At 42.8% G+C, this 72,089-nt stretch overlaps 1 protein-coding gene across 2 annotated transcripts; it reads left to right on the top strand.

Annotated features, from left to right (window-relative positions):
* Positions 1 to 30,121: 30,121 nt before the first annotated feature.
* On the top strand, positions 30,122 to 47,053 carry CXCL14 (C-X-C motif chemokine ligand 14). Of its 2 annotated transcripts, none has more exons than XM_080996372.1 (4): positions 30,122 to 30,435; positions 31,530 to 31,635; positions 39,007 to 39,117; positions 45,881 to 47,053. In XM_080996372.1, the coding sequence occupies exons 1-4, from the start codon at positions 30,372 to 30,374 to the stop codon at positions 45,897 to 45,899; spliced, it is 300 nt and encodes a 99-aa protein (XP_080852498.1). In that variant the 5' UTR covers positions 30,122 to 30,371; the 3' UTR covers positions 45,900 to 47,053. The 2 variants fall into 2 exon arrangements, with proteins under 2 accessions (XP_080852498.1, XP_080852499.1); XM_080996373.1 differs by having other exon boundaries at positions 30,126 to 30,435; positions 45,884 to 47,053.
* Positions 47,054 to 72,089: the final 25,036 nt, after the last annotated feature.

Genomic DNA, 72,089 nt, shown 5'->3' with positions numbered 1-72,089 from the left:
AAACACAGCACAAACTTTCACTGGGAATGAAGAAATGTTGCTCTGACTGTCCAATTCCACTTGCTCCCTGTCACTTCAACTGCTTTAGGCCCCTTTAGCCTGACCTCTGCTTCAGGTTGGTCTGAGCATTAACGTCACAGATCCTGTCGGCTAGGGAGAGTTTTGTAAGGGCGACTTACATAAAACCTGGCTTTCTTAGGAAAGTTCATGGCAACTGATACACATTCAGCAGCCATTAAAAACTATTGCTCTGGCAGGTAACCTTGCATGTAGGTAGACTTCTATCTTACTATCAAGAGAATCTAAATCGGGCATTGTGAACCTCTGGCACATCAGTTGCGTTGTTGGACTCCAACTTTCACCAGTTCTGTCCACATGGCTGGGGATGACAGGTGTTGTTGCCCGACAACTGATTCACATGAAAGAAGCTTACATTCCAATAACATCTGAATATATACACAGTTATGTAAGGTATGCTGGTTTAAGGTGCTGGTTTTAACCTTCAAAGCCCTATACGGCCTAGGACCCTCGTATCTACGGGACCGCCTCTCCTGGTATGCCCCACAGAGGAACTTACGGTCTTCAAATAAAAACATCTTGAAGGTCCCAGGCCTCAGAGAGGTTAGGCTGGCCTCAACTAGAGCCAGGGCTTTTTCGGCTGCGGCTCCATCCTGATGGAACGCTCTGTCACAAGAGACAAGGGCCCTCCAGGACTTGACATCTTTCCGCAGGGCCTGCAAGACAGAGCTGTTCCACCAGGCCTTTGGTCAGGGCGCAGCCTGACTCCCTCCTTTGGCAATCTTTACAATACTTTAGTTTATGGTTGCCATCAATTTTGATTTTAATTAATTCTTTGATGTTTTTATAATGTTGCACTATTTTAGTGTTGTTAGCCGCCCTGAGCCCGGCTTCGGCTGGGGAGGGCGGGATATAAATAAAATTTATTATTATTATTATTATTATTTTGCCATCTCCCCTAGTGTATGTGAGCAGTGCATTATGCAGTGTTGCTAACACCTTGTCAGATGTGCTTTAGTCTGTCTTTTATTCCCCTGGTCCTAGGGCAGATTGTTTATGCAAAGACTGGCTCTGCTTGGTAGGCTTTTTATTTTTAAATTCTCTTAGACCCATAAATATGCATTGGTGAGCACTGAACTCTACTGGCAATATCAGACTCTTTCCACCAACCTATGGTCTTGCAGTGTGTGTGTGTGTGTGTGTGTGTGTGTGTGTGTGTGTGTGTGTTTACTAGTTCTGAACCCAAACTGATTCAGAGACCAAACACTTTCCACGACCATCCCAATTTGGCCATTATTTATTTAGCAGCAGAATTTTGTTTGTTTGTTATTCATTAAAATTAAATACACATTTTCCTGATGAACATAATGGTTTTAATTTAGACTATCTGGTTGCTCGTGATTTAAAGTTCTTGTGTAGTCTTAAATAATATTATTGTTTGATTGTAAAACTACAGAGTGAATGTTTTAAATTGCTTATTTAATTACAATAATATACTTAGATATCCCACAGGACATTCTGAAGAAGATGATTGATGATAGGCATGATTGAATGAAAGATTTTTAAAAAATTATTTCATTGAGAAAGTTTTAAAACACATGCTTAGAGTTTCTTTTCAGGGGAACTGTGCTCAAATGGATAATCTCCAGGCTTTTGCAAGTCTTTTGGAAGAAAAAAGAAATTTCTGGGGCAATAGACCAAAACTGCATGTGATTCTGTTTGTAGTTCTCTAGATTGTTCACTTTCTATCATATATGTTTTAAAATCCTAATGGTATTCTGTATTCTCTATCCCAATCTAATTCAAACAAGCCCCCTCAAATGCACACAATGATTTCTTAGAATGTTTTGGGTGTTCTTGTTTGTTCCGTCTTGCAACGACACATTGGTCTCATTTCAAGCTGAACAATATCACTCCAGTTGGCTTTATTTGCAATTATGTATCAATATTTGAAACACATTGGGTGGGGGGGAAGTTGTGAACTGGAGTGAAATTCCATGCATATTCCAGAACTTGCCACGCAGTGTCCAGCAAACACAGATTGAAACCAGTCAGTGCATAATTCAAGGAAAATAATATTTCCATTGTAAGTGATATTAAAACTCATAAATCAAATGCCTAACTATCTAACAGCGGAAACAGTCCCATGAATTATTGAACCCCCCTATCAATGATCAAGAGCTTTGCTGCTGAAATTACAACCTGGTATTTATGAACAAAAACGAAAGAACAATTCCTAGAAAATTTCAGCAAAGTTGCACCTGCTTTTACCAAGACTGCCTTTAGCCTCAGGGCTCAACAATATTCTCCTAGCAACCCAAAATAATTGCATGCTGTGTTTAAAACAGAATGGGCTTGGAATCACACTCCAGGCTTTATATGTTTTGTCAGATGACACCATTTCCATTTGTTTTGCTTTGTTTAAATTTCCAAGAGGAAAGTAACCAAGGCTGCAGCGTTATACACATTTACTTGTAAGACCCATTGAGCTCAAGGGGAATTACTTTACAGTAAACAAGCATAGGATTGCACCACATTGCCCCAAATCTAAGGAAAGATTGTATGACTGATTCTGGGTGCTTCCAAATGAGGGCTTAATACTGCAAATGGGTTCTTCACAAATGGCAACATTTTATAAGCGAACTAATCAGATTTTCCAAGGAAAGGGTAAATCTGGATCAAATGTCAATGGCATTGTGTGGACACTGTGAAGCCCTTGGATGCATGTGAAGCACCAATTCCACAATAATCACACATCTGAAACCACTCTTTGCAATGCCTTGACTGTGCCACTAGGAAGGAAGAATTGCTTCCAGGTTACAATTACACAATTGCATAATTTGCAATTTGCTTTGCTTTTGAAACTTGATCATGGCTTTGTGATGATCTTTAACTCAATGAATAAGAATTTAAATTATAGTTATTAGGCTAAACACACCCCTTGGGTGTCAGAGATACACACATGCAATAGATGCAGGCAATTCATGTAATTTCAGAGGCAAATATTACTAAACTGCAGATCTGCAGGAACCACTTTAGAATTAAATATTGTGCAAGTTGCACAAATCTCAGAAAATTCACTGATTTGTAAAGTAAACTGTGTACTCTGCATTATGGGCAAGGATCTGTCTGGTATTTGTGACTAGCTCACTGGTGTAAAATCCATACACCCACAACTGAGCATACTATGTGAAAATTCATTTTCTAAATGTTCTCTGCTTACTCAACTGTAGTTCACATTACATCTTGTTTACAGAAACCCAGGTTTGATCAAGACAATATCTGCATGCACAACACCAAACAAAATACAGTGAGAAGACCTGAACTCCTAGAAGAAATGGATTTGAAATGCAAATATTTCCCTATACGGGTGTTGAAAGGAAGCTTTAGAAACAAATGCATTTCAGGCTGTGTAGATACGATATTCCATTTTAGAATCAGTGAAGACTCAGTATGTTTTTTTTTCTATGTAGTCCATGCAAATCTAGATCTATTGCATATTTGTTGCCCCTGAAAAGTGCTTCTTGAGACATAGGTTTCATTCCAAAAATAAAGCTTGTTGCAGATTAATTCTATTACCCTATGGTGTGGTCCAAACAGTAAGGGCTGTCCAATGGTGTTGTGGTGGGCATATACAGTGGCACCTTGGTTTTCAAATGTAATCTGTTCCGGAAGACTGTTCGACTTCCGAAACGTTCGAAAACCAAGGTGCAAAAGGTGGTCTGCAAATGTAATTGAGAAAACTGAGAAACATTCAGATGTAGGCATTCGACTTTCGAGGTGCATTTGAAAATTGGAGCATTTACTTCTGGGTTTTCGGCATTTGAAAACTGAAACGTTCGACTTCTGAGATGTTCAGAAACCAAGGCAGCCCTCTGGCAAGATTGCTATCACCAGTTCCTTCTTCATTCATCTGGGGCATGTGCAGTGAGGAAAAGGCACGGGGAGAGCTTTTGAATGGCTTCAAGTGACCACATCCAGGCTTGTTCATGGCAGGATCTAGAATCAATCTGGACTGAAAGCAGCACATTGAGCATGAATCCAGATTGAGAGAAAACTTCATTTTTGTGCTGCAAACAGGCTAGGGTTTCACAGTCTCAAACAACATTTAGCAGAAAGAAATAAACAGATACCAGACCTTAGAAAAACAATGAAATGCACTGGTTATTTTAGAGCAGGCTTCCTCAGCCTCGGCCCTCCAGATGTTTTTGTCCTACAACTCCCATGATCCCTAGCTAGCAGGACCAGTGGTCAGGGGTGATGGGAATTGTAGTCTCAAAACATCTGGAGGGCCAAGGTTGAGGAAGCCTGTTTTAGAGAGATTGAGGGTAAATTTGTATATTGCAGTGACTTCAAAATGGTGGTTGGATGATTGAAAATTGGCTTTTGGTACAGGGTCTTCCAATACCAATGCTTCTGCAGAGAGAGGAAGAATCATATTCCGTTGCATAGTCTTGTGACATCTCCTAATGGGCTGCAGAAGGATGCGTTAGCGTGGAGTGAGTAACCACAACTGTTTATATCGGTATAAATTATCCTGACGGTCATTTCAGATCCCATTTGGTATCTGGATTGGATTTGAAATTTTGTTTCGTGTATGTTTCTATTGTGTTTGTGAAATTGCTTTGAGACGATTAATAAATGAAAATAATACTTTCGTGCAAATCAGAATTTCTTCTGGGGAAATCTCTGCCATATGGAAAGTAGTACAGACCTTTAGTGTACTTCGACATATGCGTCAGATCTCTTTTGCCACAGCATGTATGCGTGGTGGGAAACCATTGCCAACTGTGGCTTCCCACCAAGTGTGCGCGCTCAGCAAAGCAGACACACATCCATCACTTGCGATGAACCACACATGGGATTCGTGCAATTTCCTCCACGGAAGTGTTTTGGTTTTTTTCTGGTAGGAAAAGGATCTTGTGTCAATGGGGGACTGCATGTAAGAGGGATCAACCCCACCTCCAGGAAATCTGACATGAGCTGGAGAAAAACCGCTGGTCCTGGGGTCAAGTCTTCTCAGCATCTGTACCAGAATGTGTGTAATGCTGCCACTAAACCCAGTAAGAGAGTGTAACACTAGTGCAGGAAGTCCTGTATGCACCTGTGCTGGCTTAAGGGCTCCCTGAGCTGGCTGGAAGGAGACTGGGAGAGCAGGACGGAAACGTAATTAGGTATAAAGAAAGTGAATACTCCAGTAAAGTCTACACATCTGCATGGCTTGAGAAATCTTTTCACACTCAGACTGAAGCAGACATTACATCTCATTGGCGTTTTCCCTGCCTTGGTCTACGTCAGACTGTCTCCCACATACTAACAGTGGCCTGCCAAGTAGAAAAGAAAAGAAAAATCTCAGGAAATCTAAGTTTTGGGATTCTAGTGACTTGTGTCAGTGGAAACTACTTTGGAGCATTAAATTCTGTCAAGGGAGATAACGCAGAGAGATTCTCAAAGAGCCATCTCAGTTTTTTGATGGTAAAGGTGCTTGTATTCTACCATTGAATTTCTTTCTCTTGCTCTCTTGCTTTCAATCACTCAAACATACCAATTATTAAGCCTTCCTTTTCCTTTTTTTCATTCCCAGAACAATGTGATGAATTTCTATAATCTGCTATGATGAGGCCCCATTGTCCATTTTTATAGTCATTGGCCCACATCAAAAGCATACATATATAGGATTTATTTAGTGCTTTTTCTAAGTGATTAAAGCATTTCAATTATTTCAGTTATCCTAAATCTGTCTTATGAGGCTGACCAGCATTATTATCTTTCAGCTACGGCTAGGGAGGTGGTGAGGAGCTGAGGATAGCGGCCATTCTATGAGTTCAAGGCTGAGCTAAGATTTCAGCTGTGGACCTAGAGCTTATTATGTCCCCCCACTTTCTTTCCGATGTTATGTTCATCCTTCTGCGATAGATAAACTGGGAGGTGGCACAGAATCCATGCACAAAAGTTATACATTTTGTCTGATGTTTTAAAGGGCTCATCGGCTTAGGCAAGCAATGTCATTTGGCCGTGTGATAGGGTTTCAAAGTGGCAGGCACAGTTTCAAAATGACAGCTAAAAGCACCACTCCTGAGACCAGTATAATGAACACAGAGCCTTGAAACCAAAACTAAATGGCAGCGGAAAGTTACCCTTTCTAAGCAGAAAAGAGGTTTCCACTGAACTCTGCACAATCAGTTCCATCCTCTCTTGAAAGTCACCAGGCAGACAGTTGCCTGAAGCAATTGTACTACATGTACACAGTGCCTTTCAATTGGAACTCATCCTTTTCTTTTAAAATAACCCTTATATTTGTGCCTGGACAATTGTGTTGGACTAGATCCTGCATGTGTGTGTTATAAATGTATCCCCCCCGCTCCACTCCCATTTTGAGAAATATTGATACAGACAGAGACAGATGTAAAAACCAGAGGCGAGTCTGGATTCAAAGCCACAAAAGAACATGTAAATAGAATCACTATAAATACACTGTGTGCATTTGAGATTTAATACTGTTGATTTTGGATCTAATCACTACCAAAGCTAAAAGAACTACATATGACTGTTCTTTGTATGCTTTATGATATTATTGCGGGGATTTAAAGGAATATAAGACAGAAAAATGTAACTTCCTTTCATCAGCTGTCAAAATGGATTTGACAAAAAAAAAACACCATTCACATAATTGTTCCCTTGATTCACAATTTAGTGCTGTCAATCTGATCTGCAAGCCTTAGCAGGTGTTCCAGCTTCTCTCCATGCCGTGAAAACTCCACCTGTCTATTTCTGCAGATAAAGCTGTTGTCTCCACACCATGGGGCAGATGACAATTCAGTAGTGACGCATGTTTTAAAAAACATTTGTAACGATTGGACTAAACATGAGGGAGATGCTGAAATCCCACTTCCCTTAGTGTTTTAGCCAATAAAAGTGTGAGGGGGCCGCAAAAGATGTTTATAAGATTGTGAATGGAAGCAGAAAGTAGACAGAGAGAAATTGACTAGAACTTCTTGTCACTCCATAAAACTGACTAGAAGCTTTCAGCCAAAGAACTGGTGGGGTTATTTCGAAGCAATATGAGAGCTTCGCCCCACCAGCCTACCTCACTCATCCAGGCACACACACTGCTTTTTTGCCATCACTACTCAGACTTGCCAGGCCACAGTGCTACAGTGACCACTGTCTGGATCTAGATTCCTAGAAACCACAGCTTTCATGGAACTCCTGCCTGCCTCAGCTTAGCACACGGCCCCTCGTGGTGATTGTTGCTGCTGTGAAAGGTCTTTAGTCCGGGGCCACCAGAGATACTCTGCTCACTTGAGGCTTGCGTAATGTGGCTGAGGAAAGGGTTAATGAAATTACAAAATGGACAAAATGCTCTATGGCATATTAGCAGCTCCCATGCAGGTGCTGGGAGCTGAACTGTTGCAAAATATTTCCTTATATCACCAGCAAAACCCCACATAGGATTGACTTCACACTTCCATCCAGATGCTGCAGTCAAGGGCTGGGGGCGGGGGTGGGAACAGACCCACCACAGCTCATGAGGTGGTTTTCCTAAGGCATAAATGCATCCAGGGCCTAATCTCCATGTCACAACACCACTGTATGCATACCATTACCTCACTGAATTCAGGCAACAGATTTTTATCAGTACAGCGGGACATAAAAGGTGATCCGTTTTTGGCGGGAGGATGGAGGCAGTCAACTTTTTGGCTGTCTGTTACAGGTTTCTGAGGAGCAGACACTCCTGTGACAGCCAACCCCTTGAAGTGATTTTCCTTCTTTCCTTCTTTTTAAAGACTCGGCCAGTCATCTCAAATCCTTCTGCTGCAGCATGGGCTTGCAAAGAGTGTTTTCAGATGCAAAAGAATGTCACATTTTGCAGCATCTTCACCAGCAGTGCAGATTGCTAGCGTGCTGTTTTACACTGAATACGGAGCTTATGCAAGAGCTGAGATATAAGAAGGTCGTGCATAAGCAATGGAAGAAATGAGAAATGAAGAATGAAGGATATACAAGTTACAAGAAAGTAGACTCTGACTGAACATCAGGAAGAATTTTCTGGCAGTAAGAGCCATTCAACTGTGAAATAGACTTCCACATGAGGTGGTGGCCTCTCCTTCCTTGGAGGTTTGTAAGCAAAGGTTGGATGGCCATCTGTATTGGATGCTTCAGTTGAGATGCCTGCATTGCAGGGGGTTGGGCTAGATGCCCTTCAGGGTCCCTTCCAACTCTACGATTCTACAATTCTAGGGTAGTGTTGTTTTCCCTTTGCTCTCAATCCAGAGACCAGTCGGCTTATTGGACACATAAAGGCGCTGTGGGTTAAACCACAGAGCCTAGGACTTGCCGATCAGAAGGTTGGCGGTTCGAATCCCTGCAATGGGGTGAGCTCCCTTTGCTCAGTCCCTGCTCCTGCCCACCTAGCAGTTCGAAAGCACATCAAAGTGCAAGTAGATAAATAGGTATTGCTCTGGCAGGAAGGTAAACGACGTTTCCGTGCGCTGCTCTGGTTCGCCAGAAGCGGCTTAGTCATGCTGGCCACATGACCCGGAAGCTGTACGCAGGCTCCCTCGGCCAATAAAGCGAGATGAGTGCCGCAACCCCAGAGTCGGCCACGTCCAGACCTGATGGTCAGGAGTCCCTTTAACTTTTCCTTTTTGAGATTGTAAAGAATGTCAGCTGTGCAGAGATCAAACCACTCCCTGACTGGTGCTTATCTCGAGGGAGAAGCATCTTAGTCAGAAGAGGTTACTGCTTATGGTGATGCATAGGCCGTAGGGTTGCCATATTTTGAAGAGCAAAAATGAGGATGCTGTGACAGCCATTCAAAGCAAATAAATGCAATTTGTCCCAAAGTTTATCCCTGGAAAAGAGGACGTGTCCGGGGAAAAGAGAACACATGGCAACCCTAGCTAGGGTCTCCCCCAAATAATCTGCCTATTGAGAATTCATCCTGATTTGGTTATACGATATCTGCTCTTTATTGCACATTCATCCTGATCTGTTTGCAATGAGCTTATAGTTCTCTCTATCAGTTTACCGCAATCCCCACATTTAAGCACATTTCCTTGTCACTTTCCTAACTGCAAAAAGTTTTGTTTTTGTTAAAGCACTTCAATTCACTTCAGTTGTGCAAACCTAAATTTCCAGCATGCAATTGAATCTCTCCTGCAAAATAGTAATAGTTTGGAAGCAACTTATAACTTCCTTGAAGTGGAATGTGGAAGACATCTAAGTGCACCTGCGTATAATTTTGTTTATCACCTTTTGAAGTTTTCCTCCTAATATATATATTTTTTTGTTCTGGAATATTTTTCTTATAAGATCAGAAATCAACCATTTGGGGAAACTGAATCTCATCTTGATTGTGGTCATATGTCTGTTATTGAAGGCTATCATCAAGAAACAAAACACAGGAAGAGAAAATAGAACTCTAATCCTTTTTTCTGTTTTCTATCCTAGTTGACTGCATTCATTGATGTCTTTTTCCCCTCTGTGTTTTGCCAGTAAAAAATACCTGGCTAGTGTAACTCTGTAAACTCAGCTGTAACTCCAGAAGCCTAGGTGCTCAAATAATATTTTCAGCTTGAAAAGGGCATGTATGTGAGGATGACAGGTAATAGATTTTACAGCCAGAATGCATCCTCCAAAAAGCTACCTCTTCGTAACATTGGGGTAAAATAGATGAGTCTATTGGAATTTGTCAACAATCTCTGAAAGTGACATTTTAATAATCAGAACCCCTAATTGGTATAGTAAAAAGGGGTGTTTGAACCTTCCCAGGGGACCAAGTGAATAACAACACAATCCTATACACATCTACTTAAAAGTAAGCCCCACTAAGTTCAGTGGGGCTTACTCTCCAGCACTGCAGCCTAAATCACCCAGATTATAATATTATGAGTTTCCATCAGAGAAGTCAAACCTTCCCCCAAATATAAATAAAATAGAAAATTAATCTTGCACCCTCTTCACCATTGTCCTTGTTTTAGGAACATGACAAAGCATATTTGAGAAAGAGAAGAGTTACATCTAAACATATTTTAAAGTACAGGAGCAAAATGTTTGTTGAGGGGAAATGGGAGGCTAAATGGTCTCAACACTGAGAATCAACAAAAGAATGAGCTTCGGTTTTTTACCGCATCATTGTGCAATCCTATGCATGCTTACCTGGGATGTGCAAAAACCAAACATTTTGAAGGAAAACTGCAAAGTTGTTTGAAGTTTGCACATCTTTTGCCAAACCACAGCACATACAGGGAACCAAAAGTTTTAAAATGCAAAACTCATTAGAGTTTGGAACACCACTTGGTAAAGACCTTTTGCTTAATTAAATTACTAGTCTGCCATAAACCGGTCACCTTCACCCATGTAAAAAAATTAATACACAGAATGTCCAGAGTAGCTGCAATCTGTTGCTATGGGCATTGGAAAAGAAATTGCTTTGAGAAGGGAACTTAAAGCTGCAAATCAATAATCAAGTGTGGAACAAAGTATGGACAAGACCTCCTTTGAAAACAATATCCACACAAATCCAAGGAGAAACCTTTAAGGCTCTGCTTAGGTGCCACTGAACCCCACTTCAACTTTCTAAAATAAACAAAGCTGCCCCCAAGTGCTGGAGGGTGTGTGGAGCAACTGGGATTTTTTTCATGCATGGTGGGAGTGCATAACAGTTAATGTGTTTGTGCTTTAGTCTTGGATGTTTGACAGCATTTCATCAATAACGGGTTGCTTGACCCTTCCTTAGCATTGTTATCTCTGGAAAGTGACCTTAAACAGACAGTCAAGCATGAAGATCAGGTCTTGTTTTTACTGGTGGCGACTCAGATTATCATTGGTCATTTATGGAAGTCATGTTTAATGCCACCTAAGGAATTGTGGTTCAGTAATGTCTGGGATACATCACTGTCTCTTACATGACACAGACAGGTGATGAGAAGTGAACTGGAGAAAGATTGGTCTGACGGATTCTGGACTTTATTTTTTACCACTCTTTTTTAATAAGGACTTAACATTCCCAGGACTTCCTAATACTCATGGCTTACTTTGGTGCATACTGATCACACAAAACTGGTAATGGGATGGCTCAGTTGGAAGAGCACAAGACTCTTAAGCTCAGGGTTGTGGGTTCAAGCCCCACATTGGGCAGAAGATGCACTACAGAGGGTTGGACTAGATGACCCTCATGGTTCTTTTCAACTCTACAATTCTGTGATTATATTAAGTCATTTGCTGTGATCTAGTCTGACTCAGTCCTGGGTGTTTTATGTCTGTAACTGGATTCCATTATGTAGTTGTTCTATTTTGTTTTCTTTAATCTGTTCCATCAGAGTTGTTCTATTTTGTGTTGGTTTTTTTTGTAATCAATAAAAATTATTAGAAAGACAAACCGGGGAATAGAAAAAAATGTATGGTATTTATGTTGTGGGGTTTTTGTATGGCTCTGGATGTGATAGGGTGTAAGTAGCAGTGCACTTGCTTAATTTTTGCAACAACAAAAAATAATGTCATGAGACTGAGATAGAATTTGTGCAGCTGGACACTTTTTCCATGAGATCCATCTTCCTCACATCTTCCTTTTTCAGCATGTCATTGATTATTCATAATACATAAAGCAAATTATTCTGTTGTTTGGACTTTGTTGCATGCCAAAGAATAAGACAGGTGGAGTGTGACAGAACTCACTTCCAAATTTATGGAAAACTGCCTTCTGTACTACTAAAGTTTCAAGGAGGCAGAAAGTGACACAAATCTGCTGTGTTAGATGTGTAGGACTCCAAGGGAGGTCTTCAACTGGGGCTTGCGGAAGCCAGCCTTCAGGGCTTTACCTCTGTGCCCTGAATCTTTGACCAGCCAGTCAGACTAGGCTCTATAGGCATCCTCTGGGCTGTAGGACTAGCCTGAATCTTATCAGCTAACCTCACAGACTGAGGGCAGTCAGCTGATCTTGTTACCCAGTGGAGAGCTACCAGTCCGATTTAAAAAAAACAACAACTTGCTTTTAAATTGATTTGGGAGATTGAACAACTTTTACAATCATTTATTGTAAACAAAAAACAAAAAACCCTCTCTTAATCTTCATCCTTTGAGAGGTGAACTCATAATAAATCAAGGAGCTAGGCACAGAGGTTCATACGAATACTTCTTAAATCAAGCAGTGCCATCAAATGCCATTTCTGATAGTGCTGTTGTTGGCACATGGTGTCTTATTCATAGCGTCTCCCCAACTGTTTCACCATTCATCTCCACTGATAATAGATGTGTGAGTGGATGTCACATGGATGTGTTAGCTATGCAAATCTGATCTTAAGCCAAACTCTGACTTTGCCATGATCAAGAAGTCATGTTCTTCATGCCTAAGAAGCAGATAATGTTGTTTTAATAAACAGAATGAACCAAATGAGAAAGCTAAAGCAATATAGTTTGCTGGCACAGCTCCACTTCTGATAAAGCAGTTACGATGTGTGCAACATGGAAAACATACAGGAAATATTTCGTTGCTTTTATATCCCTGTCCCCCCCCCCTCCCCAAAATGTGATAGCTTCAAAGGGCCTCAAATAATTGCCTGTTTGCTCAAGGAAGACATTATTTATGGTGGTATTTTGGATTACTGACACCTGCCATTATTTTAGACCACTTAAAAATAAATGGAATAACTCCACCCAGAGACACAAGTCCTAACGTGAGAAACTAAACAATCCAGAAGAGATTCCCCTGAGGACATTGAAGAGAATTATTATCAAGCCCTAGAGGCCTTCAAGGGAGAGAAGCCAGAATTAGGAATCCACTCATTTTCATAAATAAATTTTATGAGTGTGTGAAGAAATTTAACCATTGTGCTTCTTTAATTTCTTGAGATTTGGCTGCTGAGAGCACGGTAACCCTGCACTTTCTAAGGTGGATTTGTTTTATAAAGCCTTTATGGCTATGGCTGGTTTGTGGGTGGTTCCTTAGATCAGATGGATGAGAAGTGCCTGATCTTGATGAGGTTACACTCCCTCTGAATGAGTGGGTATGCAGCTTGGGGGTACCCATTTCCTGTTGCTTGAGGCTCAGGTGGCCTCGGTGCCTTCCATCAGCTTTGACTAGTGGCCCTGCTGCACCCCTATCTGTGCAGGGATAGCCTAACTTATGCCGTCTGTGCTCTGGTAGCCTCTAGGCTGGATTACTTTAACACATTATACATAGGGGTTCCTCTGAAGATGATTCGGAAGCTTCAGCTAGTGCAGAATTCAGCAGCCAGGTTTCTCACTGGGGCAAGACAGTTTGAGAATATTATATTGATCCTGGCCTGACTCCACAGGCTGCCAATTCATTTCCAGGCCCAGTTCAAAATGCTGGTTTTGACTTATAAAGACTTAAACACCTCAGGGCTGAAAGGACTGCCTTTCCCCATATGAACCAACCCAGACCATGCAATCATCATCTGAAGCTCTTCTTTTCACAGCTCGTCCACAAGAGGTCTGGAAAGAGGCAACAGGAGAACTGGCCTTCATTGCAGTGGCTTTCTGTTTGTGGAATGCTCCCTCTAAGGAAGCTTACCTGGTGCCCTCATTACATATCCTTAGGCTCACCCATTATTGCTCATCATTGCCATGAGGCTTCTCATCCTTGGCCATGGCTGGGTGGTGGTACTTGGGTTAAGGCCTTGCCTGAGATCCTGGAAGTCACTGGTTCAAGACCTGTTGTAGGGCTCAACCCCTGACTGGAAACAGGATTTGTACCATGAAGAAAGTGCATGTTTAAAGGATGGCTGCTTAGTTTCCTAACTGGATTAGGAGTTCAAGCAAGGCTTGTTTTCAGTGGACAGATGCTAGAATAATGAATCTCTGGCTACTGGTGTTGCAGGATTACAGCTCCTATAATCTCTGACCGCTGCCCCAACCACTGGAGGACACCACCATGGGAATGGTTGATAAAATCTCTCTCAATTTTATTTTCTGTTCTTTGCAGTTCTCTCTCTTTATAAATCTAAAAGAGCACTATGGTCATGTTAAGCACATTTAAGCAGAAAGCTTAAATACACTGCTTTGTTCTGTTTTCTCACTTAATCATTGATAAATGGGGCACCACTTCACAAAGTCTTTAAAATGTAAAATTGGCCGCATTAGGTACCGAAATACGTGCGAATAATTCCTGCCTCACCCTTTAAAGAGTTTCCTAGCAGCACAAAACAGAACACAAAGAATGCTGAAGACCAACTTGTCTTATCTTGCTTCCATTCCTGCATGGGTTTGTGCAGACAAGGGTATAAATTAAAGGTTAAAATAATGGCTTGGCACTTGAGAAAACAAATTAAAGCACATACGCTCTCATCTGCTCTACACGAACCGAATGCACATTTTAGTGACTTGGGGGTTAATAGCAACATGAAATGCACAGGAGTGTAGCATGGAAAGAACCCCCCACCCCACCCCATGCCTACTGCCTGAGGGACAAAAGAAAGAAGACTATGATTATGTATTCTATAGGGCCAACTTAGAGAGAGAGCTTTTAAAATGTTCATCTCTTTAAAACGGACAGAACGAAAATGAAGGGCAGAATCCAATGGTGGGCCTTTGTGGTCAGAGGATGCTTTGGATGGGGAAGGCACCTCTGCTAACAGAGCCCAGCTATTTTGGCTTATTTGCCTTTCAGGGGGTTTCCCATACCACCTTCCACCTGTTCTGAAGGGCCCCTGAGACTTATGGAGCTCATATTCAATCAGGAACGTCGCAGATAATCAGACAAAATTGCCACTCCTCCTCTCCTGCTGGTGGAGACACCCAAGCATGCAAACTCTAGGAGGCAAAAGTGTTCTGCCCCCTCAATATTTGTTTTAAAGGGCCCCCACACCCCTCCCAATATTGAGGGGGCCCAGCGCAACGTCACAGAAGGCTGCACCAGCCTGCACAGTGTTGGGAGACTGGCGCACCTGGTGCAAGGCCGCGCCAGCCTGCAGTCACCCAAGGAATCCTGGGAAGTTTGTTAAGAGTGCTAGGAATTTTAGCTCTGAGAGGGGTGAACTACACTTTCTAGGATTCTTGGGTTGGCAGTCGGAAATGTGCTTTAAATTGTTTTAAAGGTGTGGTGTGTACACAGCGCTAGGCTCTCCCATCAGTTTTCTAGTCCAGAATGTGGCCACACAGAGGCACTTAATAGCCTGTGAAATATAACAACCAACGAATCCGCCATGTTGTAAATCAGGCGTTGCCAACATGATGCACTGCAGATGCCATTGGCCGCCAAGTCCCAGACAATGTGGCCAGTGATGAGGGATGATGTGAGTTGCTCTCCAACAACATCTACCACTGCTCTAAATATTTATAAACGTATTAATGTGCTTCATGACAAATGCACATGCAAACACACGCACATATACAGGTCCCTACTTGCAAACTCAAGTGAAGTTTAAGTAAGTGACCGGTACGCCTACCGAATGATGGGAATGTGTGTGGAAACACTGCCCAAGGAGAGGCAAATCCTTGCATAATGAACACGCTGTGTCGTTTTTTCCCATTGCTCCCTAGTGTCCTTTGACAGGGTTGCTCAGCATGATGACTCACTCTCCCTCCAAGCCAGAACCACTGGGCATGGTCATGCCCTTCTCCTTGCCTTCGTAACATTCTCCTTCCACTCCACTGCAGCAGTCTTGCAGCTCTTCTCCTCCACTGCCTTTCCATGGGATCTTCCTTGCGTGTGTGTGAGCACAAATGCCTCCACTTAGTCACTTGGTACACAGGCACTAACAGCCTTTTTCCCTGTCTCTCGCCGCCGCTCAAACCCAGAGACAGGATAATAAATGGAAGCTGCGTGGGCTTATAGGCTGCTGTATACATTTGAATAAATTGACTTAATTCTACCTGCCCTGTCTATTTATGTCTATCACCTGGAGAAAGCAGAACAAAGACTCCCAGTTCAGACAGAAAGCAGGCCTGTTAAGATTTTCTGGTCCGTTTACATGAGGCTTCTTATCCTTGGCCCCTTCAAGCATGGGAGCAATTCATTCAGAGGTGAGGACCATTTAGTCACTATGCAAGATCTGGAGTTAGCTCCCTTAGCTGTATATCAAGCGGTGGTGGCTGCAAGCATGGAAATGTTTATTTGTTTCACAAGATCTACGTACTGCTTGATTGTAATAAAACCTCAAAGAATGAAACAGTAAAGTTTAAAACTACAGTAGTACCTCAGGTTACAGACGCTTCAGGTTACAGACGCTTCAGGTTACAGACTCTGCTAACCCAGAAATAGTACCTCGGGTTAAGAACTTTGCTTCAGGATGAGAACAGAAATCGGGCGGGGGGTGGCGCAGCGGCGGCAGCATGAGGCCCCATTAGCTAAAGTGGTACCTCAGGTTAAGAACAGTTTCAGGTTAAGAACGGACCTCCAGAACAAATTAAGTTCTTAACCCGAGGTACCACTGTATTTAAAATATTCAAAAAATAATTAAAATGAATGATAAGCTAAAAACCAGATTAAAATGCTTCTCAACGTTCTACTTCTCTTGATAAGCTTGCCTAAAGAAAAATGTTGAAAAGAGCACGGTGAAGGTGCCTGCCTGGTTGTCAAGTGGCAGGGAGTTCCAAATAATGGGAGCTGCCATATTAAAATATATACAGAATATTATGTGGCACCTGTAACAAAGCCAGTACCACAGATTGAAGTGGTCAAGTGGGCATAGATGAGGTAAGGCAGAGATAAATTGCTAGGTTGGCAGAAGCTGGGACAGAGCAACAGGAGTTCACCATCGTCACATGGATAGTAATAGTAACACTGTAAACTTGGCCCAGTAGCAAATAAATAGGCAGCCAGTTCATATCTCTGAGCAGGTGTTATATGACGACAGGGTCTCACTCCTGTCAGGAATCACACTGCAGCCTTCTGCACCAAGTGTGGCTCCTGGATCAAGCTTAAGGGAAACCCCACGCATAGTGCATTACAGTAACCCAGTTCTGAAGTAGCCGATGCATGAACTACAGGGGCATGTCTTTCCTGGTCCAGAAATAGCCATAGTTGTTGCATCAGTCACAGATAGCAAAAGGCACTTCCAGGCACTGAGGCTACCTGGGCCTCCCTCCAGGGACACAGCTGGATCCAGCAGCACTCCCAGGCTGCAAACTTGCTCCTTCGGGGGGAGTGCAGCCCCACCCAGAGTAGGTAATGGACCAATTTCTCGGACATGGGAATGACTCGCCCACAATGCCTCCGTCCTGCCAGAATTCAAGTTTAGCTTGTTTTCCCTCATGCTTTTAATCACTGTGTCCAGGGCACCGGTCCAGGCACTCAACAGCCTCTCCCAATTCAGATGTTGTGGAGAAACAGAGCTGAGTTTCACCCGCATGCTGTTGGCACCTTGTCCCAAATCTCCTAATGACCGCTCCCAGTGGCTTCATATAGATATTAAATAGCACTGAAGATAAGGCAGCATGAGAGAAGGGAGTGGTTTGGTCAAGATCAGGTCTTGCACACTCATAGAGAGAACCTCCCTATGCTTTTGCCCGTTGCAGTTTGTTAGGCGGAAACGTTTGGTTAAAGCACTTTCTAGGTCAAAGGTTGCAGGTTACAGAGGGAGTGTTCCTGTTGTCGGCTTGTTTTTCTCGTATTTTTGCTGTAACCCAAGGAATATATGTGTGTGCTCTGAGTTTTTATTGTTTCTTCACATGTTTTTCTTCATAAACTCTTTTTTAAAACAAAAAAGTGGCAGGGTTCCGTATCCCAGCCGGTTGCTTTCGCCTCTCTCATGGCCCCTCTCCCACCTGCACCAATGAAACAGTTCGAGAAGTGTGTGCAGATGTGTGGACGGAACGATAAACATGCAACATTCTGCAGACAGATAGAAGACAACAGCAATCAAATAGCAGAGCCAAGTTTTCATGCACTTTGGAATCAAAACCTGAAGTGAATTCCAAGTTGCCTTAAAGAGGCCCAATTAGGTCCACAATGGCAGGAAATAAAATTGGAAAACAACCAGGTGCTTATCCCCAGGATACTTATTTTGTCCCACATTTGCTCAGTTCATATCTTACGGCAGCCTTACTTAAGCTGGTGTCAGCCATATGTCGTTGGACTTCATTTCCCCTCAGCCCCACCCAGCAATGACCAGTGGTGAGAGATGAGACCATTGCGTTCCAAAGGATCTAGAGGGCACCAGTTTGAAGAAGGCTGGTTTGTGGAATTAGTCCTGAATTGGATTGGTCAAGTCTAAACCTAACTGCCAGAGTAGATGGAAGGTTCCTATGGGTGCCACCATTTTAGTTCCTTCTGGCTTGTAATATGAAATTAATTATTTTTAAATGCTGATTGCTCCACTGTCTATGCCTGTCTGGTGAGCTAATGTCCAGCAGTTCTTCCATGCAAGAACTTCCAAAACTTGAAATCTTCCACATTCTCCCCAAAATGGCATTGGTGAAAGATTACATCTGAGGTTGTTGGGGGTTTGGACTTCTAACATGACATATCTATTCTCAATTGACTGGAACTAAGTCTACTCATGACCCACTTGTTTTGATGACAGCCATTATTATGTCAGTGTTTATTTGGGGAAAGGGTTGAGAGAAATAAAAGACCCCCCATTTTACTCAATGGTTGAACATACATGCTTCACATAATCACTATAATTGCACTCACAATCAGGAATAAAGAGACAGGACTCGGGTATTGGGTTGATTAAGGGCCACAACTTTACATAATTTACAACAATTAAGCTGTGTGGGCATATCTGAAGCAAGGGATGGCCTTGCCACTCTCTCCTAACCTGCATTCTCTGGGCACACCAATCCTGCCCTGAGAGCAAGTGCCTTGCCAACCCCCTCCTGCTTGAGGGAGACCCTCTCAAGACTCCATTCCCCTCAAGCCCCATTACTTTAGGGGTATGGTTTGAGTGGGAGGCAGTGGAAGACAGAAGTGCCTGGCGTGCTCTGGTCCATGGGGTCATGAAGAGTCGGACACGACTAAACGACTAAACAACAACAACTTGAGTGGGTCTCAAGGGAGGTCCTTTCTCTGCTGCATATAGTCCCATAGTCCTTTAGGGCAAACCTCAGGATCCACTGCCTCCGGGTGTTCACCATTGGTCCTAATTCTGTTTTAATTCCTGCACAACCCTGCCATGTAAAAGGGGCAAGCCTCTTCACAACTGGCTGGACACACTTTCAGGCCACACTTGAAAATATAATTGCCCTTATTGGAGAGGCATATACCACCACACCTGTGTGGTAAATTATCCTGCTGGTTTCGAGGAGAAGAACTAATTTGATAATAGCCTCGCCTTTGTAGAATACAAAACAACAACACCTTAAAATCATTATATTAGGATTGTTTCCATTTCATTTGTGGTACTTATATGTGAGGAGACGTATATTTGCTGAGCAAATGCCACCTTCTCTTCGCTTCTGTGATAGAATTTGTCAGAAAAGCGGTGCTCACAACACGGTCAGGAGGATGAAAACAATGGTGTTATTTTAGCATACTACAAGATCAGGCTGAGATTATATAAGTTTAATGAAATATGAGTGGTGATGGATCAAGAGTGAGATACAATAAAAAGACAAACAGGTACAGAACAGTGAACACCACTCCTGGTATGGAATGGGGAAATGGCAATCCCAGTGACCAGTACAGCAGTAACATCATAAATAGCCATGATTTAGAGGAAGAAAGTTCAATCGGTGGACTCATAAAAACACAGGAAGAGCCCTGTTGAATCAAGCCAAAAGGCTCATCTAGTCCAGTATTCTGCTCTCACTGTGGCTAAGCAGAGGCCTGTGTGAAGCCCTTTGGTTCAAAAATGCGGAAAAATATACATGGTTTTTGTAGCATAGAAACAAGGAACCCAGCAGTCTTATAAGATGTGTCTTTTGTGCCTTATTTTAGCAGAGTGCTTTGCATTTTTAAACTTGTCTGTGGACTGTTTCACACTGTATCTCTCACTTGGTGAGTTGTGTTTGCTGTGGTTTTTGCTTCAGTGTGATAACATTACCACATGCACATCAAGGAAAAAGGGATGCTGAGTCATGTTCGTTTCTGCAGAATTGGAGAATGGATATAGCTGCCAACAGTTTAACAAGTACAGCTCCTGATAAGATCTTTATCACTACACCTGAAAGCAGAAATTGCTAACCTCAGTTTATTTAATCTTCTGCAAACTCTTCTAAGCAGTTCCTCTATGTGTTTTTTTCCCTTTGAAATTGTTAGAAAGGAATGTTTTGTTACCTACTGACTGTGATATGCAAATCAGAATCAGTTAATCCAAACTATATCGAAGTGCCATAATGGTGTGCAGAAAATGGTATCACAGTGATTTATCTTACATTGCTTGCAGGCTTCTCGTGTGAAATTAAGTGGAAGTAATCTGGAGTTTCGGGACGTGGGTGGGGCTGTGGGTTAAACCACAGAGCCTAGGACTTGCCAATCAGAAGGTCGGTGGTTTGAATCCCTGCAACGGGGTGAGCTCCCATTGCTCAGTCCCAGCTCCTGTCAACCTAGCAGTTCAAAAGCACCTCAAAGTGCAAGTAGATAAATAGGTACCGCTCCGGCGGGAAGGTAAACGGTGTTTCCGTGTGCTGCTCTGGTTCACCAGAAGCGGCTTAGTCATGCTGGCCACATGACCCAGAAACTGTACGCCGGCTCACTCAGCCAATAAAGCGAGATGAGTGCCACAACCCCAGAGTCGGTCACGACTGGACCTAATGGTCAGGGGTCCCTTTACCTTTACTAATCTGGAGCTTCAGTGGCAAGGATGAAACTATGGCCTTCCTGGTGAAATGGCCAGCAATGGGGTGGACATGGGGGAAAGGCCCACACATTGCTGGGATTCCCGATGCATCTATATGAGTATAGAGATCCACTAGGGCTGCCATTCATCTAGATTCTCCCAGGGGAAATCATGCTTTTTTGTGTGTGTTTTCATAAAGAAAAGCTCAACAACTTTCGGGGAGTCCTTTTGTTTACTTTTTGAAATATGGCAACCCTAAGATCCACTGCAACATGTGAGAAAAAAGCTTGTGAGGAAACGTGCCATGAACCCTTTCCTTCTGTGTTAGAGCTGGAAAATGAGAAGGATCAACCTGGAAATTAGTTAGCCAGCCTGCATTCTCCAGCTATGCTCAAGCAGTAATTCTTCCAAATACCAGTTGCTGGAAACCAAGGGAGGGGCGTGTGATCTTGACCTCATGTTCTGCTCCCTGGTTTCCCACAGGCATCTAGTTGGCCACTGGGAGAACAGGATGCTGGACCAGACAGGCCATTGGCCTGATCCAACAGGCTCTTCTTATGTTCTTACATGCTCGTACAACAAGTCCATAGCGGCCCATTTCATCCCTAATGCCCTCAGTCCAGATGCTGCAGATGTTCCACAGCTTTTTCTCAAGGCAGCACGATGAAGGCAATGACCACTTAAAAGTAAAATCATGCTTCAAATTAATCTCAGTGCAACTTGGTTTCACTGTTGATGCATGGGAGGGATATGATGTGGTGTGAACATGATTTTCAAAGAATCCCAGTTCTACTGACAACTGTGTTTTAACAGCCAATGCTGGCAAACAGATGCAGGAAGTTCTGAGGAACAACTGAATGAATATGAAACTTCCAAAATGCCATTTTAAAAGTTACACTATACAAATAAAGCATGCTTTATTAATTCATCCCTACGAGAGAGAAAAGGGGCAAGGGCCCAGCCAGCCAGCCATTTCAAGTTTTCTGTCGTTGTGTGGAAAGGGAAGGTTTCCAAGCAGTCGGATCCAGGGGGGAAATATTTCTAACCCCCAATATGGGAAACAGTAAATTCCAAGCATGAAAGCCCCATTCATCTAATATGTCATTTCAGCAAGTTCTGGTTGTTCATCTTCTCATGTTTTGGAAACACCGTGAAAGCATCTCTGTTTTCACTTTTTTCCAGAGTTATTCAAGAAGTGTGGAATGCACCCAATATAAGGAAATCAAGATAAGTCAGACCAGTGGGAATTAAACAGTGTTGTTGCTTTACATAATTGTCTGTAGTGGAGCAACTTGTCCTCTTAAGGCCACCACTCAGAGCACACGTGAATTGTAGCTCTGCAGTTTGCCTGCCTTCTTCTACACGCTGATGGCTCCAAGTAGTTTTGGGCACAGTGTGATACTTTTGATTTTTAACAGTAATGCTCTGTTGGCAAGCAACTTTTGAAACTTTGAGAATCTGCCACATGGTTTGCCATACAAAGCTGGGAGCAGGTGGTGTGTGTGTGTGTGTGTGTGTGTGTGTGTGTGTGTGTTTTGAAAGTCAAAAGTCCAACTTGAAAAATCCAACCTCCTGAGTGCACCTAATGATGGGGGCCTTTATTTTGTCATGCACACTTTTGCTTATTTTGCCTGAGATGAAACTCTTTGTATCTGTACTTCCTTACTCTAAGTTACAGTAATTGATGTGAATTGCTTTATGACTTTGTTCCGTGAGAGCTGAATTTCTATGGTTACTGGACATGCATAAACATCTAGGCTATCTCTCAAGCAAAATATGCCTTTTAAAACACACACACACCTGTGAATGTGAGCTATAAAGGGCAGAATCTGCCATGTGCGCAGAGCTTATATGGAGATAAATTATCCTATCACAAAAGTGAACCATGCTATAACTATGGCTCTAACTACAAAAAAGATACATTTGTTCAGTTTAATATCTGCCTCACCATACCCAAAGGATGTGGATGGATTATATAACATTAAAGTGGTGAGAAATAAGAAGCAAAAATATACACCCTGAAACAAATTGCAGTGTTCATCCACTCATTCATTTCTAAACCTCTTAATATTTTACAAATCTCTAAGCCAGGTACAATACAAAATCGAATAACCTTCATGCATTGCTTATCACAATTACAGTTTCCTGTGTAGCTGCGAGCATTAACGGTAGCCAGATCTGTGTGGCACAGAAAGCCACAGCACGACCTGCTGGTGAAGGTCTTTTCATGGTTCCGGAAGCACCATAAACTAAAGCAGATGTTGAAGGTTATTCTTCCTCTTCTGTACTTCTAAAAAGATCCAGGTGATGTTGAACCCTATTTGGTTTCACACTTCATTCTTCCCCATGAATAATATTGTGTAGTTCTTCAAGGTGACCCTGTTGTTACTTGGATTTGGCCCTGCGAGCCAATACTCTCCTGTATTCTGCCTTTGTTCCTATTGTCTTGTACTCATCTGATGAGCAATGGACAGAATGGTCTGTGTAGCGATGGCTGGCTCTAAGTAGTCCCTGAAATTAAGCTTCCCCCATATGTCCAAGAGGACCAGAATCACTCTGGAATACCAGGTTGGGCCACAACCACCACCAAGGCAATCCTGTCCCCTATTTGCAGTTGCAACGTTTGTTACTGCAGACTTGCCCAACATTGCCAATGACTGTAGGTGATTTTATTTTTTTAAGGTGGGGAGCAGATGGGGTCTCCTCTCTGAACCCACAGTGCCAAAGTTCAGCATGGTTCTCAGGAGCAGCAGAAGGTTCAGCTTTGCAGGGGATCCTTCTCCAAGAACATTCTTGCCCAAACATTTACAGGGGAAATATTAGGCAGGAGGTGATGATACTGAAGCACAGCTGGATGCTTTGCATAATGCACCAAATTTCTGCTGCTCAAAAGGGCTACTGGGAGAAAAGGTGAGCTCTTTCCAGCAGTGCATGGAGTATCGTACATTTAGAAAACACAGCAAATGATTATTTTTTAAAAGTTCAAAACTGGAAGTTACAGCTTTATGTGGAACCATTTGTCCACCTGCATACCACCCGTAAGAAGGCATAAAATGATTGATATTGTGTGTCCTGCGCAAAAAACTGGGAATGTGAAGTATCATCAATTCTCACTTTTCAGGGCTTTCAATTTTCAACTTTCAATTTTCAGGGTTTTCAAGAAATCAGAGGCTTGCTAGCAGCACTGTGGCTAACATTTGCCCCTTCCATAGATGTGGGACAGCTGTGGTTGTAGGCCAATGACATATGGATAATGGAGAATTAATGGAGTTACAGGGTGCTCACTCTCCACATTAAACAACAGTGTGGATGGATTCGAAGGTCTAAATCTAGCTCAGATAACTTTTTATTCAAGTCTGGATTTCTTCATAAGCAGAATGATTTTAGATATTGAGCAAGTGAGGAGAGCTGGTGCACTGCTAAGGAGAATGGATAAAATGTACAAAGTACAGTAATATAGCAAAGAAGGCACTGGTTGAGAGTTAAGTACAAGAAGAAAAATAAATGGATTTTTCTACTCGACAGCATTTTGGTAAAAAAAAAATTAAATATTGACATGTTGCATTTCCTGCATGCTGGGGTCACAAAACCCTTAGCAGGTAGAGAACAGATAAGCCATTGGTCCTGTTAACATGGCCAGAGAAGTATTTTGCAAATGTGTGAAACTGAAACAAGCTGAAGTCACATGTGTTGGCTGAAGGAGATATGTTGTCGTGTCTTCTTAGAACAATATCCTATACCTCAAGGTTATTTCTAGATACTCCTTGCATGGGCAGGCACCGTCATTGACTTAGAGGCACAATAAATTCACATCAGACTGCAAGTACGGCGATTCAAAGTGGCAGGGGCCAACAAGTCCCTTAGCATTGCAGCTGTAATGAAACCGTGATGACAGATGATGGCAGCTATGATCTTTGCACAATTATACGGGTTTCATGTGCCTCATCGCTGAGAGAGGACTTTCTCCCTCTCCTCATATCTCTTCTTCCCCGGACGTTTGGTTTGGTTTTAAATAGCTTGATTATGACATCAGCTTATTGTGTACACATTTGCCAGATCATAATCGGTCTGTGGTTGCTTATGATGGATGCTCCTGCTTTGCATTCCCCATTGGCACCTCAGTGCACAACCCAGTAAGACTGGGAACCAAATAACGCCTTCAGCCACTCTGCAGGCTCAAATGAGTGCCCTCGGTCACATGACCCATTGCACCAAGCCTCTATTCATTCGCTAAGCCGTGTCTCGTCTGCTCAGTGGTTTAATTTTCACCACTGGGGTGCCGCAGCCAAGAAACTTGAGGACAAACTTTGAAAAGAAAAGCTGAAAAGAATGTTTAATGAGAATAAATGTTCGGCCCGTCATCCATCTCAATGAGGGAGACAAACAGGGTATTTTTCTTTTTATCTATTCTGAAATTTGTATGGTGCTTTTCTTCCCAGGGAAAACCGTGGCAGCCGAGGGTAAGCGATACAGACTACGACTCAATCACTGTCCGGTCTCATCCGTGAGAACAACAACCCCAAAACAAAAGCAAGTGGTGCCAACATCTGTCAATATCAAGCAGGTGAAAAAAGCACTGGGCTGGCGGACGGACGTAGCTCTGCTTCCTGGCTTAGGAATGAACATAGTACTTGCAAAACCTATCCAAAAAGGAGAGGATCTGGGAAACCAACATTTGCACCAAGCAGGGCGCTGTGCAGACTCACCACACCACCAGTGCGACCAGAAGCTGCACCTCACCACCTCCATGGATTCAGTGTATGTAAGATGAGCCCATAAGCAGAGTTCCTCCATAGAAGAGTGATCATGGGCCAACAGGACCCACATTCCTAAATGGAGGCACTCCGCATGCGTACAGCATCTTCTCATGTGTGTCAAAAGCAGGCTGGGGGTATCCAAAGGCATGGTGTATCCCTGAATCCATGCAATCCCCTTAACACATGCATTGAATGCAGGTGGAGAGACTCCACGCGAAGAGAAATGCATTGGGGAGGAGGGTTTTTACCCAATTCGCAACTGTGTGGGGTTCACATGCTTTAAACCGAGTCATGCGATTGGTCCATCTGGCCACACAGAGGCTCTTGAGTTCTCCCACAGCCCTGTGTGGAGATACCAAGGATTGCACATGGGACCTTCTGCACGCACAGCAGATGCTCTGCCGCTGAGCTTCAGCTCTGGACTGAGTTGCCAAAGCAAGTGTATCAGTTCCTTTCCAGACTGATTTTCATAAAGATATGAAAAGTCCCATGTGTTTAGCAGGCTTTTGCAGGAGTTGGATGCTTCTGCTTTTAGTGAATATTCTATTTTATTCCTTGTGTGTGCTTTTTTACAGCTTTGTTGGCTTTTTAATGGTTTTCCATGGCTTTCCATTGCCTATGATTTTCATTACTGTATGTTAACTTGATCCTTTTTAGAGAGGTGGGATGTAAATGGATTTAATAACTGGGGAAGGGTTGGCATGATCTGTAGCAGATATATCACCTGGAAGAAAGCAGTCTGGCATAGGCCTGATATGGCTCTTTGAAGTCAGAGCAAACTATCTTTCCAGCTATACTGCAATACAGAAACAAGGAGGTGTTGATCCCAAATGTTAAAAACTTATCCAATTGGATATTTATCATGATATTTAAAAAGTTATCTTGAACTCTCAAGAAAAAAAGGATTTAAAAAATAAACAAAGAAATACAAATGGTGCTTACTTTGAAAGCTTCCTTCTAAAGGGCTATTTCTCGTTTCTGTTAGGGTCACCTGCACAAATACATTTCAAGCATACGGCTTCCCCAAAGAATCATAGGAACTGTAGATTGTTAAGGGTGTTGAGAATTGCAGCTCTGTGAGGGGATAAACTACAGTTCCCAGGATTCTTTGGGGGAAGCCATGTGCTTGAAATGTATGCTGTGGGTGTTGAGTGCGAAAGGCAAACATGTGAACTTGGCTCCACAGGTGATCCAAAGGCACTTCTACTTGCTCATGGCTGCCTCCCTGAACTCTGAAGATTTCCTTGTCCTACTCTGGCCCTCCGTGCCCCACCCCAGACTTTCCCAGAGGGTCTCTCAAACCTCAAGAATTTTGGTGGGGCGTAGTATAGGACCTCTGCAGAGAGGGAGAGCCAGGAAATTCCTCCTACACATGCATTGTTCTGCCCATGCATCTCTGAACCCAATCCACTGGTGCTAATCTGTGGTTTATAATAAGCACCGCAATGACCCATAACCTAGTTTCTCTCCACAAAGCCCCAGTGAAATGTGGGGAAAGATACACACAGTAGATTCATCTGCCCTCACTTCACACCCTAAACCCTTATCCCAATTAGCTTAAAAAAACAACAACCACTTTATGGTTTTTTGCATCACTTCTCTCCCAAGCAACTACCTTAAAATCTTCTAGGGCTACTAGCTTAGAGCTTTTCATGACCCTCTTTTGGTTTGGTTTGGTGTGTTTTTTAAAAAATAATAATAATAGTGGCAATAAAAGGACTTTAAAAATAAAAGCTATTTAAGTAGGTGAGCTTCAGTAGAGCAGCTCATCGGATGTTTCTCATTTGGCATGTTTACTGCCATATCCTGCAACTTGCGAGCGCTTGTTCCTGTGTGGCACACACATACACACGCACACACAAGCATTTGATGGTACACAAGAAGCACGTCTTGGGAAGGAAACAAACACATAGATTTTCATTAGCAAAGCCTCAAGGATATTCAGGATGTTCCAAGCATGTCAGCAGCACGTCTCACATGAATGGTATATAACATGCTGGAGGAGGGGGAGAAACGGATGCATTGTTCAGCATATTCACTGTGCGTGTGGTATGCATGTACTGCTTAACCTGCCAACACCCAGACTTTGGAAACAAGACCGGATGCAAGCTCAACGCAAGGGGGGAGAAATCATATTAATGGAACAAATTTACAAGGACTTGGGTCATTCTTCTGGTTTGGTTTTGCTGGATATGCATTTGTTAACTAATGGGGGACTGATCACCACCACCACCACCTCCTTCCAGGTTCTGCATTTACTAACAGAGACCAGGATCATTGCTTCCCATAAAGGCCTGCTTTATATAAATATGAAAATTCCACCCCTTTAGCTCCACGGATTGCAACCGGAGGTGAAAACAGGGCATATATTTCAGCATTCTACAAAATGAGATCAAGGCTGTGCTCTGGAACAATGAGATCCTTTGAAATCGGAAGTGTAGAAGATGAGGAAATGCGGGAGATAGCAAGGACGATACCTACGTTACACTGTTGGCGTGTGTGTGTGTGTGTGTGTGTGTGTGTGTCTGCACTTGCAAGTCTATAAGATGTCAAGGACAAAGAGATACATTCATTAAAAGACTTTAAAAGGCCGGGGGGGTGTTTTGTTGCTCCCCACCAACAATGTGCTCAAATATATTATATATTTGAATAGCAGTCAGTTATTGCAGGGTGTTTCATTCAAGCTTGATTTACTCATGCAGTTGGTGGTGCAATGGCTGTTGCGTTTGTGCTGCTCTACAAACTGCCACCCATGTGACACACACACACATATATATATCTTGGCAGCACGATGCTAAAATAGCCAGAGTCACGCAAGGAGTTGCTTCACTGCGTAGCCTGGCTGTGATTGTGCAAGCCTTTCTAGCCAGTGCCAGGACTCTGAATAGATATGTGAACTGGGTCTCGTATTGATACAGGTACACAGAAAACTGTGTCAATAGGTAGTCAGACTGTTGGTCTACCAAGCAGTTAGTTTCTAGCTCAGCACTGTCTACACTGACTGGGAGTGACTCTCCAGGGTTTCAGGGCAAGGGCATTTCCCAGCCCTACCTGGAGATGCAAGGGATTGTCTTGCATCTGGGACTTTCTGAATGACAAGCAGATGCTCTACCACTGAGCTATAGACTTGCCCTAAGAAAGGGCCCTTCCCTTCCCTGTTAAATCTTGAGAAGCTGCATCACTAATTCCAGAATAATTAAGGAAAGAAATACAGGCAGAGAAGCTGATGAGTACCAAATAAATCTTGAAACCAAAAAAAGTCCCACGCCGAGGCCTAAAGCCACACTTCCAAGAGAAAAGTTAATGAATTCAAAGTTAATTTATGGCAAATCCGAAAGCAACCATTTATGGGAATCCCATTGGTGCCCTTGCACTTATGGAAGGGATTTAGATTTGGCAGAAGCATCCACTATTGGAAGAGTAATAGAAATGTGTGGGTAGGAAAGGACCCTGAGAGTCATCTAGTTCAACCCCCTGAAAGGCAAGAATTTCAACTAAGGCAGCCATGACAGGTGGCCATCCAACCTCTGCTTGAAAACCTCCAAGGAAGGAGAGTCCACCATCTCCCAAGGGAGACCATTCCACTGCCGGACAGCTCTTACCATCTGAAAGTTCTTCCTGATGTTTAGTCAGAATCTCCTTTCTTGTAACTTGAGTCCATCAGTTTGGGTCCTACCCTCAGCGCAGGACAAACCAAGCTTGCTCCATCTTCCATGTGACAGCCCTTTAGATATTTGAAGATGGCTACCATATCTCCTCTCAGTCTCCTCCATTAGTGAGCACTCTTTCGTTCTGCATCTCCTGAAAATCAGCCCCAGAGAGTTAGAAACCCTCCAACACAGTGTGACAGGTGGCATAGGGGTTATAAAGAGAAGGGGACTTGGTCAACAGCCTTTCCACAAATGGGGCAGCAGGATTGGATTTCACTCATTGTTTCCATAAGCATACTTCCCGTTTCCCAAGACATTTGGTAGGAATTGGGTGGGTTGCCATATCAAAACACTGAAACTACAAAACACAGCTGATGTGTGATGAATCTTCCATGTCACCCAAAGGATTGAAGCTATTGCAAAATGAAGGATAGTCTTTGTGTTCTACGATTAAGGATGAAATCCTATAGAAGCAATTCTTCAAAATGTTCAGATCTGTCAAAGGCCACCTGTCATGCAACATCCTAGCCCCCAAGGTCATTGGGCTACCTCACTTATTGCATATCAATGACCTGCCCCCAGCTCAGATCACAGCATTACAATGTATGGCGGTGATCTAACAAATTCTTATCTTGAAGTTCTTGTAGCTCTTTCACTGCTTGTGCACATTTTTAAAATGTGGTTTTCTGAAGGAGGGAAAGAGGCATATTGTATGGATCCATCTAACATCACAGAACCAACTGCAACACCACCTTGTTAAAAAGGGCAGCCTTGCCACCTCAATGGGGCAGAGAGTTAAAAGCCACCTCTTTCTCAGTCCCCCTCCTCCTCATATTCTCCTTCTCTGCAGTATATGTTATCCTCTAAAATACTCGGTGCCTTCAGCAGAATCAGTTATTTTCGTTCCCTGTAAGTCCCTCCCCCTTTTTTGGGGTTGCGAAATTGCTGAAAGTAATTTAGTCTCTCTGCATATTAATGAGTTTGAGGAAAGGGCAGCGGGAGCTGTTTTAAAAGAGGAGGGAAGCGGCAGAGCGCAGACAGACAGCAGCTGAAACCGACAGGGCTGCAATAGCAGCAGCAGCAGCAACAACCAGGAGAGAGCAGATCATAGGCATTCATTCACATTGCAATCTATAGTGTGGCAACACCAAGTCTCAGTCTGACCAGTGCGTCTGATCAAAGAGGCAAAGGAAAGACAGCAGTTTCTCCAAGTGAAATCTAAGAGAGCATACCTTTAGGCTCCTCCAGGTCTTCTTATCATGAAGCTCTTGACAGTAGTTTTCCTCTTACTGTTCATTGTAATCTGCTTTACCAGCGTGGAAGGTAAGTTACAGGTTATTCACTTACCATGCATTTCAGCACCTTTTCTCTCTCCCTCATTCCCTCCCTCCCTCCCTCTCTCTCTCTCTTGCACACACATTTCACTTTTACCGCTTGTTGAAATAGTTTTGAAATGTACTTAGAAGCAATTGACACCTGAACTAAAAAAAAAATCCCAGAGCAAATATATTTTAAGCTATAGATTTGTATAGCAAGAACACCAGAAAAGCAGAAACCCCAGCTTCTTCCCAAAGTTAGCTGAGCTGAAGTGCGTATCACAGGAAATATTCCCCTTGCATTTAATCTGGTGTGGACTCCTTTGGAATGGTGAATTCACACACAGTGGGGAAAGTAACTAGAACTTTGACCGCTACAGTTTCAGCCAAACTCTGCAGCCCATTAAGTACTGGTCCCATGCTCTTGGGAATGGTTTTAAATTGGCCACCCTTTAATCTGAAGGGCTGATTTTTGCCCAGCTCAAATGCTGCTTTGACAATTTGTATATCAAATAATTCCAAAAGAATTCAGAAGTCTTTATATTCCTTTTCCAATTTTTTTAAAAAGAAGCAATCAGTAGCAAAAGTTATATTTAACCATCATCTGAATAGTGTGGCTTGACTCTTTATTTATCTTAATGTGCTTTTTTTTTTTTTTTTTACAAAGTTTGATCACAGCAGGTGCACTTTTAAAAGACAGGACCGCCACATGGCTTCAAATACAAAAGATTGCAGTCCTGTGCATACTTACTTGTGAATTAGTCCTAATCAACTTATTGGCTCTTACTTACATAAATTGGTTGGGTAGTCTACTAACTTCAGTGGAATTCACTTAACCATATGCAATGGTTACAATCTTAAGATCTTGCACAGTGAAAAACTTTTGTTTTTTGCAATATGTTGCTTAGGATTACAGCTAGCCTATAGAAAAAATACAGTAATGTCCTCTTTCATATTAAACTGTAGAAAAGATGACCTTTTTCTATACTGTATATGTTTAAATAGCTCATGAATTAAAGAGAGTTTGGGAGCAGTGATAAGGACATGTATAATATGAAATGAATTTTATATACACAAATGGGTAAATACTTTTTCTTCTAGGATCAAAATGCAGATGTGCAAGAAAGGGCCCCAAGATAAGATTCAGTGATATACAAAAGCTGGAAGAGAAGCCAAAGTATCCATATTGCAAGGAAAGAATGATCATGTAAGTCACAGCTTTTTTTTTAGGGTATAATCAAAATAAATATGTTTGTATCAATCAGATTGTTTTTCTGCATTTTTAATATTTTAAAGAGAGAGAAAATGCCTATGACAGTATGGTAACATGTTAAACCCAGCACAATTGGTAACTTATGAAAATGTTCCATCTGTCTCTGATATAGTAAATCTGCTTAATTGTAAATTGCTAGAAAAGAAGGCAAGGCTCATGAGGGTAATATTAAAATGCCTATAAATGTAATGAACAACATTAGGTGCCTTAGATAGATAATCTATCTAAGATCATCTATCTTTATTTCATTGAGCTTCCAAATATCTGCTATAGAAGGCTGCAATATTGCACAAGTGCTTGGCAGTATAATCTTATACATTACTCGGAAGTAAGCCCCACTGAGGTCAATGAGACTTACTTTCAGATAAGTGCATATAGGATTGCAACCTTCATCCCATTCTCTCCAGTGGGCTTAAAGCAATTGAGTTCAGGATTGCACCATAAGGTTGCCATAAATCCCATCACACTCCGTGGAATTGAACTTCCACATAAATATTGGCTTGTACATGTGGAACACCTCTTCGTTGCGTGGAGTAACCGGTGTCAATAAATCAAAGTGCTCAGCCTCAAATATAAACATTACCTCTCTATCTTCGGGGACCTGTTTCAACTTGCACAACTTTGAATGAGATCATTTCTGCTTAGGCATTTCTTGTGAGGCGTGCCAAATTAAAAGTCTGAAACTTTTTGTTTGTTTGTTTTCACACTGCCATGTCATTTGTCAGAACGGGGCCAGGCCAACATTATGAAATAAAACAATTAGAATTCCTCCTCAGGATGCTGCCTTTGGAACTAGTTACATAACAAATGGTAACCAACTTGTTCCCTACTTAGAAAGAGAGAGAGAGAGAAGGCTGTGTTGCATCACAACTGGGTCTTGTTTGCGTCAGCTGCTGCTAGAAACACAACACAACCCTCCTTATGCACGACAGCCCTCTCAGCCATACCAAGGTTGCCAGAAAGAAGCTTGTTCCCTTCCAAATTGTAAATATAATGTGTGGGCATATGGAAAGGGGAAATGGCCATTTTCAGGACTCACAACACCTCTGTTGTTGTCTGGGACTGGTCCGCTCCACTGAAAGGTTCTGGGGACCTGCTGACTAGCTCATGAATGCAATGCCAAACAACTGGTGACTAATTGTGGATTGGGACACACCTAGAGGTTAAGAACTAGTCAACGTGACTGGGAACAAATCCTCACTTAATGAATGACCTGTATCTACTCACTTTATGGACAACAGATTAAGGCCTCCAGTGTATCCATCCAATTCTGATTTTTAGCTTTGCTCCAGCTGCCGCTGAATGGAATGCTCCTAGAAATGAGAAAGATTATATGGTTTTCAGTGGTTGGAACATGGTTGGTGTGAAAGAAAATGACCAGAAATAGCATTTTTGCACTCCTTGGCTTAAGGTCAATGGGTGAGTCCACAGTATAGACCACTTATTTCCACACTGGAAGCAGCTGGTGTCCATTGATTTCTGTTGCAGTCACAGAAATGCTCAGGTGTTCAAGAAAATGGAAAACACCTGTCAGATAGGTGGACAGTTGTTGTGTGAACCATGCGCTAAAAGCAAACCATACTATACTTGGATGAGCTGGTTTGAAATTGAAACCCTGGCAACTAATGTTTCGATTACAGTGGTTCTCATAAAGTATTGGGAGCAAAGCATATTAGCCAGTGACCAGTAGTTTAATGCAAAGCTCTGTAGGCAAAGCAAAGTCTTCTATTTTATAGTAACTTTCTAAAAGCCTCCAAACATGTCTATACATCATGATCTGCTTTTCTAGTGGGAAGCACAAATAGTTTTTCTTCAGATCAAACTGAGCCTACCAAGCAAATTGCCAAAACTCATCTGATTTTTTTCCACAGGGCAGAATTATACATTTCATGGTGTTCTATGATTCTTTTTTTGGATGTTGGGTAGAGGGACTTTATAGAACTTTCCTTTTATTCCATTCTCCACTGACCCCTCTCCCTGCAGCTACTTTTACTCATGTTGGGTAAAGATACAGGCATCTTTTAAGCCTAAAAGAGGTGTGTGCTTGTAACTATGTTGCATTCCCTGATTACATTCGAAATATTTTGAATGGGGCAAAGCTTTCTTACAATTATGCTGATTAGCACATTCCCAGTAGAAACCTGTTTCTCCATCAAAGCACATTCGACTACACTTCCCTTAATAATCAAGGCTTCTTCTGCCTGATTCCAGATTAACCCCCCTCTCATTGCAGCCCCATAAGACACAGCCCACACTGTTCAGATGCAGAGGCTTTTCAGGGGGTACAGAGAAAGGGGGTGAAGGGTAGAGAAAGGTAGATTGTGTGAGGATCCCACGGCTTGCATGATTGGATGCAACTCATAATGCCCAAGACACTGATTTGACACCCATGCTGATATTTCTAAATAATAATAATTTCCACTTTCATAATCCCAAAATACATTATATGGAACAGACTTCTGAAATGCTGTGTCAGTGACTAGATACACATTTCTGGTAAATCTCTTTATAAGAAATAAATGAGTTAATCCTCATACTGACATTCCTGCATTGGAATGACCCAAACAACTATACGTGTATAGTTTAGGAAGAAGGTCTCCCCCCCCCCCCATATTCTGGTTATTTGGAAGTGCCTGGCTTGTGTTTTTGGCGTAGCTCTTCTCTTCAGATGTACTGTCCTCAGCACGCCTGGCTGCTAACAGAGATCAGCAGACTTCTTCCACTTTGCCCATTCATTTTAACAGGTCGGCTCTGCCTTTCATTTTGCCCAGCTTTATCGTTGATAATTCTGAAATTAATTTTAGGAATTGGCACATGCACAGTTTGTCATAGTTTAAAGTCTGTAACTCCCCCTTTTTGTGTATTTGTACAATAACATAAAGATTCATTTTTTGTTGTTTTTTAAATAAATGCACATATGTGTGCTTCTGCAGATTGCTAACCAGTAAGGCGGGAGGGGAAGTGGGGAGACACAACCTGGAAAACAAGTCAAACCATACGTGTGCAGAATTCTAAACAGAATCCAGAAATCAAAAACAGAAAGATGGGAGGTTGCTATTGTATCAGTACTGCTCTGCACATAATTTCAGATAATTCAGAATCCGGGGGAAACTCCAATGGGAAAATTTCCTATGCATGCCTAACTCACAAGAAAAAGTTTTATCTCCGTGAACTTCCTCTCCACTGCGATCTGGCGTCCGGCACTTTTCTCCATGACTTCCTGGCTCAGCCTAGCCTAGTTTAACAGGTTTGCCGTAATGCACTAAGATTCTGCAAGAGCTGAACTCAGGTGAATTCAGAGTTTCAGGATTCAACAGCAAACCCTTGTTTCTTTAAAATCCTACAAGGCACATTTTCTGCCAAATACACAATTAAAAATATTAAAATCCAGGAAGCATCACAAAAGCACAATTATAACACAAAATGCCACCAGTACATCAATCATGCACTCAACATTCAGCCTGGATAAAAAGTATCATTGCTGCAGCAGCAGAGTTAGTAAAACAAGCAGTCAAGAAATGTCTTCTGAACAAACAAATATATTTGCATAAGGGGGAAAAGAAGTCAGTGAGACAACCAGGCGGTTTTACCTAGGAAGAATATTCCACAAGTACATAAAAAGTGAATATGTACATTTTTTGTTCACTACTATTTCCCCCTAGGATTTGGTACTCAGGGTATACTGCCTCTGGAAATAGCATTCCATACATCAAATGTTCTGTGCTCTACATAGTGTTGGACTATAATTTCCATCATCCCTGAACACTGACCTCCAGATGGTCATAGAAACAGAATTGTAGAGTTGGAAGGGACCGCAAGGGTTATCTGGTGCACCCCCTGTAATGCAGGAATATTTTGCTCAGTGTGGGTCTCACACAGACAACCCTGAGATTAAGTCTCTTCTCCTCTACTCGCTGAGCATGATGTTAGACTGCATGTTGCTGGACCGTGTTGCCTGGAGCTGATGGGAGTTCAGAATCACCCCTGTATATATAGAAACATAGGGTGGTGCCAATATATGCAGCTACATCACATTCAAAGTGGCAGCATAGCAGTGGTTGCAATTTAGAAGTCCACGGCCAATGAGTGTTGGAGGCTGGACAGAAGAAAACTGAATTTCTGAGCTTCCTTTGTCTCATGCATAGTCCTAGGGGGGCAACAAACCCAAGAGCATGTGATGGAGACTCAGGTGGTCATCGGATGGTGAGAGAAAATTGCCTTCAGAAACTCCCAGGAAGAACTGGCTAGTTCAGGACAGTAATTCATTGGCATGGCTGGTATTGTAGCTTAGTGGGAAAAACTGGGCCAGAAAAAGGAGTGGTTGAGCCACCCAAGAGGAAGGTGGGGATGCAGAATTTTCTTCCTACCTTGTGTACTGGAATAGCAGGCCAGACCGTTCACTCCATCGCCAAGGAAGAAGGCCACCCCTCCCTTTTTGCTCTCTCTTTCCTCCGTCCAGAAATATGAGCCAGAGTTTCTATGTGAACACCAGGAAATGGGTGTTCTACCCTCCCTCCATGTGGACCGATGTGCCAGTGACCTCCTTTCCTGACAGGTCCTTACAAATTAGCAAACTCCCATAAGGTGCGGAGGTAGCAGTTTCCCAGTCAGCTCACATACACAGTTATGTCTCCATTACATCAGTAACCCAGGGCTGACAAAGAGTTCAGAAACGTGCATCAGCATAACAAAAGCAGTGCGAGGCTTTCCTGCCCAAGCCTTGGCTGCCAAGGACTGGAGTCTGGGCCTCGAAGTTTGCCTGCCTGATGGGAAAACCAAACAGCAGTATGCTCTCACAAACAAGATGCCAGCAGTAGAAGGACGCTGAAAGGCCGTCAAGGAAAAAACAATAACAAGCTTCTCCAGGATGGGTATGGGAGAGACGTGTGCTCCAGACCTTTAGAAGCTCAGCCAGATTTGGCAGCCAAATGAAAAGGCAGAAGCCGTGAGGTACAAACATAAATGAAATGCCCATTAGAGAAACTTTACACTCTCCCTGAAAAATCATCAAGAAAAATGCACACAGTTAAGCCCGCTTGGGAGTGGAGCTCTAGATATGAAACAAGGTCCGGAGCGCAAAACTCTCCCTTCTCATCTTTTTCAAAAACAGCTGATGTTGTTCAATATTTCAGATACATTTTCACACCCCAAAAAGTTGGTTCCCTCTCAGTATATCTCCTCCTCCTTTCCCTCTCTCCCTTCTTTTCTTTTAAATGTTTGAAACTGCAATGCTGCTCTGAAGGAAATTGGTGTGGAAGAGACTGAACTAGGAATGTTTTTGTGTGTTTGGTTGTACTTTGTTGCAGCCTGGAGTGTGAGTTTTGACTAAATTTGCAAACTGCTGCAAGAGCCACCTCTTAAATGTTACATAAATTTAGTTGTTATTATCATTAGTGTTAGAAAGAAAGAAAGAAAGAAAGAAAGAAAGAAAGAAAGAAAGAAAGAAAAAGAAACGTGTGGCAGCCTTTCCTAACAATCTCCTCCCACATTTCTGCATGTAGAATTATTGCAGTATTTCAGAAACAAACTTTTCATGAAGAAACCATCATGACATGATCATTTTCTTCATTTTGACTGGAATCCCATTCTTTTCAAAGAAACAACAGATTTGTTAACAACTGCTAGATTTTTCTGGAGTCGTTGTGGTAATAAAAAACAACAACCCAAAAGCGATTAAAATCCTTTGAAAAATGCATCAGACTTTACGTAGTCAGAACATTGTGTTCTGTCTGTCTTTGCTTGTTTGCATGGCTTTGCCATTAAGAAATTCCACATTCCATCTCAGGTAAGGAATTTTAAGGAGTACAGCTGGAAAATATATATCTAAATATATTTGAGATCCTGGAGCGGTAGATATAAAAGCTGTTGCTAATCAGGTCTGAAAATAGGAAACTGGGATAATTATTTAGCTGACTCAGTGTAAGACTGTGTTGGAAAGCTGAACCTTTTGCAGACATAGACAAGAAAGAAAAGCTGGAACGCTGGGGACACAATACCCTGAGGTCTGAACAGACTGGAAGGAAAGTCATTATACTGCGAAGTAAAGGGAGAGCTAATGTCTGGCTGGTGCAAGACAAATTTATTGTTGGCCAGGCAAAGACTAAACATGACATGGAAAGCTTCACAGCTTTGCCAAACCCAATGAAATTAATGGGCTGCTTGTATGGCTATAGGATGACCATGTGTCAGAGGGCAGTCCTCTGTTTTGAAGGTCTGTCTATCTGAAGTTCCTTTAAAAATAAGAAACCCCATAAAAAGGGGGAGCAGGAGCCTTGAAGTAGTCTATAAACCTTGACAATGACCATCTGGTCAGCAGACTGAGCAGGCGCACACACATCCGCTAGTGTCTTCCCTATTATGGTGAGCTATTTTGTCACCCGAGATAGCTCAGTTGGTAGAGCATGAGACTTAGAGTCATGGGTGCGAGTCCCACGTTGTGCAAAAAGATTCCTCCGTTGAAGAGGGTTGGACTAGATGATCCTTGTGGTCCCTTCCAACTGTACAATTCTTGGATTTTGAGATTCTTTAAATTATAGTGATTATTTGAACCCATACATATAAATTACCATGCGCAAATTTTATGCAGCCTGGGGTCCTCTTTCATGGTGATGCAAGTTCTCTTCTTAAGCCATGCATGCACAAGTGGCCACCCCAAGAGGGTGTGGCAACCCTGAGAATCTTCTGACAGCTGCGACACCAAAAAGGCTCACTAGATCCCCAGAGATCAACTTTGATTCACTTTGCTAGCCCCAGCAGCTGCTTCCAAGCAGCACATGGTTACCTCAATCCACTAAGAGTGAAAAATAATCCATTTAGCCACCTGGAGTTGTGCCATTGATGATCCATGCTTGATGGAGTCCCATTCTTGTACACTCCCCAGCCAACAAATAGTTGGTCTAGTCAGCTGCTTGCCATTCTGGCAGGAAGAAGACTGTATCCAGCCCTGCTTTTCTCCCCTCCAGCAGGTGAGGGGTGCTGTCAAAGCTCGATGACACTGACAATCTGTTTGCAATGCATGGGCTTCCAAATGGACTTCAAATGAGACAGCCCTATTCAGAGTTGGAATGTCCATAAACATTCCATGACATCACATCCATCCCAACCAACTGGGATTGGAGGCATTAGTGCAGCAAACAACAATATGGCATGTATGTAACACACTGCAGGATGGGGTGGGGGAGATGGGGGACCAGTGCTATATAACAATCTCTTAGGATTAGACTGCTAGCTATCATTCTGTTAAGAATCCATGTTTGTTAACATCATTACGGCTGCTCCATCTTCACAACTTGTCTTTCCTTTCAGAGTCACAATGAAATCCCGATTCCGAGGTGGCCACCAGTACTGCTTGCATCCCAAACTCCCGAGTACCAAAAGATTACTTAAGTGGTACACAATATGGAAAGAGAAAGAGAGGTGGGTATCACTCGTGTCCAGAGCGCAGGACAGCCTCCTGTCCCTATGAGCAAGAGGTATCTTGGGTTATTAAGTACATGTGTTTATTCTGGGAAAAGATGTCTCTGTCTAACTTGAACACTTGACCCATAAATCACAGTGACAAGTGTGACATCGCTGCTGGCTTTCATATCGGAAGTGTGGTATCAATGTAATTTAAAGGGAAAGTGTTGAGCTGTCAAGTTAAATCCCAGATTTCAAAAAACATCAAACATTTCACATGACAGTTCCATTTTTATTTCGCAATTTGGACACAAGGGCTTAAGCATAAATCCAAGTCAGCTTAAGTACCAAACAACTAGATCCAACAGCCAATGTAGTAGCAGAAATCAATTCACAAATTGGAACTACTTCTACTACTTCCTCTTTATTTTTTGCCTCATTTCCCCAAATCCTTGGCTCTTTTGATTTTATTGTGAATATCTTTATGGCAGGTGTCATTCTCTTGAATCGTATTGTCACTGTGCAGCTGCTAAATGCGTAGTATGAATATGAGTAAACGCAGCAGCTGCAGCTATTTTTGAGCACAATTAGTTTTTGAGAAAGACAGTGTGGCATAGTGGTTAAAGAGTTTGAGAGTGGCTGGCATAACTTGACCATGGGCCAATTGGCACACACTGAACAAAACTACATCACAGGGTTGTTGTGAACATAAAGTGGGACACACTTCATGTACTCTACAGCATTCTGAGCTGTCTGGGTGACATTCAGGAACCACGTCAAGACAAACAAGGCTGGCGTGAAGGCCTTGGCAGGTACTGACTCAAATCCTGGGACAGTAATTTAGCCTGTCTGTGAAATGAAGATGTTTACTCAGAAGTAAGTGCCATCGAGTCCAATAGAACTTGCTTCCTAGAGAGCCTTGTTTTTGTTTTTTTGTTTTGTTTTTGTCCCTTCCTCAGTCATGCTGATAGTTTTGCCTGATTGTCTGCCAGCGCTCTTGCGGTAGTACTTGGGAAGCCGGAGAGAAAATGGTTTGCACTGCTAAATGTCAACTATTATGTAACCTCATTTCCTCTTGTTTACTTTTTAAAGGCTACCACAGAGGAAATAAAATACTCAAGATCTTATGTTTAAATAATGCTAAGAATCTGCCTTTGGCTTGTAAAGAGCAAGGCACGTCAGATGTAAACCTGCCTAGACATCCAGATGCCACACAACTGAGGATGTCTGGTGAGAAGAGGGCTGCCTGAGGCCAAGGGCTTAATTCTTAATTTCTGGATTCCTCTGGGTTGTCAGAGCGATCACGTTAATTCTTTCTCTGACAGGTCACTGTATTTTACACACACACGCACACACGCACACAAAAGAAGTTGCATAGCCTGGTCTGAAATGGCTAACAGTATAACCACCACATCAACAAAACTGCTTGGCTGTTTTCACCCACCATCTAAAGACTCATGTTTGCTGTCTCATTTAACTACATAGGAATGCTGAAACAAGTCATATAACTACACAACAAACCTGTACAGTGGTACCTTGGGTTACATATGCTTCAGGTTACATACGCTTCAGGTTACAGACTCCGCTAACCCAGAAATAGTACCTCGGGTTAAGAACTTTGCTTCAGGATGAGAACAGAAATTGTGCTCCGGCAGCATGGCAGCAGCAGGAGGTCCCATTAGCTAAAGTGGTGCTTCAGGTTAAGAACAGTTTCAGGTTAAGAACGGACCTCCAGAACGAATTAAGTACTTAACCCGAGGTACCACTGTAAGTGTAAAGTAGAAACAATGGGTGATATTCAGCTACGCTTCGCTCAGAGTAAAAGGTAAAGGTAAAGGACCCCTGACAGTTAAGTCCAGTCACGAACGACTCAGGTTGTGGCACTCATCTCGCTTTACTGGCCGAGGGAGCCAACTTTGTCCACAGAAAGTTTTTCCAGGTCATGTGGCCAGCATGACTAAGCCGCTTCTGGTGAAAACCAGAGCAGCACACGGAAATGCCGTTTACCTTCCCGCTGGAGCGATACCTATTTATCTACTTGCACTTTGATGTGCTTTCGAACTGCTAGGTTGCTCAGAGTAGATCCCCTGAAAGTAATGAGCATGATTAAGTTAAGTCTATTAATTCCAATGGGTAAAATTTAATTGACCAATGCTTGAGGCTGATGTGAGTTGGAGTCCAATCTCATTCGCAAGAACACAGGCTCACTATTCCTGCTCTAAAACCTGCCCCCTTTCCCTTGAAGTACATTCACTGGTGGGCTGAAAAAAAGCACTTTGTTTGTGATCAGGTGAATTCTTTTCATATTACTTTGCAGCTTCCAGTACTGAGCTATAGCATTGAAGTTGTGCTAAGTCCTGCTTGCATACAGCGATGCTAATATGGTGAATACAGTAGATAAAGATCAGACAACAGGCCCCAGTTAAATGCTAGTTAAACACTGTACTCTGAAAAGGGTTCTTAATTATTGCTTTCACCGACTCTCCCAAAGTTTTTGAATGAAAATGTTTTAAAGGCTGCTATCCTATGCCACATGACCTGTTCTGGCCAATGCACTGTTTGGGTGACTCCCACATATATGACCTCTCCCCACCCCATGATTCTTTGTTTTGGGCAAAGCTCAGTGTGATGGTACACTAGTTAGATCTCTAATACTATGTAAGTCTCGGGTTTAAGATCTGCGGCAAGCAATTTATGATGGTTAAGATGCCCCATCCCCCATAAGGAGTTCAGCTATTTTTCTTCAGACAAAAAGCAAGTGAAACTGTGGTTCGTAACATGCTCAACTAGAGACCCATTTCAATAGCTGTATTTATTATGCATTATGCCACATGAGAGCCTCTGGCTCTGTTTCACTCATGCAACTGCCTGCCGTTCATTTATCATTCTGCAGATAGCAGCCCTTTAAGATTAGCCTTCAGATTTTGGGAAAGCCCAGTTATGCTCACAGGAATATAACATGTCACCCTCTGTATTTGCCTTATTATACCAGCACATTCCAGATCGATGCTGTAATTTCTGGTGTTACGTTGGCACAGTGGCTACAATGCACTGCTGCAGCAAATCTTTGAATCTTAAGTAACTAAAGCAACATTAGCGTTCCGCAAAAATCTTTGTTGCACAACTAACCCTGAGCTCACCCAAGAGGCTCATGGCGAAAGAACAAAGTAAACTTCTCTTTCCTAGGTTAAAAAGCCAGAACATTGATCATGGGAGCACCTTTGCTTCTCCCTATAGCTTGGATGAATAGAGGCTTATGTAAATAGCGATTTCCTTCAGCATCAGGGTTCATTGAACTTCAGCGCACCTGCCCTGGGGTGAAACAGCAGAAGCAGATGAACTATTAAGAACAAAGAGCCTGATTGCATGCGAACCTCCCTTGTAATACAAGCTTAAGGGACAGACAAAACACTGAACATGCGAGCCACGGAATCCAATCCCACTGCCATAGAGGTCAGTGGGGATTTTGCCAGGAGAAGCTGGACACAGCTCACAGATTAATTTTTTAATTAGGTATTAGAGGCTTTAAAAAGATAAATGCAATGAAAGCCTGCACTTCTCCTTCCCAGAAATAAGGCCAATCCCAAGTATGGCGTGCTGCTTCATAGCTTGTTTGTATAACTGCTGCAACTGGATTGCCTCCTCACAACAATTTTAAAAAGTATAAGTTTTATGTTGTTCATTTTTGAGATTGCAACCCTATATGCACTTACCTAGAAGTAAGCTCTATTGAACAGAGTGGGACTTACACAGGATTCCTCTGGCAAATATTCACATTGTAGTTTCAAAAATCATTCCACAACCTTTCCAGCAAAAAAAGTGGCTGAATGTACACTCTGACATCTTTCCAATTTGCTGTTATGGGATGGCAAAAAAGATGAAAATCCACATTTGTTGAATGTTCTGTCTTGCCTGCACCAGTTTAAATTCAGAAGCTCTGCCTGACTGAAGGCAAAACTACAGTTGGGATTTCAGATCTTTAGCTTTATGTGGTGTTGAGTGGTGCATCAAAGTGTCTGAGAGATTGCAATGAGAGTCAGGAAGTTCATGGTTTGCATTTTGCTCCTGCCATGAACTCACTAGGGAGCCTTAAGTAAGTCACCATCGCTCACTCCACTGCCAATTTGGGGACAATAATTCTTGCACAGTTGTAAAATTGATTGATATATTGGAATGGAAGCTCTATGACTTTCTAACATGCTAAAGAAACACAGGAAGCTGCCTTATAACAAGGAGGACCATTGGTCCATGCATTGGTCCATGCAGATTAACATGGTCTACTCTCACTTGGCAGCAGCTGTCCAGGATTTCAGAATGCAAGGGAAGTATCAAAACAATGCAGGAAGCAATATATTTATTTGTTATTTGTGTACTTAAGAAAGATAGGGGATACCACTTATATGCACAGTTTCTATTTCTGACCTTGGGCAAACAGGCCAATTGTGGCAATCTCTGCTTCTACAGTGGAACCTCGGTTTTCAAACGTAATCTATTCCAGAAGACGGTTCGACTTCCGAAACGTTAAAAAGCCAAAGCATGCATTTCTGGAAGCATTTAAGTCCAGAAAACTCAATACAGAAGCTGTGTGGACGTTTGGCTTCCGAAAAGCATTCGAAAACCGAAGCAGTTACTTCCAGGTTTTCGGTGTTTGAAAGCCGAAATGTTTTATTTCCGAGACGCTCGAAAACCAAGGTACCACTGTATTTCCATTTCCAATGGAATTATCCAACATCCGTAGGTGAGTCACATCCTTTGCGCCACCCACTTTTGCCTCCGATCCTGCCTCCCAGCCACTATTGGCATGTGGTCCCCGAAAGGCTGTCCTCAATGCAAAGTGGCTGTTGGACTACTAAACTTTTTTCCCCTGCCCCAATTTACAGGGATGAAGATGTGTCCCCCTAATGATTTCTCTGAAATGAATCAGACAGGAAGGAGTCCAACACTCCTTACTCAATTCTCCCTAGTTATATAACAACAAACTACAAAGTCGTCCTAGGTATAAAAAATAAACTCTGGTGTAAACTACGTATTATCAACTGCCTTTTTACAACACTTCTGTGTCTAGCACACTATCCAACAACCCAGCTAAGATCTGCAGAATAACAGGCTCACAGTTTCCTTATTTGTTGGCATTCACAGCCTCTCCTGTCACATAACCTCTCTTAGGGCACTGGTGGAGCTTGAAAGTTACAGCAATTTGATATAAACAAGGCAGGCCCCTGTGCCCAGTCAACTGCTGCTGTTGTACTTGTACACTTCTTCCATGGTAATTGACTCTTAAACTCCTGTTTAAGATTCGCAGGGAAGTGCCCTGAAGATATGTGATAAGGTAACTTACAAAGCAGCTGGTGTGTATTCAACTCTCCACCCACAGAATCTAACCATTTCGTATTTGAGTAGCAGAGCAGCTAGAATGAAGCAGGAAGAGCCCGGGAAAAGCTTGACGGCATGGTTGAAAGGCTCACTCTTGCCTTGGAGATTTAAAGCAGCATCTTATCACTTTAAACAGTCATGGCTTTCCCCCAAAGTATCCTGGGGAGTGTAATTAATACATTAATTAATTACACTGAGAGTTAATTAATTGCACTGAGAATGGTTAGGAGACCCCTTAGTCCTTTCATAGAGTCCTTTCATAGAGTTACAATCAAGCTCTCTTCCCAGGGAACTCTGGGAATTGTTGTCCTGGGAGGGAAATGTGGGTAAAACCTCAGCGCCTAGGACTTGCCGATCGCATGGTCGGCGGTTCAAATCCCCGCGGCGGGGTGCGCTCCCGCTGCTCGGTCCCAGCGCCTGCCAACCTAGCAGTTCGAAAGCACCCCCGGGTGCAAGTAGATAAATAGGGACCGCTTACTAGCGGGAAGGTAAACGGCGTTTCCGTGTGCTACGCTGGTGCTGGCTCGCCAGAGCAGCTTCATCACGCTGGCCACGTGACCCGGAAGTGTCTGCGGACAGCGCTGGCTCCTGGCCTCTAGAGTGAGATGAGCGCACAACCCTAGAGTCTGTCAAGACTGGCCCGTACGGGCAGGGGTACCTTTACCTTTACCTTTAAGGACACTCAGCATCAAGGCTGTCTTAAGCATATGTGGTGGCAGGGTGCAAAGATCCACCTGGCACCCCCCCCCCGGGTGCCCAGTTCCAGGCATGCAGGAGGGTGGAGCCAGCCAGCTGCCTCAGTGTCTCGCTGGCTTGGTCGTCCCCAAACCCGCGGCGCAGAGCCACCAGAAGAGCCCACCGCAGCGCTCTGACCGACAGGCGGGCTCTTCCCCAGACTCAACTCTCGGGCCCCAGACTCTTGGCCTGGTGCCCCTGAAAGCCTGACACCCAGGTGCCCCAGACCCCTAGCGCCTATGGGTAAGACGGCCCTGCTAAGCATCCTTAACAAACTACACTTCCCACAATTCTTGGGGGGAAACTGTGATTGTTTAAAGTGATATGATGCTCGGGGCCAGCCCAAGACATTTTGGCACCTGAGGCAGCTGCCTTAGGGGTTTCCTTTAAGACATGGCTGGAAAGATGGGCATTTTAAATAGGCACCTACCTGCCAATTCACTGGGTGAGCCTTTCACTTGCCTTGAGGATGTTGAAAGGTATTTTAAGACTATGGAGGGCATGAGATAAAGGCAACCAGCCTTTTGTAGCAGTTATTGGCTTTGGGATGCTGGCAGGTATTGTGCTTTGGCATTTAGTTTCCTGGGTGGCTCCGAGGTTGCTTGTTTTGTTGTTTAAATCCAGCCAGCTGAAAAGCAAGTTCTGTTTCTGTTATTTTGTTTTTTTGTTTCAGCAGAGTTTATGAAGAGTAAGAAGGCAGAAAGCTAGCAGAAGAAATGGGATTCTGTGGCAGACATGAGGAAAAGATGGACAATGGAGGGAGATGACTTCTCACAAGACAAGACACAAAATCTATATTGTTATAAAGCACTTTTTACCAAGGATCACTTTTTACATTTTATAGCTGTAAAAAAAAAAAAAAAAAAGCTGCCAGATTTCATAAGGGTCTTTTACACACTAGATTTCATACAAGCCCTCTTTGTAGAGAGAAATCTCATGAGACGTAATCTTCATTTACAAATTGGTGTCATTTGTTTTTGTTTTTTAAAACCTTCATTCAATAGCTGTTCATACATCACCGTTACTGGAAACTGGGCTTTATAAGCTCATTCAGCGAATCATTAATTTGTTTTGTTGTTGTTGTTTTTAAAAAAGGTGTTCCAAAATAATGTCTCTTCTTTGGCATTTGGGAAACGTTCTATGCCATTGTAAAGAGTTCTAGTTGTAGAAGATTTCCATTTCTGTAGAACAAAGGAAAAGCTGAGGTAAAATTTTCTATGTAGGATGCCTGATACATTCTGCAGTACAATTTCAGAAATAAGGTTTTTCAGTGATTTTGAACTGGATATAAGCTGTTCACCTGTTAATCCTTGCAGAGGGTGTAATATGTAATATGCTACCCTTTTCTTTTTGTTATTTTGTATGGGAAAAATATTTCTAAAGCAGTTTAATACGAAGAAAGCACATTTTCCCCCACCTGCGGTTCTTATTATTAAAAGGCTTGAGATATTTTAAGCTTCAGGTATATTGTGTATGGTTCCATCAATTTGTAGTCTGAAACTCTTTTTAAAATGTACCTTTTATGAGAGGTGGTGAATCTCTGATAGGGGAATGGATATATATGTTTTAGTCACAAAGCAACATCTTTATTTTGAATGTAATACTTTCAATGGTAAGCAGTGCATTCCTCTTTCTAAAAAAAATATAAATAACAAAACTACCTTTTCAATTGTAAATATACTGCAGGAGATTTTCCTCTATTATCTTGCCGTATAATGTATTGTACTGCTAAATTATCATATGCTATTTAAATGTTTGAAATATTTAGGAAGTTGCATGCAGATTTCATATTTCTTTCTATGACAAATGGAAACATAAAGAATAAAAAAAAACATTTTAAATGGTTGATGGCCATGGTTTTTATTTTTTGCTTGATTAGAAGTGTGGAATCCTGCTGCAGGTTAACAATCTCTGCATTGGTCTTTTAACACTTAACTTCTTCGTCAACCCCAGCTCACCCTTCAAAGAAGACCGTGTAACAATTATTGCAATCTCCACTCCAAGCCATGCTGAGCTGAGCAGTTATGCTACTGCCATCACCCCACTGCCCTTTTTTACCCTTTACGGACACGGGTAAAATTCCTTTTGGTTTCCATTTTAATGACAACCCCACCTAATGCACACTCCCCGAGCCAATATATTGGGAACCAAAATGCCACTCTCCTTCAAAATTTCCACTTCTCTGATTAAAATAAGAACCAGTTTTTAGAAATGGGTTAATTAGTGGCAGGGCAGTCCAAGGCATTTGGCACCTGAGATGACCCACAAATGGCACTCTCCCAGAGAATAAGGAGTGACAATCTACATCAGGAACAAGGGTGGAAGGCAACAAGTAGCACCTCCTATTCACCAAGAGGTCACTGTAGAGATGTCATTAGGGGGGTTGCTGAGATGTCAGATCCAGCTGTTGCTGCCACTACCTCGACAACAGCAGACGATGCATTCCCTGGGGACCAGAGCTGCTGCCCCTGTGGACTCCGCTGCCTGAGGCGGTTGCCTCACCTCGCCTCTTGGGTGGGCCGGCCCTGTAAGTCTTCACAAAAGTGTGCACATTCGCAAAAACAATATGCAAAAACACAATATGCTGCGGGAAGCGGCTGGCAAAATTGTGTACAAAATTGTGTGTATTAGGTGAATTGCACTTGAAAAGCCAAACACATTTTTGCATTGTATCTGAAGAAGTGTGCATGCACATGAAAGTTTATACCAAGAACAAATGTAGTTGGCCTCTAAGGTGCTACTGGACAATTTCTTTAATTTTTTTATATTTTGACATTTTTACATACATTGAAATGATGATGATGATGTCACGGGCTGCAGAAGTGACACAGACTGAATTTAAGATTGGAAAAATGAGAAACTTAAATTGACAAGATTCTTCCTTTCCTCTTTACCTGTTATTAAGCAAGGGCCTATGCCTCTTAGTGGGTTTGACCATCCGTCACTCTGAGCCTATGCATAGTGAGAGATGTCAAGGGGTAATGAGATTCAAGGGGTAAAGATGCATAAAAAAAGAATGAGTTCAAGTTATACAGGTGCATACCTTTAGTAAAAGTAAGGAAGGCATCCAGCTTTGTCCTAACCAAGCCCTCGCCAGCCTTACGCTCTCCACCACTTTTGACCATTGGCTATGCTGGCGGGCTGCCTAATGCAACCCATCTTACCTAAATCCAGGTTTATGAACTTTCTGCTCAGCTTTTTCCAGGTTCAGAAAGCTAGGAGGGCAGGGATGTCTCACCTTGACAACTGATCCAAAACATTCTGCGGCTGATGAGACTGGAGTTGTTTCATATCGCTGTTTGAACCTAGTCAATTCCCCTCCCTCAGTTCTTCCCGCTGTCAGTTCTCTTAATTATCCTTATTCCTTCTCTCTCTCTTTCTGCCTTTAATTTTAGCATTACATATCATCTGGGCTGCATCCATTCTGCAATTATATTGTATCAGTTTCTGTTTTAATAAGTGTGCCAGAGTAACTCATGCAGCTGTGCTAAAAGCACACTACAGGACCGGGGGGAGAAAGAACATTTCCTTGCCTTTGGTCAACTTTAAGTATTACATGGAATTAGTAATGGGATACAGAACCTGTCACCACTTACATGTCACCTGTTCTTATATGGTCTAGGGCAGGAGTGGCCAACATTTTATTAATAAATGTCTCGTGATCTACATGAAGGCTCTGTGTTTTGCTCTTGCGAACCAGGTGTCCACCATGTCTCAACATACTGGAAGCCACTGGGACCCAGTGGTGAGGTGTATGTAGCACTAGGAATTCATTAAGCATCATTGTACGAACAATCTTCATTGAACTTATTAACTTTCCATGGTCCATTGGTGTTAAACCGATGGGCTGTACCAAAATACCGGATAGGAATCTACAGAAGAATTTTTCCCCCTACTTAAATTAATCCATGAAACAAAATTGGCATCAGCTAGTCAATTTCCTAGCAATCTCAGAACTGAATGTATTTTTGTTCCAACAGATATTCCCAGCTGGATGAATGGATCTTTACCATGAGTGTCTACTTCTTTAGGGTTTCAGTGTTATTTTAAAACCTATAATCATAGAATTGGAAAGGACCACAAGGGTAATCTACTCCCAAACACTGCAATATAGGAATCTTTTTGTCCAACATGGATCTCAAACTCACAACCCTGAGATTAAGAGCCTCATGCTCTCCCACGTGACCTATCTCACTCCATCCACTGATGTTTGGGTGCTTTTAACTGTTTTTAATCATTTTACGTGAAAATTGCCTTCAGACACTTGTATAGAATGGGATTAATAAATCAATTATAATGATAAAAATGAAAATGAAGAAGAATCAGTGTATAAAAAGAACAATGGCTATCTTCCTACTACAGCTAGCAATTTTAGTTCACAATCAGGCATCTATGGGAAGTGGGGTACAAAAAGATTCCAAACTGCTCGGGGCCATATCAATCCATATTATTTAGAAGTCAGATAAGAGGAAATTTGAACAATCTCTAACTAGGTAATTTTAAATGAGTGAAAAGGGTGGGACCCTTTAAAAGAGGGAAACTGCTAGAAACAGCCCTAAAAAAAGGTAAAAGCAAGTCCCCTCCCCCCCACTCTGCCAGAAGTCACCCCCAGCTGAAAATGTAGCTCCAGACTAGCTTTAGCATGTTTTAAAACTCTGGTTACTTTAAGAGGCAGTGTGGTATGGATATGTCAACTGCCTTCATTTCTTTTTTACTTAGAATTCCAAAAATAAAAATCCAATATAAATATTATTACATAATCAAACAATCCAGACATAACAAAGCCCACAATAGTAACTGTAATTACTACTACCTGAGGAAAGAAGAATCTCTATGCAGAGCTGAAAACCACAGTCATTTAAGTCAAGACATACTTGAGTAACAGTGTAATCCTTCATCGACACTGAAATAAATACTATTAAATTCACTGGGGCTTGCTCTCAGGTAAGCAAGGTTAGGATTGCAGCCTAAATTATCTAGATAGTTTGATGTTTTACTGTCCTTTAATTTGTTGAAAGTCACTCAGAGTGGCTGGAGTAACCCAGTTAGATGGGTAGCATATGAATAATAAAGTGTTGTTGTTGTTGCTGCTGTTGCTGCTGCTGCTGCTGCCTACAAAGCAGAGCTGCAGGTACTGTATACAGTGATTCAGGTCCTACCTGCAAGGATACTACCAGAAAGTAGTACTAGAAGTTCACTGTTTACCTCCATTACTTGTGCTGTGGGATCCCATGAGGGTCCATTCTGCCTCCTATGCTATTTTAACACCTGAACAAAACCATCCAGAGCTGTCATTCAGGAAATTGGAGCACAGTGTCAACAGTATGCTAATGACATGCAGCTCTGTCTCTCCATTCCATCAGAATCAGGAGATGCCATGAAGGTGCTGAGCAGGTGTTTGAAGGCACTGGTAGACTGGATTGTGGGGGAGGCTAATAAACTGAGGCTGAATCCTGATAATACAGAAGCACTGTGGGGAAAGGGTGGCTCCCATGCCCAGGAATTAGTTATATGTCCTGTTCTGGGAGGGTTTGCACTTCTCCTGAAGGATCAGATTCATAATTTGAGAGTACTCCAAGATTTGGACAATTCAAGTGCAGAAACTCTCCCAGGTCACTTGCTTGAAGTTTACCTTTCTCTTCTGTTTTCAAAGCCGTTTTTAGTGGAGTATATGTTCTCTCTCTTTTGCAACCACATCTGAAGTGCAACCCAAATTAATCTCCTCCCACAATATAGAGAATACTTTATCCATATGTGTTCCATGCTTTCTGGAACCTCAACAACTGGACTAGGAAATGGTTGCTGAGATGGGCAAGTGGCTTTATTGAATGCACTTGCCACTTTTGTGATCCCTGAACTTTCACTCAACACAAGAATCACGTCGGTGCTTGGGATATATCTGTCTGTTGGCATTGGTACATAGATGTTTGGTGTCCGAGCAGGCTCTCTTGTGTGGCAAGTATTCCGTGGTTGAGTAGAGTCTACAGGGAGCAAACTGTACATTATTTGACCTTTCCATGGCCAGTCCAGATGATCACATTAGAACTCAATAAATGCATAGTTCTTGATTCATTTGCCAACAGAATCTGAGGATCTTTTCTGAAGGCGGCACATCTGTTGAGGGCATATCTTATTTTCCCAGAAGGCAACCTGAAGTACTTTGCAACTGGGAGGGTATATACCCATCCCCAATCCAGCGAGAATGAAATATGGTTGCATGATTTTTTTTTTAGCAGAGCCTATGGAGTCACTTATGTTGCGTGATGTGAGTCCTGTTATTTCAAGGCTGAACATCCATCCTCTGTACTACTCATGTGCAGGAGAAGCCAATTGTCTCCTCCATTATACAGTCTGTTTTTCTATGCAAATCCACTCAAATGTCAAAATACAGTCTCTCTTCCTGGCCACAGCTCAAGGCATTCAGCCCTTCTGGCTCACACTTGCTCTCTGGAAATTCTCCCTTGCTTGAACATCTGGCTTAATTATAAACTGTTCTTTCCCATTAAAGGTCTCCCCACTCTTGGCTGGCTAATTAGCCTCAGCTGCTTTTATTAATATTTTGTGGAATTCCGTCTTATGTGTTCTCCTTCCTTCAAGCACTTAACGCTGGTCAAACAACACTGTTCAATTAAACTGCACAGTAGCGAAAGCAAAGTTACAATCTCAGCAGGGTCCCATTCCTAAATGTTCTCTTTGTGTACCCACCACCCTTTTATGACCTATTTTGGGGCAAAAGCCTAGCCTTACTCAGAAGGAAATAACCAAATAAGAAGAGAGAAGCATGGTTTTTTGTATACAGTATATAAAAATTCATTGAGCATCATTTCCTTGCAGCAATGTCACATTAAGCAAAGTAGATCAAATTAGCCTTCTAGCATTTTCTACAAAGCCAATCTGGTGGGCCAAAAAAGTAGGCTAGAAAAAGGCAGCTCAGATTTCGGGTGGGGGGGATCCATTTATATATATATATGAACATTTAGAGCACAACCCATTGGCACATGAAGGGTTCACAGGGAGAGATCAGCAGAAGGGCCAACGGAGCCTCACTGTAACAGAAAGGCACATGTCATTCAGCCATTATTCGACTGGGCCTACATATCACTCAAGGGCTGGCCAAATTGGAGGAGAGATGGAAGAAAGCTCCATTGTTGCCTCTGCTCTATTCCCTTGCACTCATTTCCAATTTGTTTTCCATTTTAACATCCATTTCCATAGTACAGTATCTCTTTGTGTAACAGCGATCTGCAGCAGAGCCAAACCATTTCCCCTAAAATAAAGCTACATGTATACAATAAAGTTTATTTCCAATGTAAGAGAGCCCACATATTTTACAACTAAAGTGTGTTATTTGGAGAACCATAGATATCTGAAACAGTTTTAGAGGCTGCTAATTCAGGATTTACTATCCTGAGTCAACCTTTTTCATTTTATGAGCTTGTATTCTTACAAAACTATTTTCTCTGTTTCAAGCTGTCATCGGTGATGTGGGGTAAGGTGGAGAAGGGTGGTCAAAAGTATACCAGAATACAGCTGAATAATTAATAAGTAAGTAATTATAAAGACTGGAGGAAATACATAAGCATCATTGCTACTTCCCACAGGGCCGCAGTGAGAGAGTCCTATGCTCTCTCTAACCACACCACCACACTGACCCTTAATAAGAGACAAGGACCATAGTGGGCTCCACTTGTCAGGAAAGAAAGGAAGGAGCCTACAAGGCAGAAGTAGAGTTGCCCATTGTTGCTAAACTGAATCCATAGGTTTTCAAGATGGAAAGAAAAGAGAGTCACTTACTGTATCATCTCCTGGTTATATGAGTTGTGGAATAAGAAAGTATTTTCAGTGTACCTTACTCTTGCACCCAACGATAAAGAAATCCTAGTACAAAGCCTACTTTCTCCTTGAACACTTTTACTTTTTACTTTCCCCTCTGTGTTAAAAGCAGGGAGAAGATAATTCCCTCCACACCACCTTTGAGCTTGGTATACCACAGTAGTGGATGGGCATTGCATCTCCTATCTGTTGTTGTCAAACTCCCATCAAGGATGTGTTCCAGAGCTAAAATACTGTCACAAGATCAGAAGCTAGAATGACATCTAGTGGTATTGTAAAGCATTTGCATATTGTTTTGGTTTAAATAAGGCCACTCTCTTTGAACCATGACTCTTTTCAGACTCTTGTGAAAATGGGATCACATCATGGTACCAGGTTTCTCCCCTGAACTTCATGCTTAGGCTTATGATAATAAGTGAAGAGACCTCCTAATGCATGTATGTGGGCTCTCTTCACCCAGTGGCGGAATTTCATGCTCCAGCACCGGGGGGGGGGAGCAGGCGGGGGGGCTGGTGCGCGTCCTGGGGGTCACGTCTTGGGGGCGTGGTGTGCCACCTGTAGGGGCGTGGCACCCAGCGCGGGCAGGGGGGCAGACGCAATGGCACCCCGCCGGGATCGCGCTGCCGGGGGCGGTGCACTGCCTCCGCACGCCTCTTCCTCCGCCAGTGTCTTCACCCATTATAAAGAATGCACATAGGGCAGGGCAGGGTCTTGCCACCATGATGATGTTCAACCACCCCACACATTCACAGAAGTCATATAACATCCTCCAAAAAGTTTATGTGATAATTTCCCAGAGAACCTAAATAGGGCTGTGTTGTTCTTCACACATTACATCTCATATTTTAATGTAACTGTGCTGGTCCCGTGGGCTAACCGACAGGTGAGGTCCGAGTCCAGTCCGAGGTCGATAGTGTGGTATGTAGGCTGTCCGTCAAAGCTGTAGCTGGGTCCAAGGGGGGAGTCGGGTGGGGTCAGGAACTCTGGCAGAAGAGCAGGACAGGGTGCAAGCAGGAACAGGCTAGCAACAACGTTGCTCCCGCAACCTGGGACTGGGGCTGACTGGCTTTTATCAGCCTCTGCAGCTCAGGAGAGGCTGGAGGGTTACCGGACCCAGAGGCAACCTCCTCTTCCCCTGACAGGGCTGAGAGTGGAGCACCTGCAGGCAATGGGTCCTCCATCACTTCAGAGGCCAGAGCAGACTCAGCTGGTGCCTGCACCTGAGGATCCAGCACAGGTGAGGACCCTTCAGGCTCAGGCCCCAGCCCCGGCTCAGCTGGTTCTGGAGGCGGGGACTCCTGTGCAGGCTGGGATTCCTCAGGTTCAGCCTGAGTCCGAATCCCAGGCCATCACAATAACAGAGTGACTCTTTTTTTTTTCCTTACAGAGGAAACCATATTTAGAACATCTACACAACAAAAGGGCTTCAACAGTTAGACACAGAACATGTCCTAACAGCAAAGAAGAATGTTCAATCATATTTGTTATTTATTTTATTACACTGATATCCCACTTTTTTCCTCCTAGGAGCTCAAGGTGGCATACATAGATTTTCCCTCACCATTTGAACCTCCCACAACAGTCCTGTGAGGTAGGTTAAGCTGAGAGCCAGTGACTGGTTCAAGGTTACCCAGTGAGCTGCATGGTTGAGTGGGAATTTGAACCCCGGTCCTGCAAGTCATAGTCTAACCACACGGGCTCTCAAGTCACATACTACCAAAGTGGCCACTGTGGTGGCAACAAAGCAACGCTTGCATCACATGCACAGGATTGCTTTGGAAGTTCCTCCTATTTGCGTGGCGAGGCCTCACGACCACCCTATTCCCTAAGGTGAAAACAACTAGACAACACACAGTTTATTGGGTTTGGGGGATCAAATAAGGCCACAACTTTATTGGTAACAGATGTGAAAGGTGGTGCAGCAAGAAAGAGGTCAAAAGGCCCTGCCAGCCGGGTATTTATCCTTCCCCTGGGCACGGTGACAAGCACCACTACTGTTCAGTTGGCACCGCACCCCGGTGACGCCCCCTACATACCTGCCGCCATTGGCCGATTTGGTGGCAGGAGTACGATACGGCAGGCCATAGACCGGTTCATAGGGGAGACATGGCGCCTGCCTGCCTGCCAAGCCGCCCACCCGGAAAGGGCAAACAGACTTTTCAGACTGACATTGCTGAGGTTTTTTCTGAATGGTGCTGCAGAAAGCAATCTTTCCAAGGCTTCTGTTGCAATCTGGAGGATTTAAATTTATTTTTGGAACATTTTGCTCTGCTTTTCTTACAAAGATTCAAAGGAAGAGATACACGGATGAAGGAATGAGGCTATGCTGCAGTCCTTTGAGAAATGGGGACTGGCTAAATGCTCAACAGCTTCCATTCGTTTGAATTTAAAGTAAATTGAGGGGACAAAACCTACCCCTCACCCCAAATGGGGCAGACGATACATTTAATCACCATCCCAGCAGCCCACCTCCTTATTTTCTCCTACATAAATGAATGGCTTCCTTTTTGTGTCAGAACTACACTAAAACTAATACATGTCTATTCTCCACCATTGACTTCTATACCCTCCAATACTTCTCTGATGAAAATAGGGACATCCCATTAATATTAATATTAATATTAATAATAATAATAATAATAATAATAATAATAATAATAATATACCCTGCCCAGCTGATTGGGTTTCCCCAGCTACTCTGGGTGGCTTCCAACACATATAAAACCATAATAAAACTTCTGTATGCAGGAGTGCCTTCAGATGTCTTCTAAAGGTTGTACAGTTATTTATCTCCTTATCACATAACTCCATACCCTCCAACATTTCTCTGATGAAAATAGGGACATCCCCAGAAAAGAGCCCAAAAGTGATCAGTGTCCTCTGTGTGTGTAGTCACTATGCAGAGTGTACCAGATTATATACCTCATACCTCAGCCATCTTCATGACAGATCTTATGAGAGTTTCTTTTCTGTTTGACGCCATGCTTTTCAAGTCATGTAGTTTTAAGGAACCATCAAAACCAGTGGTGCACTTATGTAATGTTGGACTCTTGGTCTAATTGGTGAGGCACTTTGCTTACTTCAAAATGTGCTAAGCCAAGCCTGCTGCATTTGGGGGCCCTCTTACTCATTCTGCTGTGTGGAGCCCTGATCCCTTGTCCCGATAGGATCAAAACTCTCTGTTGTCTCTTCTGATGGAAATGATAGACAGAACCAATGCCCAGGAGACTGCCATACTGAGGGCTTGCTGTTATTGCTAGTACGTAGTAGTGGCGGTATTTGATTTATTACCTGCCCCTCACCAGTAGGTCCAGGTGGCAGGGTTACAACAGTTTAAAATTCAGCATTAAAAACATATTACAGTCATGGGTATAGGGTTGGTTCACACACACCTCAGTTGCCAAAGTCTGGGATAAAGAGGTGCATCTTCAGCATTTGTCAAAAACTGTATCGTGTAGGTGCCAATGCACTTCTGTGGGGAGGTCAATTCCATATCTTATGGGCCACTGCAGAGAATTCCCTCTCCTGAGCTGCCAGAATTTCTAAGGGTGGTGTAATGACCAAGAGGGCCTCCTCTGCTGATCTTAGCATCCAAGAAGGTATCTGGAGAAGGAAGTGGTCTCTCATATTTGGGGGGCTCAAATCATTTAGTGCTTTAAACACTACAGTGAGCCCAGCAACAAACTGGCAACCAGTGCAGATGTTTCAGAACAGGAGTTGTATGTTCTAAAGGCAACCCCAGCCCATGATCTAGTTGAAGCTTCTGAGCCATCTTCAAGAACAACTTCCATATAGCACATTGCAGCAATCCAATCTGGAAGTTGCTAGAGCATGGAGTAACGTGGCCAAGTCATCTCTGTCCAAAGGGGGGCAGAGCTGGTGAACCAGCTGGAGCTGGAAATAGGAATCCTGAGCCACCAAAGCCACAGGTGACCATGCTGGGTCCAGGAGTACTCCCAAGCTACTAATGTATTCCTACCTCCTAGACTTGAGAACTTGAAGCCCATAACGCCTGTGGTTTTTTTTCAGATTCTGTTTCAATTTGTTGGCCCACATGCAGCCCATCACTGCCTCCAAACACCTGTCTAACATTTGAGCCACCTCTGATTCATATGGAATAGAGAGATAGTTGTCACTTGTTATGTCATTAGTGTGCAATATGAAAACCAGAAAAACCTCTTGCTTGCATACCCATCCTAATGATTTTAGGCTGCAAAACCTATGCAGATTTATCTGGAAGTCAGCGATGTTTCTCCCTGAGTAGACATCTTTGGATTTTGCTGTTCTGGGCTGCTTCTCTGTTCTTTGTAATGTAAAAGTTCCACTTCTGATTAAGACATTCAGTTTACAGTTCTACAAAAGGTGAGTTTAAGTCTAGAAAACTTGTGGGAGGGACATAATTCCATAAGCACCCAAAAGTGGGGTACAATTAAGCACCCTGGAAAGAATTTCTGGCATCTGCTTAAAACAGATAATTATTGCAAGCGTTGTTATGATTTAGCTGTTCTTGGAAACCTTGGAGTGAAAAATGTTTTTCAGGGCTTGCGGAAGGCTTTTTGGATGGCAAAAAGAAAACACCACTCTAATTGCCCTTCTTTGTTGCATTTAATTAAGGATTCCAAAGCAGTTGAACTTTGTGTCTTTTCATAGTTAGGAACCTACATGGAAAAGAAATCTTTCTGTGCAGCCACCAATCACTGCTTTGTTAGGTAACTAGGCACTAAGTGTGCTATATCTGAACACTTAGCACTCCCCAGAAAAGATGTTTGCTCAAAAGAAACTGAAGGCTAAACAACAGCCTCCATTGGCCCCAGCTAAGTTCTGGCAGTTAGGAGCTCACTTTTAATCCCCGGGAAATTGTGTGATTCCTTTCTGCATCACTATATCTGTTATTCTGTGTTATGTAATGCTTATTCCAGATGGTAATAGTGGTGTCACTTCCATTTTCTTAGGCCACATTCAACCCTATTTCAGATTCTTCTTTTTAGTTTGGCAAAGTTTCTGTCTGCAACTCCATTGGGCTGTCTGTGTGTGTGTGTGTGTGTGTGTGTGTGCATGTCTTAAAATAAAAAAGGAAAGGAAGGAGAGTTTTCTATAGCAGCTTTTCCAAGGAGTTGGGATATTTAGTTTAAAAGTATTGCTTTAACAGTCTAATTACTACTCCTGAGTCTCCATGTTGGTTCCAATTTCTGAATCAAATGAGATTTATTTATTTATATTTTTGGAAGAAGCATGGCTATTTTGGGAGGGTTTTTTGGTGGAGAAGTCTAAGGGCCACATCCACCCTTGGCCTGCCCTCTGGGAGCCATATACCAGCAGTGGGTGTGGCCAAAAGTAGCATGGCTGCCCATCCTTTCACAAGCACATTATTGTGTGTGCGCACACAAAGAAAGATTTTTCTGCCAGTACAGACGCAGCCCTGCTGTGGATCCTCTGTGGAGAGGGGTACCACCCACTCCCTGCTCATCCACTGATTGATCTGATGACTGGGAAGCAGCTGATTTGCATCTCTGTCCAGAGACTGGGCCAGGGGAAGTTTGAAGAAGGAATATGTACAAGAACTAATATGTGCAAGAACTAATGAATAGCAATCAGGAATTGATCGATTTGGGTTGGACATCAGAAGAATGCGTTTTAAAATACTTATTTAAAATGCACAATTCTGGAATAGGCTCTTTATAACAGTTATGATTAAAATCCATACACTTGGAGTGGAGAAAACCTGCAAAGGCCAAGGAAATAAATTCTGAGTGAAGTGGTGATCATGATCAAGGGAATCTCCCCCCCCCCCTTTCCTATCTTGGTCAGCACTGAGGATGAAGACAGCTAGTTACAACAAATCAGGGAAGGAATGTGGCTATAATAAATAAATAATAATAATATATTAGAGTAACAAGAGCATGATCTCGTGTAACTGGTATTACGTTGACACAGAGCTTGAGTGCATCTGTATGTTGCTACTCTGACCCAATCGCACAGAAACTTTAGTGTCAGGCTAATAGTTCAGAAACTCAACAAAGCCCATAGCTTTTTGTAGAGGCAAGAGATCTGTTGCCAAAAGAGGACTTTTCACACGCAACAAGGCAGGATTGCCATCTAGTGGCTTGTACTCAGAACATCCATAAGATCATCGTAGTTACTCTGATGGTTGTATGGAGCGGATTAAGGGACACTGTCCATTTCCTTGGGAAGAACTAACCATTTTAAACAGTTACAAGCTTTTTAAGACTTGCAAATAACATAGTAATATGGGATGTGACAAGTTGCAACATCTCATGGCTTGCCAGCTGATCTCCTCCAGGGTGCTTTGAGAAGGCAAGAGCTTGTCTGATCAAGCAGTATTAAATCAGTGACAGTTCATTGAGCTCCGAACCTATAAACAACTTGCATAGTGATAGTTATGAACTGGTCGCTTTCCTGTGCAGAATAGGCAGGTAGGTGAAGTCTAAGGTGAAAGTAAACCATCAGAACAGAGGCGGTTTATTAAAATGATGGAGGGGCACAAGAACTAGTTTAAGAAGCATTAGATTATAAATGGAACATCAGGATCACTTGGTCACTGACTCAAAACCTTCTGCAATCTGTGGCTGGTTGCAGCTATCTTGGCTAGTTGAACCTAAGTGTAAGATTCCCTCCATATCCATCTCCAAAGGTCCCAGCAGTTGACAAACCCAAACAAATTTTAGAAAGATGTAGACAGATCTAATTTAAATTTATTCTCTTCACTCTGTTCTGTATTCACTATGTCCTCTTCTGCAATTTCTTGGTCATTTTGTTCTACCCAGACACTGAGGTCGAGCGCCAAGGGCCTTCTGGTGGTTCCCTCACTGCGAGAAGCCAACTTACAGGGCAGGGAACCAGGCAGAGGGACTTCTTGGTAGTGGCACCAGCCCTGTGGAACACCCTCCCACCAGATGTCAAAGAGAAGAACAACTACCAGACTTTTAGAAGACATCTGAAGGCAGCCCTGTTTAGGGAAGCTTTTAATGTTTGATGTATTACTGTATTTTAATATTTTGTTGAAAGCCGCCCAGAGTGGCGGTGCGGGCAAAAGCCATCATTGAAAACACTTCGTAATAACACAATCCTATGCATGCTTGCTCAGAAAAAAATCCTGCTGTGATCAAAGAGGCTAAATTACCTCTGCCCTACAGAACAAAGCTTTGAATGTGGTATCCCAACAGATATGATAAAACAAATGTTAGGAAATGTGACCTGATGCCAATGACATTAGGCTTCATTACTGGTGAATACACAAATGCAAACCTATGGAGAGACAGTGTGGTATAACGGTTAGAGTGCTGGACTAGGAATTGGAAGCCCAGGCTTCAAATCCCCACTCATCCATGTTGCTATTTCTGTGCCATATTTCCTATATATTTCTATGTTTCTATATGACCAGTGAGGGTGGGAAGGTGGTTTTTAAAAGTTTACAGGTTCATTTAAGGTTGTTTTTTTTTAATCCTATGTGCTTTTATTTAATGAACCAACCAACAAGCCCAGGGCTCTTCAGAACTCCACAATGTTCTAGACCAGTGTTTCTCAACCTTTTTCCAACCATGGCCCCCTGTCCTTGTTTCCTTCCTGTGCGATGGGACGCGGGTGGCACTGTGGTCTAAACCACTGAGCCTCTTGGGCTTGCCAATCAGAAAGTCAGTGGTTCGAATCCCCGCGATGGAGTGAGCTCCCGTTGCTCTGTCCCAGCTTTTGCCAACCTAGCAGTCCCAAAGCATGCTGGTGCAAGTAGATAAATAGGTACCGCTGTGGCGGGAAGGTAAATGGTGTTTCCGTGCACTCTGGTTTCCGTCATGGTATTCCGTTGCACCAGAAGTGGTTTAGTCATACTAGCCACATGACCCAGAAAGCTGTCTGTGGACGAACACCAGCTCCCTCGGCCTGAAAGTGAGATGGGCGCTGCACCACATAGTTGCTTTTGACTGGACTTAACCGTCCAGGGGTCCTTTACCTTTACCTGTTTTTTACATTCTTGTGCCCCTCCCTCAGTCCTACCAGTAGAAAGGTAGCTATTAGAGGTAGCTATTTAAGACAGCCAGAAATACCACGAGGCTGAAACATCTCTACTGTAAAAAGGTTGCAAAATTTTGGACTTTTTAGTTTAGAAAGAAAAAGTATATAAGGAGAGACATTATAAAGGTATATAAAATTACGCATGGCACAGAGAAACTGGATAAAGAGATATTTTTCTCTCTCTTGCACAAAACTAGAACCCAGGGCCATCCAAGGAAGCTGAACGTTGGCAGATTTGGGACAGGCAAAAATTGGTACCACAGGATAATGCAGTAAGGGCCACCAAGCTGGAAGGCTTTAAAATGTGTTAGACAGATTCATGAAGGATAAGGCTATCCATGGCTACTAGTCATGACAGCTGTGTACTATCTCTGAAATCAGTATGCCTCTGAACATCAATAACTGGGAAGTGCTTTTGCACATATGTCCTCCTTTGGGGATTCCCATAGGTGGTATACAAATTTAAATAATAAGAATCTGGCACTGTGAAAACTGGGATGATCCAGCAAGACTCTTCACGTTTTCCAAAAATTAACTTTAAAATGTAAGATATGGGTGGGGGTGGGGGTAGGTCCAGATACACAGGTATTTTAGGATTTCTGAAAGTTCCAAGTGTTTATTTGGATTTTAACATGCTCTATGGCACAATGGGTCTGTTTCTCTCACTGTAAACCAGAAGGTTGGTGGTTCGAGTCCACCCAGGGACAGATGTGGGCAGGATTCCTGAATTGTGGGGAGTTGGACTAGGTGATCCTCAGGGTCCTTTCCAACTCTACAGTTCTATGATTGTATGCCCCTTTAATGTGTTCTTTAGGCAGAATTACATAAAATGGCAAGCACAAATTCATTCCTAATTCAATATCCTCAGTCCAACAGATGGCGCTATCTTCTGCAAAGAGAAGAAATGGAGACACTTCATGTCAATCATTTCGCTGATATTGGAGACTGTGGAGCGCCTTTTAAATAGTGGCACACGGCATCTGCCATGTGTTTGCATGAAACAATCTCCTGAAAGTGCCTAGCATCATTAAAGTAGTAGCAGTAGAATTCAAAATGCCCACGCAGACAAAGTATCAGCGTATGAACATTCCTGCTGGGCTAGGTTTGAGTAGTTACAAATACTGACAAAAGAGCAATATGATTAAAGGAACATCTTGTCAAAAGCAGAGATTTGCTCTTCCCTTTCGGATATGCTGCAACCTTAACAGAAAGACCCATACTGCAACCATCGGGTGGTCAACAAAATAGTTGTGCATGTGCAAGTATTACCACTAGTGCAATGGGATTTCCCCAACCCCCTGGTGGAGCTTTGGGAATGATGTGGACAGAACATGGCAGGAGGAGAGGGGGAAATCCCTGCCCACCCCCTCCGTCCTGGCTGAGGCCCTTTGCATTGGCTCCTCGGAACATTCTGCAGAGCTTCTCTGCCAGTCCCTCACTGCCCCTAGAGGCAGGTGCGCAGGAAGGCGGGTGGTGGGGGTGGTCAGACCCAGGTGTCATCCCTGAGGGGGGGTGACAAAATCCCCCCTGGGCGAATCACCATGCTGCCCCCCTGGGCACCAATTGCCGTGCCAATGCGGATCGCCGCACCTCCCCTGGGCGGCTTACCCCGCCCCGCCCCCTGCTGGGTGCAGGGCATGTGCGCCACTCCAGGTGCCCAAGTGGCTAGCTCTGCCGCTGGCTGCAAGCTGGGTGGTCGAATGTGAGTGACACCCCTTGTGGGGGTGACGCCTGAGGCAGCTGCCTCATCCAGCCTCATGGGCAGGCCGGCTCTGGCAGAGACTACTGGTGAGATCTGAAGTCACAGGTGATTGTGGACAGTTCACATTGGGTTTGCACACCTCTCAAACACTTGTCATGGTTATGTGCGCTCAGTCTAAAATCAACCTAATGATTTGCTAGAAACAATGTGTTGTATTCGATGCAGTGCTAAGGCTCCAGCAGGGAAATGACTTTTCCTTGTGCTGCAGAATGTTCTCCCCATCTCCAGCCCCCTTGCCTCCTCCCCCCCCCCAAAAATCTGTTCTATACATGGATATTTGTGTATAGCTTGTGCAAAATGTTACATATCTAACTGCACTATTTTTTACAACGAACACTAGTGAAATACACCCACCACCACCTTTGAAGCAATTTAGAGAATTCCTGCTGCAACTGAATTACAGTGGTACCTCGGGTTAAGAACTTAATTCATTCTGGAGGTCCGTTCTTAACCTGAAACTGTTCTTAACCTGAAGCACCACTTTAGCTAATGGGGCCTCCTGCTGCTGCTGCGCCGCCAGAGCACAATTTCTGTTCTCATCCTGAAGCAAAGTTCTTAACCCGAGGTACTATTTCTGAGTGAGCGGAGTCTGTAACCTGAAGCATCTGTAACCCAAAGTACCACTGTATTTTTCTCCCTCAAGCTTTCTGTTTCAGACTTGCTCTTTGCAAAATTTTTACACAACTCTCGCAGTGCAAGCAATATCTTTTTTGACAAAGTAATAATCATAAATATATAAGAATAAAAATGTGCACCCCACCACCGAAACCATTCCATTGTAACTATCCAACCTCCCAAAATTTCAACATCTCTTGCGATGGTTTGACCCCTTTCTGTGATAACTGTACAAATTCTACAAAGACCCTTCATATCTCCTCAAAATCATTTCTCCTGCATATTCCCCGTCTTACCTTAATGGTGCATGTTAATTTATCATTAATAGCTATATCCACAAGAAAGATCTTGTGCATTATTGGGAGTTCCATCCGCAAAGAACACTGATGAAACCAATATACTTTGCAAGGGAGAAGCCCTTTCAAGAGTTTAAAAGTGGTTTTAAGGAGCTTCTTGGGACTTGCAATGGTGGGGAGAAAGCTTTGCTGCTTCGCCACTGTTCCTGCAGCCTTTGCATGAGGACTATAGCAACTGGGTGAGCCAGCTTCTCATAGGCAAGTGAGGGAGCGGGAACTTTGTGAAGGGAAAAAAATCCAAATATGTGCACAGAAGCTATTTGGAAATTCTATAGAGACATGAGGCACTCTGTGGAGTTTCATTAGATATGTGAAACCAGCAGCAAGGAGTTCTGAAGAAATAAATGGATAAATTCAACACGTCCCTATGTGAAACTGCTCATTACCAGCAACCAAACAACTAGAGAACATAGCTCTCAAGGATGCAACAAAGCAATGTGCCAAATATCTATAAGCCATTGCATCAGGCTGCAAGAGAAGACGCAGGGCCACAGCCAGCTCTGCTGAGAGCCAGGCTCTTCTCTCCATCAGCTTTCAACTGGCAACAACCATAACATCTGACTGTAATAGAAGAGAGATACAGAACCACTCAATTGGCACAGTTGAGGCACCAGCAGCTTTTCGCTTCCAATTTTCCTGAACTTTTCCACCTCAGAAGTCTGTTATTAAAAGGACTCAGGGCCAGGCCAAAGCATATTTCTGCCTGAGGCAAAGAACAGATGGCATCCCCTGCATCCTCTTTACAGCAACTGACTAGACTTGAAATTGAGTCTTATTGCAACTGTGGTGAGGGAACAGCATCCTCCACTGCACCTGAGGGCAGTGGGCAGGCCCAAAAGGTCAGGACTGGCTGCAAGACAGCTCTGTCTAGTCCTCCAGCTCAGCATCCACCACCTGAGGCAGCTGCCAAGCTGCCTAATGGCAGAGCAGGCCTGGGAGGACTTGCAGCTATGAACCTGTACCTGAGTTTGCTTATTTCGCTCTCCACCCCAGTCCACTTCCTTTTGTGTTGTGTCTTGTTAGAATATAAGCCTGAGGGCAAGGACCAACTTGTTAATAATGATCTACAAGCTGTTTGGGGAGCCCTTTATTTTGGCTAAATGATAGGATTAAAAAAAATATCTTTTTAAATAAAGAAATAGTGTTCCACTAGGCAGCAATTGGCAAATTTCTGATAGACCTCAAACAAATCCATTTGGGTGGTCATCTGGAAGGTGAGGTTGGCAGAACAAGAACTGATACAGAAACATAACTGATTGTCCCAAAAGCTAAATAGGAACTATGAATGTATTTTTCGTTTCAAAGTCTGATGGAAGCAATGAAGTTACATTACTTTAAGATCCCATCAAGGTGAACCTTTTGAACTTCAACACAACTTCCTTTGTGTACATGCTGTTCTCCAATCCTTTTCAGCATCTGGCCAAATGAAGTATATAGACTGCAAAAGCCTGTGCCCTTTTCTTTCTTTCTTTTTAAGTGAAAACTTTAAGATGCTACAAAGACCAAGTCTTTTCGTTTGGGAGATAAGCAAGTCAGCCGTCAGCGGCAGTCCGTGGACTGCAGTCAGCAACAGGTATCAGCTGTGCTTGAGGAAGCAGGACTTCTTTATGGAGAAAGGTGAAAGCAGATCATCACTCTCTCTTCCTTCCCCACAAAGGATGCAAAAGGCTTTCTTTGACTGGGTGACACACCAACAACAGCTTGCTATTATTTGCCAAGGACTAATGGAGCCGGCCTTTTAAACACCCTAGAGGCAATGGAAGGATTGTTTGTCACGTTTGTCCCCCTGAATGCAGCCAAGGATACAGATCAGGGTAGGTGGAGGTGATAATTGCTGCTTCCATTGTAACACCTGTTGGGGTTCGAATTTTTGTATAAATTACAGGATGGATGCTTCTATCAGTGGTCAATGCCGGCTTACAGGAATGTGGTTAATTCACTCTTTAGTTAGATAGTGAGTGTTTTCTAATGCCCTCCCCCCAAATCAGATACACAGATGGCATGACAGTGAATCACTTTGAAGACCTAAAAAGGACTACTAAGATTTGTTTATTTAGCCCAGCACCACTAACAGCTCTGCTATGCTCCAGTGCGCATTATTCACACAAGCTAAATTATGAAAAGTTTAGGCAAGATGCAAAAATATGGGGAGTTCAGCTTGATAGGTAGGGTGGGAATTATATTAGGGTGAGGCCAAACCATAAAGTAGATGGCATTCCAGCTGGGGAAGAACATGGTCTGTAACTATTAAACAAAAATTCACACACTTATGCCTATGAAAGAAAATTGGGGGGGGGGGGAGAGATCTAGGATCAAATAAACGATAGATGTAAACATAATAAATCCCCCCTTCTCTCTCTCACACACACAAAAGGAGGAGCTTTAGAGCAAATAAGGTATACATGAAATCTGAGTAGATAATGGAGAGAATGCCTGAAGCTTTGCCAGAAATGGTGCCCTTTAAAACATCTCTCCCCACCACCACCACCACCGCCCTCCTCCCCTTCAGATGCAAAGCAAGTGGACATATGGCTCATCTCCATCTCGAGGGGGCGGCTCCCTTCCTCGCAAAGTTTCGGATTGTATGACAAATCACGTCCCAGGGAAAGAGACTCTCGCACCAAGCAGAGGGGTTGAGGCGTGTGCCTCATTACCCCCAGACAACGGCTTCATTAGACTGGAAGGGGGGCTCGCAGCCCCACCCGTTCGGCACCACTGACCTCTCCTTCTCAATTTCCCTATTGTTTGTGCATTGCTGGTTATTGCTCTCCAAACCATATGGTTCAGCTGAACTACTTTTTTTAAAAAAGAAGGGGAAAAAAGTATAGAGTAAAACATCCATGCTGTCTGAATTGGGGCTTTTCCAAACTTTTCGTGAGCAAGTTGGGTATGGAAATGCTCCCCAAATGCAGAGATCTGTGTATCCTTTAACACTGAGGGACAAGAAGGCTCTCAACCATCTATCCTGTAACTTATATTTTTAAAAAAGTGAGCTGCAGCCAGCGTTACAAGGAAGCAATCAATTACCATCCTTTCCTGATCCTGGTCTGCAGCCTTACCTGAAATCAATAAGACAAATTTCTCTGTTAATATTTCATCATGACTGCCATCCATCCAAGTGATGGTGCACTAAACTGAACATGCATTTTATGTGCTGTCTGCGGTGCAGTTTGATGTGCTGAATGTAAGGGGTGAGAAATGGAATGGGGGAGAGAAACCCACTGACTTGAATAAGGTTTCTGTGTCCCTCACTAACCATGGAGTGGTCTTCTGTGATGTGAGGTTTTTGAAAAGATTACGGTAGTTTATTAAAACTGCAGCCTATGGCTGTGATCCCCAAAACCATCCTGAAATGTTTCCACAGAAATCACTGACGTTACTGCAGAACAACTGCATTGTGGGTGGCATATCACCACAGATTTTGAAGGCATGCTTTTCTTTCAGTGGGGTGGTGGTTCTACTTTCTAACCCTGGGGCACTTTTGAGAGGGCTGAAAATTCCTGAAGCCCAGCAGTCACAACATGGAAGTGGAGTTTGGCATAATCGCCTGGCAATTACTGTCATAATTTTCTAGTGACAGCTAATCTGTCGTTGGAAATTGCCGGTTCCCCCTCAGCACACATGCACAGCAATTTTATTGTGGCAAGGAGTTCCAAAGTTTTGGCTTTTCTTAAGTGAGTTCTGGCAATTATGGGAGGGATTTGACACTGAGCTGCTCTGATTGTTCCATCAGAACAAGAATTTCATCATGCCAGACAGGATTCCCTCTTCTCCTCTCCCATTGTACTGCTCAGGGGGTTCTCCCAACCACACCAAGTTGGGGATAGTCAGAGCAGGCAGACGGGAAGCCCCCCTGCACAAAATCCTTGTTCAGGGCTTCTGCTGATAGAACTCATTAGGTGACTCCTATCCACAGTGACTCAGCCTCACTATTTTAGTTGCAACCCAGACGCTCTAAAAGGAGTGGTTTTTATCTTATATATACCCTACCTCCCCTCACCCAATGCCTCTCAACGTGGTCTTACTCATCCCCTGTAATTTCTTCTCCCTTTCCCTTTCCACACTTAACTGGTACTTTATCCTCCCAAGCCGCCACATTCTTCTCCTCTCTGCTCCTTTACACATACAGTGGTACCTCAGGTTAAGTACTTGATTCGTTCCGGAGGTCCATTCTTAACTTGAAGCACCACTTTAGCTAATGGGGCCTCCTGCTGCCGCCACGCCGCCACCGCATGATTTCTGTTCTCATCCTGAAGCAAAGTTCTTAACCTGAAGCACTATTTCTGGGTTAGCGGAGTCTGTAACCTGAAGTGTATGTAACCTGAGGTACCACTGTACTTCTTGCTCCTATAGCAGCTTTCCTTTGTTACAGCCTTCCTAAGGTTGTTGTTTTTGTTACATGTACAGTAATAACCTTTTATGTCTGTTTCTTTAAACACCTCCCCTGTCCTTTTCCTCTCAGAGACTTCTTTTCCCTCTCCAAAACTCTCTGTCTCCCAGTCACCTTTAGTCAGCATGTGAGGAGTTGCTGGTGCAAGCATCAGTCCATTGTGGATGGGGAAATAGTAGTTTTATTTATTTATTTATTTATTTATTTATTTATTTATTATTTATTTATCATTATCATCATCATCATCATCATCATCAAACATAAAAAACTTCCCTAAACAGTGAGTGAGCACAGGGCAAGCTGTGGCAAAAACCCCCACATGAAGGTGGACTGAGCCCCACTGGCACATCCCATTGTTTGGGGAATGTTGGAATATAATAAGTAAATATCATCATCATTTTGAGGCGATACCTGTATCAAAGCTGTTTTAGATACAGTGGTACCTCGGGTTACATACGCTTCAGGTTACAGACGCTTCAGGTTACAGACTCCGCTAACCCAGAAATAGTACCTCGGGTTAAGAACTTTGCTTCAGGATGAGAACAGAAATCGTGCTCCAGCAGCGCGGCAGCAGCAGGAGGCCCCATTAGCTAAAGCGGTGCTTCAGGTTAAGAACAGTTTCATGTTAAGAACGGACCTCCAGAATGGATTAATATCTTAACCCGAGGTACCACTGTACTGGGAGATGTGGGACAATAGAATTTCTTCAGATTTCCTCCCTCTCCCCTGCATTTCTAAAACAAGCATTCACAAGTTAATAAAAATGATGAGTGTTGTATGCAATGCTAATCCTACCCAGAGCAGACCCATTGAAATTAATGCACCTAAGAGAGTCACATTCATTAACTTCAGTGGGTCTACTTTGGGTAGGATTAGCATTGGAAAATATTTATTCTAATTGGCACATATAATTAAATCACTTCCAATGCCACTTCTTGATTTGTCAAAAATGATCTTTCCGTTGTAATCCAAGGCTCCCAGCTATAGAACCCTGTGCATTTTATGCTGCAGTCATCATATCTGACAGTGGAATAAAACATTTTCAGTGGAGAAAGAAGGAACCTATTTCTTCAGAAAAAATATTTTTTTAAAAAATGACACACACACACCCATAGCGATCTTTTAAATTCAAATACATTAAAGAAACGTCATACTTTTATCCATTCCCATAAGGCAATGCTGTTTACAGGAAATCGCAGTCAAGGGACATTATTACCCAGCAAAGGAGCATTAAGGCCCTGACCACTCAGTTACCTGATCGCAGGCTCTTTCATAGCCATCCAGACAACTAAACTCAACAATATCATATATAAAAGGAGCTAATATCTACTCTATTGCCTTGCCGTACTTTGGCTTTAGATTAATAGGAATGTAATGCACATCTCATTAGAAGTATTGTCCTCAGCAACAGCTGTGAATTAGCCAAACTCTTGAATTAATTGGGATTAAATGTATGCTGAATTGAAGAGGGCTTAAAAAAAAAAACCACCCAAGAATCCTAAACCACTACAAGATTAACCATGCCTTCTGGTTACAGTGCATATATCCTACTCATTCACCCTTCCATGTTTCTTTAGAAATTATTCTAAAAGATCACTGATAAATATGCTATCACTTCCACACTTTCAGGAAAGAAGTTGAACATAATTGTGGCAGATTTGCTCACTATGGTGTTAAATATTCAAATACTACTCAGCTGGTCTAAACAGAATTTCTGGTCCTGACCAGAGACGAACGGCTGAGGAAGATGATGGACTACACTGAAATAACAAAAATGACCGGGAAAATCAAAAACGAGGAAGAGAGGAACTTTAATAAGGAATGGGGGAAATTTACAATTAACTTAAGAGAACACTGGAAACAACTAAAAACTTTGGCAGGATTTGAGTAATGCTTGTAATATACTAAAAAACTAAGGTAAAAATGGATTGCTTTAAGAAAAATAGAGAAAATATGTAATGCAGTTGAAGAAGATTAAAAATGGAAACCTTCAAAGGATGAAGTCTAAAGATTCAGGGACTCCTAAATGCTGGTGATTATGTCTAATGTTTGAATTTAAATATGTAGTGTAAAACTGAATAAAAAAAGATTGTATAAAATAAATAAATAAACTGAATTTCTGGAGGAGTAAGAAGAGAAATTCAGCTGTTGCCATGAACAGACTTCTTTGTAATGTTGTGGTGCATGCAGCCATGCTACAACCTTTTTCATCCCAAAGAAAAGAAGAGAATGTATTCCAAACATGTCAGCCATCAGATACTTAGAAATCCTCAGAACAGCGCCATGCTACTTGTTGCACAGGTGCCTTTTAACTTTCTATGCTCACTGATATGGCTGTGGATGTGCCTGGAAACGTATCCCATGACAAGTTACAAAACTGGGAGTTCACAAGCAGCAGGTAGCAGCTCAAGTCACATCACATGAAGATGCTTTGGACTATATTGATGAACTCTTCCGCAACAGAGAAACCTGAAAACTAAGGCTGCAGTCCTATGATTACTTAGAAGTAAGTCCTATTGAATTCAATGGCAGTTACTCCTAGGTAAGTGGGGTTAGCATTGCAGCCCAGGACAGTAGTTTTACTATTTAATACAGTCAATTGAAAAAGATACTGATTTTCTTCCAAACTTCTCCTAAACTTAACTCTCCTCCCCCATCTACTTGACATACAGGTCATCAATCTTCTTCTTCTTCTTCTTCTTCTTCTTCTTCTTCTTCTTCTTCGATCACTCGTAGCCAAGTAAGATTATCTTCCATAAACATAAATTGGCTGTTCTCCAATTGGAGCACTGGCAGGCCAGTGTTTCCCAGTTGTCAGTGTTTATACTACATTTTTTAAGATTTGCCTTGAGAAAGTCTTTAAACCTCTTTTGTTGACCACCAGCATTGCGCTTTCCATAGTAGTTGCTTTGGAAGACAATAATGAGGCATCCGCACAACATGACCAGTCCAACAAAGTTGATGTTGAAGAATCCCCCATCTAATTGATGTACAAGTCATCAATATTATCTAGCCGTCTACTGCCATTCAGCATTTCTTCAAAACATTGCCAACCATAATAGCTGGATATTAGCTAGGTGGGTTGGTGAAAAAAGGAAATGTGTCCCGCAACAGGAAAACCATATGCTAATCCTTGATGCAGATCATAAATTGCAGTAGAAAGTATTAGCAAACAACACTTCACATTTACCTTAACCTCCTCCTTTGGGAAGAATGGTGGGATGTAAATTCAATCCATCCATCCATCCATCCATCAAATAATATTCAATCAGATCTAATAGGCATGTTTTTCTGATATTATAATCATAGGGTTGGAAGAGACCTTGGAAGTCAACAAGAATGCTCCTAGGATCTGCATGGAAGGAAGCAGCTGACGTAACTCTGAGAGATGGCCATCTGGCTGGATCCAGTTCCCCGCCCCTGGTCCAGAGAGAAGAGAGCAAAAACCCCTTGCTGTTGTGTCATAGCTTCTTCTAGTCTTGGCCCTAGCTGTTGCAGTTCCATCTAGACTTAGTCTGATTGTATTAGTCTCTGCTAGAGAAGTCTTTAATGTTTGATGTCTTACTGTGCTTTAATTTTTAGGAAGCCATCCAAAATGGATGGGGTAACCATTAAAATTAAAATTAATTAAAATTAAAAGATGCCTGCTTCTTGGGAGAAAAGTGATGACAAACCTAGGCAGCATCTTAAAAAGCAGAGACATCACCTTGCCGACAAAGGTCCGCATAATTAAAGCTATGGTTTTCCCAGTAGTGATGTATGGAAGTGAGAGCTGGACCATAAAGAAGGCTGATCGCCGAAGAATTGATGCTTTTGAATTATGGTGCTGGAGGAGACTCTTGAGAGTCCCGTGGACTGCAAGAAGCTCAAACCGATCCATTCTGAAGGAAATCAGCCC

Source organism: Podarcis pityusensis, assembly GCF_964106645.2.
Source record: "Podarcis pityusensis genome assembly, chromosome: 2".
NCBI lineage: Eukaryota > Metazoa > Chordata > Lepidosauria > Squamata > Lacertidae > Podarcis > Podarcis pityusensis.
This window is presented reverse-complemented; position numbering and strand designations above follow the sequence as displayed.

What these genes read in the sequence shown, in the direction of transcription:
- CXCL14 (XM_080996372.1), top strand. Translation starts at nt 30,372, where the DNA reads ATGAAGCTCTTGACAGTAGTTTTCCTCTTACTGTTCATTGTAATCTGC. An exon ending in CTGCTTTACCAGCGTGGAAG is followed by an intron (nt 30,436 to 31,529) that starts GTAAGTTACAGG and finishes TTTTTCTTCTAG; the next exon opens with GATCAAAATGCAGATGTGCA. An exon ending in TGCAAGGAAAGAATGATCAT is followed by an intron (nt 31,636 to 39,006) that starts GTAAGTCACAGC and finishes CTTTCCTTTCAG; the next exon opens with AGTCACAATGAAATCCCGAT.